The 72089-nt window shown below is 45.4% G+C and overlaps 3 protein-coding genes and 1 pseudogene across 4 annotated transcripts in view; 2 read left to right on the top strand and 2 right to left on the bottom strand.

The window, feature by feature from the left end:
* The first annotated feature begins 25429 nt into the window (after positions 1-25429).
* On the top strand, positions 25430-27690 carry LOC123450164 (annotated as a pseudogene).
* A 4014-nt stretch (positions 27691-31704) lies between these two features.
* Positions 31705-32414, top strand: LOC123451005. The gene has a single exon (XM_045128020.1). The coding sequence runs from the start codon at positions 31931-31933 to the stop codon at positions 32243-32245; it is 315 nt and encodes a 104-aa protein (XP_044983955.1). The 5' UTR covers positions 31705-31930; the 3' UTR covers positions 32246-32414.
* Positions 32415-36220: 3806 nt separating this feature from the next.
* Positions 36221-45062, bottom strand: LOC123450163 (ankyrin-3-like). The gene is made up of 13 exons (XM_045127551.1): positions 44980-45062; positions 44753-44848; positions 42502-42681; positions 41571-41702; positions 40965-41111; positions 40780-40871; positions 40519-40659; positions 40005-40154; positions 37855-37956; positions 37642-37743; positions 37298-37468; positions 37123-37202; positions 36221-36824 (listed from the first exon to the last, which is right to left on the bottom strand). The coding sequence occupies exons 1-13, from the start codon at positions 45017-45019 to the stop codon at positions 36758-36760; spliced, it is 1500 nt and encodes a 499-aa protein (XP_044983486.1). The 5' UTR covers positions 45020-45062; the 3' UTR covers positions 36221-36757.
* A 25993-nt stretch (positions 45063-71055) lies between these two features.
* LOC123447069 (ankyrin-1-like) overlaps positions 71056-72089 on the bottom strand; it is a 5257-nt gene continuing 4223 nt past the window's right edge. For both annotated transcript variants that reach the window (XM_045123634.1, XM_045123635.1), the window contains exons 11-13: positions 71888-72058; positions 71705-71784; positions 71056-71420 (exon numbers count right to left, since the gene is read on the bottom strand). In XM_045123634.1, coding sequence (XP_044979569.1) covers positions 71351-71420; positions 71705-71784; positions 71888-72058 — 321 coding nt within the window. In that variant the 3' untranslated portion in view covers positions 71056-71350. The remainder of the gene's footprint in view (positions 71421-71704; positions 71785-71887; positions 72059-72089) is intronic.

Below are 72089 nucleotides of genomic sequence, written 5' to 3'. Positions count from 1 at the left end.
TTCTCGAAATTTTAGGAGGGATCATCTTATTATGCTACCGTCGTTTTAAGCAATAAGATGTAAAACATGATAAACATCACAATGCAATCATATAGTGACATGATATGGCCATTATCATCTTTGCTCTTTCGATCTCCATCTTCAGGCATTGCATGATCATCATCGTCACCGGCGTGACACCATGATCTCCATCATCATGATCTCCATCATCGTGTCTCCGTGAAGTCGTCACGCCAACTACTACTATCACTACTACTATGGCTAACCGTTAGCAATGAAGTAAAAGTAGCAAGCACAAGGCGTTGCATCTCATACAATAAATTAAGACAACTCCTATGGCTCCTGCCGGTTGTCATACTCATCGACATGCAAGTCGTGAAACCTATTACAATAACATGATCATCTCATACATCATACATGCAACATCACAACTTTGGCCATATCACATCACATGTCAAACCCTGCAAAAACAAGTTAGACGTCCTCTAATTGTTGTTGCAAGTTTTACGTGGCTGATTTGGGTTTCTAGCAAGAACGCCTTCTTACCTACGTGACAGCCACAACGATGATATGCCAAAGCTATTTACCCTTCATAAGGACCCTTTTCATCAAATCCAATCCGACTAGAGTAGGAGAGACACACACCCGCTAGCCACCTTTATGCACGATGTGCATGTCTGTCGGTGGAACCAGTCTCACGTAAGCGTACGTGTAAGGTCGGTCCGGGCCGCTTCATCCCACAATACCGCCGGAAAAGAATAAGACTAGTAACGGCAAGCAAATTGACAAACCATCGCCCACAACTTTTGTGTTCTACTCGTGCATAGAATCTACGCATAGAAAACCTGGCTCGGATGCCACTATTGGGTAACGTAGCATAAATTCAAAAAATTTCCTACGCATGTTCAGATCTTCCTATGGAGAGACCAGCAACGAGAGAGGGGTAAGAGCATCTTCGTACCTTTGAAGATCGCTAAGCGGAAGCGTTGCTAGAACGCGGTTGATGGAGTCGTACTCGCAGCGATTCCGATCTAGTGCCGAACAACGGCACCTCCGCGTTCAACACACGTGCAGCCAGGTGACGTCTCCCGCACCTTGATCCAGCAAGGAGGAGGGAGAGGTTGGGGAAGAAGACCAGCAACACGACGGCGTGGTGTTGGTGGAGAGACGAGGTCTCCCGGCAGGGCTTCGCCAAGCGCCGGTAGAGAGGAGGAGGGAGAGGAACAGGGCTGCGCCGAGAGAGAGAGATTAAACCGTGTCTCAAAGAGCCCCGAACCTCATCTATATATAGGGGGAGGGGAAGGGGGCGCAGCCCTTAGGGTTCCCACCCCTAAGGGGTGCGGCAGCCCTTAGATGGGAGAGGGGTGGCGGCCAGGGCAAGGGGGAGGGGTGGCGCACCCCTCTGGTGGGCCTAAGGCCCACCTAAGTTAGGGTTCCCCCCTCTTTTCCTTTCCCCTGCGCCATGGGCTGAGTGGGGAGGCGCACCAGCCCAACTAGGGGCTGGTTCCCACCCCCACTTAGCCCATCTTACCTCTTGGGGTCGCAGCCCCCCTTCGGTGGTCCCCCGGGACCACCTCCGGTGGTCCCGGTGGTCCCGGTACGTTACCGGTGATGCCCGAAACACTTCCGGTGTCCGAAACCATCCGTCCTATATATCAATCTTTACCTCCGGACCATTCCGGAGCTCCTCACGTCCGGGATCTCATCCGGGACTCCGAACAACTTTCGGTAATCTCGTATAACAATTCCCTATAACCCTAGCGTCATCGAACCTTAAGTGTGTAGACCCTACGGGTTCGGGAGACAGGCAGACATGACCGAGACACCTCTCTGGCCAATAACCATCAGCGGGGTCTGGATACCCATGGTGGCTCCCACTAGCTCCACGATGATCTCATCGGATGAACCACGATGTCAAGGATTCAATCAATCCCGTATACGATTCCCTTTGTCTGTCGGTATAGAACTTGCCCGAGATTCGATCGTCGGTATACCTATACCTTGTTCAATCTCGTTGCCGGTAAGTCTCTTTACTCGTTCCGTAGCACGTCATCGTGTGACTAACTCCTTAGTCACATTGAGCTCATGATGATGTTCTACCGAGTGGGCCCAGAGATACCTCTCCGTCACACGGAGTGACAAATCCCGATCTCGATTCGTGCCAACCCAACAGACACTTTCGGAGGTACCCGTAGTGCACCTTTATAGTCACCCAGTTACGTTGTGACGTTTGATACACCCAAAGCACTCCTACGGTATCCGGGAGTTGCACAATCTCACGGTCGAAGGAAAAGACACTTGACATTAGAAAAGCATTAGCATACGAACAATACGATCTAGTGCTAGGCTTAGGATTGGGTCTTGTCCACCACATCATTCTCCCAATGATGTGATCCCGTTATCAATGACATCCAATGTCCATGATCAGGAAACCATGATCATCTATTGACTAACGAGCTAGCTAACTAGAGGCTTGCTAGGGACACATTGTGATCTATTCATTCACACATGTATTAGTGTTTCCTGTTAATACAATTATAGCATGAACGATAGACGATTATCATGAACAAGGAAATATGATAATAACCATTTTATTATTGCCTCTAGGGCATATTTCCAACAAAAACATGCAACAACAATTGGAGGACGTCTAACTTGTTTTTGCACGGTATGTTTGTGATGTGATATGGCCAATGATGTGATGTGATATATTGGATGTATGAGATGATCATGTTGTAGTAGTTAATACGACTTGCACATCGATGGTACGGCAACCGGCAGGAGCCATAGGGTTGTCTTTAAACTAATGTTTGTGCTTGCAGATGCGTTTACTATATTGCTAGGATGTAGCTTTAGTAGTAATAGCATGAGTAGCACGACAACCCCGATGGCGACACGTTGATGGAGATCATGGTGTGGCGCCGGTGACAAGAAGATCATGCCGGTGCTTTGGTGATGGAGATCAAGAAGCACGTGATGATGGCCATATCATGTCACTTATGAATTGCATGTGATGTTAATCTTTTTATGCACCTTATTTTGCTTAGAACGACGGTAGCATTATGAGGTGATCTCTCACTAAAATTTCAAGACGAAATTGTGTTCTCCCCGACTGTGCACCGTCGCTATAGTTCGTCGTTTTGAGACACCACGTGATGATCGGGTGTGATAGACTCAACGTTCACATACAACGGGTGCAAAACAGTTGCACACGCAGAACACTCAGGTTAAGCTTGACGAGCCTAGCATGTGCAGACATGGCCTCGGAACACATGAGACCGAAAGGTCGATCATGAATCATATAGTTGATATGATTAGCATAGGGATGCTTACCACTGAAACTATCCTCAACTCACGTGATGATCGGACTTGAGCTAGTGGAATTGGATCATGAACCACTCAAATGACTAGAGAGATGTACTTTTTGAGTGGGAGTTTAGCAAGTAATTTGATTAAGTTAAACTCTAATTATCTTGAACATAGTCCAAGTCCACTTTGAATATATTTGTGTTGTAGATCAATGGCTCACGCGACAGTCACCCTGAATTTTAATACATTCCTAGAGAAAGCTAAGTTGAAAGATGATGGAAGCAACTTGTAGACTGGGCTCGTAATCTTAAGTTGCTCCTGCAAGCTGGGAAGAAGGATTATGTCCTTAATGCTGCGCTAGGAGATGAACCACCCGCTACGGCTGACCAAGATGTTATGAACGCTTGGTTAACACGTAAGGAGGACTACTGAGTAGTTCAATGTGCAGTCATGTAAGGCTTAGAGCCGCGACTTCATCGTCGCTTTGAGCATCATGGAGCATATGAGATGTTCCAGGAGTTGAAGTTTATCTTTCAGAAGAACGCCCGGATCGAGAGGTATGAGACCTCCTATAAATTCTATGCTTGCAAGATGGAGGAGAATTTGTGTGTCAGTGAACATGTGCTCAAAATGTCTGGGTACTCAAACCGTCTAGCCGAGCTGGGGATTGAACTCCCGCAAGAGGCTATCACTGACATAATTCTTCAATCACTGCCACCAAGCTATAAGGGCTTTGTGTTGAACTATAATATGCAAGGGATGAAAAAATCACCCGGCGAGTTATTCGCGATGCTGAAAGTCGCAGAGTGAGAACTCCGTAAAGAGCATCAAGTGTTGATGGTGAATAAGACCACTAGTTTCAAGAGAAACAACAAAGGAAAGAAGGGCAATTCGAAGAAGAGCGGCAAGCCTATTGCCAATCCGACGAAGAAACCCAAAGATGGACCTAAGCCTAAAACAGAGTGCTATTATTGGAGGGGTATGGGTCACTGGAAGCGCAACTGCCCCAAGTATCTGGCTGATAAGAAGGCAGCCAAAGAAAAATTAGGTATATTTGATATACATGTTATTGATGTGTACTTAACCAGCTCTCGTAGTAGTGCCTGGGTATTCGATACCGGTTCTGTTGCTCATATTTGCAACTAGAAACAGGAACTGGGGAATAAGCGAAGGTTGGCGAAGGATGAAGTGACGATGCGCATGGGAAATGGTTCCAAGGTTGATGCAATCGCCGTCGGCATAGTTTCACTTCAGTTACCATCAGGATTAGTTATGAACTTAAATAATTGTTATTTAGTGCATGCGTTAAGCATGAACATTATATCTGGATCTTGTTTATTGCGAGACGGTTACTCGTTTAAGTCAGAGAATAATGGTGGTTCTATTTCTATGAGTAATATCTTTTATGGTCATGCACCCAATGTGAGAGGATTGTTCATATTGAATCTTGATAGTGATAATACACATATACATAACATTGAGACCAAAAGAGTTAGAGTTAACAATGATAGCGCCATGTTTTTATGGCACTGCCGCTTAGGTCATATTGGTGTAAAGCGCATGAAGAAACTCCATACCGATGGACTTTTGGAGTCACTTGACATGTGCGAACCATGCCTCATGGGCAATATGACTAAAACTCCGTTCTCCGGAACAATGGAGCGTGCAAGTGACTTGTTGGAAATCATACATACCGATGTGTGTGGTCCGATGAGTCTGGAGGGACGCGGCGGATATCGTTATTTTCTCACCTTCACTCACGATTTGAGTAGATATGGTTATGTCTACTTGATGAAGCACAAGTCTGAAACATTTGAAAAGTTCAAGCAATTTCAGAATGAAGTTGAAAATCATCATAACAAGAAGATCAAGTTCCTACGGTCTGATCGTGGGGGTGAATATCTGAGTTTCGAGTTTGGTGCTCACTTAAGACAATGTGGAATTGTTTCACAATTGACACCGCCTGGAACACCATAGCGTAATGGTGTGTCCGAACGTCGTAATCGTACTTTATTAGAGATGGTGCGATCTATGATGTCTCTTACTGATTTGCCATTATCGTTTTGGGGTTATGCATTAGAAACAACTGCATTCACTTTAAATAGGGCACCATCAAAATCCGTTGATACGACACCATACAAACTGTGGTATGGCAAAATACCAAAGTTGTCGTTTCTTAAATTTTGGGGATGTCATGCTTATGTCAAAAAGCTTCAGCCTAAAAAGCTGGAACCCAAAGCGGAAAAGTGCGTCTTCATAGGTTACCCAAAAGAGACAGTTGGGTATACCTTCTATCTTAAATCCGAGGGCAAAGTGTTTGTTGCTAAGAACGGAGCTTTTCTCGAGAAGGAGTATCTCTCGAGAGAATTGAGTGGGAGGAAGATAGAACTTGATGAGGTTGTCGAACCTCTCATCCCTCTAGATGGTGGCGCAGGGCAAGGGGAAACCCATGTCGTTGCGATGCCGGTTGAAGAGGAAGTTAATGATGATGATCATGAAACTCCGGATCAAGTTCCTGTCGAACCTCGCAGGTCGACGAGACTGCGTACTACTCCAGAGTGGGACGGTAATCCCATCTTATCAATCATGTTGTTGGACAACAATGAACCTGCGAATTATGAAGAAGCAATGGTGGGCCCGTATTCCAACAAATGGCTGGAGGCCACGAAGTCCGAGATAGGATCTATGTATGAAAACAAAGTGTGGACTTTGGAAGTACTACCTGAAAGCCGCAAGGCTATTCAGAACAAATGGATCTTTAAGAAGAAGACGGACGCTGACAGTAATGTGACCGTTTATAAAGCTCGACTTGTGGCAAAGGGTTTTTCACAAGTTCAAGGGATTGACTACGATGAGACATTCTCACCTGTAGCGATGCTTAAGTCCGTCCGAATCATGTTAGCAATAGCTGCATTTTTTGATTATGAAATCTGGCAGATGGATATCAAAACGGTGTTCCTTAACGGTTTCCTTAAGGAAGAGTTTTATATGATGCAACCCGAAGGTTTTGTCGATCCTAAAAATGCTAACAAAGTGTGCAAGCTCCAGTGATCCATTTATGGACTGGTGCTAGCATCTCGGAGTTGGAATAAACGCTTTGATGAGGTGATCAAAGCATTTGGGTTTATACAAGTGGTTGGAGAATCTTGTATTTACAAGAAAGTGAGTGGGAGCTCTCTGGCGTTTCTAATATTATATGTGGATGACATATTGCTGATTGGAAACAGCGTGGAGATTTTGGAGAGCATAAAGGATTACTTGAATAAAAATTTCTCTATGAAGGACCTAGGAGAAGCTACTTACATTCTAGGCATAAAGATCTATAGGGATAGATCAAAACGCCTGATAGGACTTCCACAAAGCACATACCTTGATAAAGTTTTGAAGAGGTTCAAAATGGAACAGTCCAAGAAGGGGTTCTTGCCAGTTTTACAAGGTACGAGATTGAGTAAGACTGAGTGCCCAACAACTGATAAAGATAGAGAGCATATGAGCACCGTCCCATATGCTTCAGCCATGGGTTCTATCATGTATGCAATGTTGTGCACTAGACCAGACGTTAGCCTGGCCATAAGTATGGCAGGCAGGTTCCAGAGTAATCCAGGAGTGGATCACTGGACGGCGGTTAAGAATACCCTGATGTACCTGAAAAGGACTAAGGAGATGTTTCTCGTGTATGGAGGTGACAAAGAGCTTGCCATAAAAGGTTACGTCGATGCAAGCGTTGACACAGATCCAGACGACTCTAAGTCGCAGACCGGATACGTATTTATTCTTAATGGGGGTGCGGTAAGCTGGTGCAGTTCCAAGCAAAGCGTCGTAGCTGATTCTACATGTGAAGCGGAGTACATGGCTGCCTCGGAGGCAGCTAAGGAGGGTGTTTGGATGAAGCAGTTCATGACGGATCTTGGAGTGGTGCCGAGCGCACTGAATCCAATAACCCTGTTTTGTGACAACACGGGTGCCATTGCCTTAGCAAAGGAACCACGGTTTCACAAGAAGACCAGACACATCAAACGATGCTTCAACCTCATCCGCGACTACATCGAAGGGGAGGACGTAAATATATGCGAAGTGCACACGGATCTGAATGTGGCAGACCCGCTGACTAAACCTCTTCCACGGGCAAAGCATGATCAACACCAGAACTGTATGGGTGTTAGATTTATTACAATGTAATTCGCATGGTGATGTGAGGGCTAGATTATTGACTCTAGTGCAAGTGGGAGACTATTGGAATTATGCCCTAGAGGCAATGATAAATAAGTTGTTATTATAATTCCTGTATCAAGATAATCGTTTATTATCCATGCTATAATTGTATTGAATGAAGACTTAGATACATGTGTGGATACATAGACAAATCACTGTCCCTAGCAAGCCTCTAGTTGGCTAGCCAGTTGATCAAGGATAGTCAGGGTCTTCTGACTATGTACAAGGTGTTGTTGCTTGATAACTGGATCACATCATTGGGAGAATCATGTGATGGACTAGACCCAAACTAATAGACATAGCATGTTGATCGTGTCATTTCGTTGCTACTGTTTTCTGCGTGTCAAGTATTTATTCCTATGACCATGAGATCATATAACTCACTGACACCGGAGGAATGCTTTGAGTGTATCAAACGTCACAACGTAACTGGGTGATTATAAAGATACTCTACAGGTATCTCCGAAGGTGTCCGTTGAGTTAGTATGGATCAAGACTGGGATTTGTCACTCCGTGTGACGGAGAGGTATCTCGGGGCCCACTCGGTAATACAACATCACACACAAGCCTTGCAAGCAATGTGACTTAGTGTAAGTCACAGGATCTTGTATTGCGGAACGAGTAAACAGACTTGCCGGTAAACGAGATTGAAATAGGTATGCGGATACTGACGATCGAATCTCGGGCGAGTAACATACCGAAGGACAAAGGGAATGACATACGGGATTATATGAATCCTTGGCACTGAGGTTCAAACGATAAGATCTTCGTAGAATATGTCGGATCCAATATGGGCATCCAGGTCCCGCTATTGGATATTGACCGAGGAGCCCCTCGGGTCATGTCTACATAGTTCTCGAAACCGCAGGGTCTGCACACTTAAGGTTCGACGTTGTTTTATGCGTATTTGAGTTATATGGTTGGTTACCGAATGTTGTTCGGAGTCCCGGATGAGATCACGGACGTCACGAGGGTTTCCGGAATGGTCCGGAAACGAAGATTGATATATAGGATGACCTCATTTGATTACCGGAAGGTTTTCGGAGTTACCGGGAATGTACCGGGAATGACGAATGGGTTCCGGGAGTTCACCGGGGGGGGCACCCACCTCGGGGAAGCCCATAGGCATTGGGGGTGCCGCACCAGCCCTTAGTGGGCTGGTGGGACAGCCCAAAAGAGGCCTATGCGCATTGGGAGAAAAATCAAAGAGAAAAAAAAGGAGGAGGTGGGAAAGGGAAGAAGGACTCCACCTTCCAAACCAAGTAGGACTCAGTTTGGGAGGGGAGACCTTCCCCCCCTTGGCTCGGCCGACCCCTTGGGGGTTCTTGGACCCCAAGGCAAGGCTCCCCCCTCTCCCTCCTATATATAGTGGGGTTTTAGGGCTGATTTGAGACAACTTTTGCCACGGCAGCCCGACCACATATCTCCACGGTTTTACCTCTAGATCGCGTTTTTGCGGAGCTCGGGCGGAGCCCTGCTGAGACGAGATCATCACCAACCTCTGGAGCGCCGTCACGCTGCCGGAGAACTCTTCTACCTCTCTGTCTCTCTTGCTGGATCAAGAAGGCCGAGATCATCGTCGAGTTGTACGTGTGCTGAACGCGGAGGTGCCGTCCGTTCGGCACTAGATCGTGGGACTGATCGCGGGACGGTTCGTGGGGCGGATCGAGGGACGTGAGGACGTTCCACTACATCAACCGCGTTTCTTAACGCTTCTGCTGTACGGTCTACAAGGGTACGTAGATCTAACATCCCCTCTCGTAGATGGACATCACCATGATAGGTCTTCGTGCGCGTAGGAATTTTTTTGTTTCCCATGCGACGTTCCCCAACAGTGGCATCAAGAAAGGTCATGTGTAGATGTCTTCTCGAGTAGAACACAAAAGTTTTCGTGGGCGGTGATGTGCGTTTTGCTACCCTCCTTGGTCTTTTCTTGATTCCACGGTATTGTTGGATCGAAGCGGCTCGGACCGACATTACTCGTACGCTTACGAGAGACTGGTTTCATCGCTACGAGTAACTCCGTTGCTCAAAGATGACTGGCGGGTGTCAGTTTCTCCAACTTTAGTTGAATCGGATTTGACCGAGGAGGTCCTTGGATGAGGTTAAATAGCAACTCATATATCTCCGTTGTGGTTTTTGCGTAACTAAGATGCGATCCTACTAGATACCCATGGTCACCACGTAAAACATGCAACAACAAAATTAGAGGACGTCTAACTTGTTTTTGCAGGGTATGCTTGTGATGTGATATGGCCAATGATGTGATGTGATATATTGGATGTATGAGATGATCATGTTGTAATAGTTAATATCGACTTGCACGTCGATGGTACGGCAACCGGCAGGAGCCATAGGGTTGTCTTTAAACTAACGTTTGTGCTTGCAGATGCGTTTACTATTTTGCTAGGATGTAGCTTTAGTAGTAATAGCATGAGTAGCACGACAACCCCGATGGCAACACATTGATGGAGATCATGATGATGGAGATCATGGTGTGACGCCGGTGACAAGAAGATCATGCCGGTGCTTTGGTGATGGAGATCAAGAAGCACATGATGATGGCCATATCATGTCACTTATGAATTGCATGTGATGTTAATCCTTTTATGCACCTTACTTTGCTTAGAACGACGGTAGAATTATGAGGTGATATCTCACTAAAATTTCAAGATGAAATTGTGTTCTCCCCGACTGTGCACCGTTGTGACAGTTCTTCGTTTCGAGACACCACGTGATGATCGGGTGTGATAGACTCAACGTTCACATACAACGGGTGCAAAACAGTTGCACACGCGGAACACTCGGGTTAAGCTTGACGAGCCTAGCATGTGCAGACATGGCCTCGGAACACATGAGACCGAAAGGTCGAGCATGAATCGTATAGTTGATATGATTAGCATAGAGATGCTTACCACTGAAACTATTCTTGACTCACGTGATGATCGGACTTGAGATAGTGGATTTGGATCATGTACCACTCAAATGACTAGAGAGATCTCTCCGTAGTAACGTGTATACGATGGCGTCTCTCTCCCACCTCCCCGGGCGGCGACCCAATGGCGATCTGGAACTCTAGCCGGCACCTCATCCATCTTTGCCGCCCCTCTGCTCAGGTGAACCTTCTCGACCCTTCTCTCGCGGTCGGACATGGCCTGCATGGGGGGTTCCACGTTGGATCTGGATTTCTCGCATGGATTGGCTTTCTCTCATGAGGTTTATCGCCACTCGGGTTTTACGGTGCACCCTATGAAGCATCGTCGCCCTTTCATTATGGTGATCTCTTTTGGTCGCCATGTGTTCCGGCTATCGCCTGACACAGTGGCTGCAGCTCTGGAATCGGTGATGGGTGGTTCGGCTATCGAGTTTCGTGTTTCTCAAATCACAGATTCGGTTTTCTCATTCAAGGTCTCATGCATGCAAGTTGGTTTTCACATTCTGGAATTGCGCTCTTTCAAGTGCTCAAGTTTTAAGTGCTTCTTCCATCTTTGGGGACATGGAGGTCCTAATTGGCGTCGGGAATTTGCTCTCTGGAAGAAACAATGTGATGCCGAGTGGATTATTGTGAGCCCCTCCAAGAGGAGGGCCTCTCTAGGTCTGATGGCCATGCATTCCAGACCACTTAAGTCTTCTCTCAAATCTGGATCTTCTGTTCGTAAGAAGCTATCTTTTGCATCCCTTCAACAATATGAGGTTTGCAAGGGCTATAGGTATCCTGTTTCCCATGCTGAGCTAGTCACTCTTGAGCAGGCTGGTTATTCGGTGCCTACCCCTGAATGTGTCATCATCTCTGCACCACCACCGGCGGAACTCCGGTGGACGGCAGCCACGCCGCATATTACATTTGGCACAGTTCCTTACCAAGTTTCATCCCCCGGTTCTCCCGGCGAGAATTTTCAAACTGCGAAAATTTTCGGAACTTCCCACGTGCAGCAAGAGGATACAGCTAATCCAGCCGAGATTCATGGTTCTTTGAATAGTGGAAATCAATCTTCGGGGGCAAGTTTGGATTCTCGACGAAACTCCTCTCTCATTATTGAGCCTGCTAAGGTTTTTTCATCCTTTGGGCCCGAACCTATCCCCATCATGGATATTCCTTCTTCTCAGGAGGCCCATATGGCCTTTGACGAACTTATTAATAGTATGGTTGAGGATATCTTTTCTTGCTCTATTTGCAACGCTCGGGGCCATCTAGCTGCAAACTGTACGGCTTCGCCACGCTACTCTGACAACGCGGTGGGCCACGCACGATCTAGAGGAGCCTCTTTTATGCGTAATAATTGTCTTACTTGGAACTGTAAGAGACCCACCACCTCCCCTGTCGCTGATATCTTGGGAACTGCTGATACTTTTGGCGATACAGCAACCCCTGCAAAATAGTTCCGTCCTGTCTCATCGCCGTCGCCTCCTCGAACTCCCTCAGCGACACCACCGGTCACTCCGCCACCGCCACCAGCAATGGCGAACTTCGAGCTTGACCCTGAGTTCTTCCTCCCGCCTGGTCACAACATCATTGATGGAGGGGTCGACCGGCTGCCTCGGACCTACACCACGCCGGCAGTACCCATCACCAGACGCTACGAGCGCTTCGTCATCGCTACAGTTCATCCAGCGCCGCCGGCCGACGAGGTGATTCAGGTACGACAAGAAGTCGCTGCCCCTCTCCTGCATCAAGGGTTCCATGTCCGGTCTGCTCAACCCTGGATTGAGGGAGTGGGTTTGTTTGAGATCCGAGATGCTGCTGAGAGTTATGCTACAGTCCACATGGTTCCACAGCCTCTTGCAAACTCTGTGGTGCGCTTCATACGTCATGATCATGGTCTCGGATTCCGCGGCCAAGAGGGTTTTCGTCAGGGCTGCCTCATGCTTCTGGGGGTACCGTTGGACTTCCGCAACACTGAAGATCTCAGGGCGGCTGTTAACACCTTTGGGGAGTTTCATCATTGGGTCAGTGATGACCCATATTTGGTTCATTCTATTGTATTTGCTGCCTTCCCAGAAGACCGACTGGTACCTCGCAGTATCAGTTTCTCAGAATATTCTGCTTGGGGTGGCGCAAAGGTGTCCTAGTCTGCTCCTGTGTACATTTTGGGTACGGCAGCTGCAGAGATTCTTCCCGATGATGAGGACCCGATGCCTCTCAATGGCAACCCTCATCCGCTCCCTGGGCAGCTTGTTCATGACAATTTGCAATTTGCTTTGCCCCCATATCCTGCACTTGGCTGGAATGCGGTGCCGCTCGCCCCTGGAGACCCTGGGCATGCTGCTGCGGATGCTGACGACGGTGGCTGGGGGGCGCCGCCTGCTGATCTTGAGGCCGGAGGATGGGGTCACCCGCCTGCTGATGGAGGAGACTGGGAACCGGCTGCCGCCCCTGCTGCGCCTGCCGATGCACCTGCTGCTGATCCAGTTCATGACCAGGAATCAATGGTGATTGATCATCCGAGTCCCTCTTCTTCGGACTCGGTGCATGAATTGGTGGACCTTGATCTGCAGCAGGATGTTATGGCGCCGGAACCGGCCGCTCAAGAACCACCAATGCATCTTCCTGATGCTGCTAATGCTGATATGGCTGATGCTGATATTGCTGCTCCTGCTGATGCCCCGGACAATGCTGCTGTGCCGGAGGCTAGTGCTGCTGGTCCCGATGCTGGCCTGGACAATGGGGCTGAGCTGGAGGAAGAAGTGAATACGCTGGAGGAGGTGCATGATACAAACCCTCTGGCAATGGTTCTTTACAAACCCCCCCCCCCACCCGCTCAGTCCAACCTCATTGTTGGGACAGCTAGGGTTTTATATGGGCCTCCATTGCCCCCAGTGATGTCCTGGGCACGCACTTTTGATACTCTGATGGACCCTGCTGCTGCTATGCATGTACCTCGTCAGTTCCAGCTGCCAATCCTTGAGCCCATCCTGATCCCCAAGCGATCCTGGGACGTGGCTTTTGATGCTGATACTCCAGGACCTTCATTGTCGGACCCTGTCTCTGCCTCGCTCTCATTACAGGAGGTAACCCCTATCAGCCCAACTTCTTCCTCAGAGGACTTATCCTTCCGCTCTCCTGCTCCATCCAAGAAGGGGTCCCGCAAGAAGGCCACACCGGTGGTGGACTCCTCGGTGCGGCGGTGTACTCGGGGCTCAATCAAGCGCGATGGCTTCAAGCCAGTTCTGCAAGAGCTACCTGCACACATCCCCAAGAAACGGAAGCCCAAAGCCAAGCCTATGTCCTCAACGACACACGAGACTGAAGATGTACCTCCCGCCACTCCTATCCCAGTGATCCAGGAGGTCGGGCAGTCATTGGGCATAGCCCCTGAGAAGCTCACGGTGGATCGACTTATGGAAGATCCTGCTGACTCTGCGCCCACATCTTCTGATGTTTAATTCGTCCATGTTAAGCTCTTATTGTACTGGTTCTATGTACTGTCGATCTTCTGTTTGCTCTGACTTTTGGTGTTTCAAACCTTGGTTGCAATGGCTATTACATAGCCTTGCTTTTGCTATATCTATAACCTGCAATGGATAGTCGTTCAACGAGGAGTTGGCGTGTGCTGTGCTGGAATGTGCGTGGCCTCAATTCGGATCATAGGCAACGGGCAGTCCGTAACAAAATTGATGAGAGCCTTGCTGCGGTGGTCTGCTTGCAGGAAACAAAGATGCAGTCTATCGAGTTTTGGGCAGTTAAAGGTTTCTGCCCCAAACTTTTTGATCAATTTGCTTACTCCCCTTCCAGGGGTGCATCAGGAGGGCTCATCACCCTTTGGAACTCATCCATTCTCACTGGTCATTTAGTAGAATGCACCCCATATGGCTTGATCACCTCCTTTACCTCAAATCACACGGGTGAATCATGGACTTTAGTTAATGTCTATGGGCCATGTCAAGGGGAGGCCCGTGATCTTTTTGTGAGCTGGCTTTAAAATCTTCATATCCCCACTGGGGCTAATTGGCTGCTCCTTGGGGACTTTAATTTCATTAGATCTCCTGATAACAGAAACCTCCCTGGGGCTGATGTCAATGACATGTTCATCTTCAACGAAATTATTGGACACCTGGGATTGTTGGAGCTTCCCATCAAAGGCAGATCCTACACTTGGTCCAATATGCAAGACACCCCTCTTCTGGAGCAGCTGGACTGGTTCTTTACATCCACCAGCTGGATCTCCTCTTATCCTCTTACCCAAGTGCTCCCTCTGGCAAAGACTGCATCTGATCATGTGCCTTGTGTGGTCACTGTTAACACCTCCATCCCCAAATGCAACTTATTTCATTTTGAAAACTATTGGGTTGAAATGGAGGGCTTCATCGAATGTGTGCAACAATCCTGGCTCGTTCCTTCAAGAAAGACACACATCTCTGCTATTATCATGGATAAGATGAAGCATCTTAGGCAGGCTCTGAAGAAATGGCAGACGTCTCTGTCTCAGTTAAAACTTCTTATTTCCAGATGTAATCAAGTGGTGCTATGCTTGGATGAGCTTGAAGAGCTGAGATCCCTTTTCAGACCAGAAGCTAACTTCAGGAAAATTGTTAAGCTACATTTGGAACATCTCCTACACCTTCAGTGTCTATACTGGAAGAAGGGGGCCACTATCCGCTTTGTTAAAGTTGGTGAGGAAAATACTAAGTTTTTTCATGCTATGGCCACTGAACGATATAGGAAGAATTCCATTGCCTCTCTCAAGTTAAATGATGGTTCTATCATCTCTGATCATGATCAAATTGCTGCATGCTTCTGGGCATCTTTCAAGGATCGAATGGGAACTTCTATTGGCATTAATATGGCTTTTGACTTACACTCCCTACTGGATGAGGTTCAGGGCCTTGACATTCTCACAGAACCTTTTTCCAAGTCTGAAATGGATAAAACTGTGCAAGATATGCCTATTGACAAAGCTCCAGGGCCTGATGGTTTCAATGGGCTTTTTTTCAAGAAATGCTGGCACATTATCTCCCCTGGGTTTTATCAGCTCGCTGCTGAATTTCATGCTGGACAAGCCCAGCTGGTAAACATGAACTCCTTCTATATTACACTCATTCCCAAAAAGAGATCACCTGAACATGTGGGCGACTATAGACCAATATCTCTTACTGGAATGGGTCTCAATTTTTTGTCAAAAATGCTTGCCAATAGGCTATAGTTGCAGATTGTTAAATGTCTTCACAAGAATCAATACGGTTTTATCAAATCTAGGACCATTCAAGATTGTGTGGGCTGGACTCTGGAGTATCTGCATCAATGTCATCAATCCAAGAAGCCTATAGTTATCCTTAAGCTGGATTTTGAAAAGGCATTTGATTCTGTGGAGCATGAATTCATCTTCCAGATTCTTAAGTCCAAGGGCTTCAATGATAGATGGATCCTTTGGGTTAGGCAGCTTCTAGCCTCTGGATCGTCTTCAGTACTAATCAATGGTGTGCCTGGAAAGAAGTTCATGTGTAAAAAAGGTGTCAGGCAGGGAGATCCTTTGTCCCCACTGCTGTTTGCTATTGCTGCTGACTTTTTACAAACTCTGGTTAATCAACTGCTGGTGGATGGACTGCTACAGTTGCCTATACCTTGTCATGATAAGGATTACCCTATAGTGCAATATGTTGATGATACTCTTATCATCCTACCAGCTGACTAATCCCAATTGTTGCAGCTTAAGAAAATGCTTTTGCTTTTCTCCCAGTCCAGTGGATTACAGGTGAATTATCACAAATCTGCACTCCTACCTATCAACACTTCTTCTCAGCATCTGCAGGACCTGGCAGACTCCATTGGTTGTAAGGTGGGATCTCTACCCTTCACATATCTGGGACTGCCTGTTGGGACAACTAAACCTCGAATCATTGATCTCATGCCTCTGGTGGATAACATGGAAAGAAGGCTCAGTGCTAGTTCCTCTTTTCTTGCTCAGGGGGGAAGACTGCAATATGTAAATTCAGCACTGTCTGCTGTTCCCATTTTCTTCTTATGCAGCCTCGATATACCACCAGGTATACTGAAGCAATTGGAGAGGATCCAGAGGCAATGTCTATGGAGAAGAAATGGGAATGATCATGCACCCTCTCTTGCTGCTTGGCCCCTGGTGTGCAGGCCTAAAAATAAAGGGGGATTAGGGATTATGAATTTAGCAGTTCAGAATGAAGCACTCCTGCTCAAACATGCTGATAAATTCCTCAATCATGCTGATATCCCTTGGGTTCATCTGATTTGGAACACTTACTATCATAACAATGTACCTCAGGGTACTGCACTTTGTGGCTCCTATTGGTGGAAAGACATCTGCAAACGTCTTGACAAATTCAGAGCTGTTACCTATGTTCTGCCTAATAAGGGTGACTCCTTCTTGTTTTGGTCTGATTCCTGGTTACTTGGAAATGCCACTATGCCATTGGCAGCCAGATTCCAAAGATTGTTCTCCTTTGTGGCTGACCCTTTCTGCACAACTCAAGAAGTCTTTGCTGCTTTTTCTGATGACAGTATGCTCTCCATGTTTCACCTTCCACTGTCTGCTCAAGCTTATCAGGAACTGATTGCGGTCCAATCTTTACTTCTGGACCTGGACCTTGATCATCAGGCCTCTTACCGATGGGTAGGGCGTAAGGATGCTAAGGTCTACACACCCAAGGCATACTATGCTCATGTTCATAGCAGTATTGTACCTAACCCTTTGCTTAACTGGATCTGGAAAAGCTGATGTACATGAAGGTTAAGATGTTTGCCTGGTTGCTCATCATGGACAGGCTGAACACTCAGGACATGCTGGAGAGGCGTCACTGGAAGGTCTCTGATTCTAATCTCTGTGTTTTATGCCATGCTCGAGTCAAGGAAGACAGAGATCATTTATTCTTCACATGCCTATTCAGCACCAGGGTTTGGAACTACCTGCAGATCACTTGGCAGGGGTCATCTATGTGGACTGCTACTACTGCAGCTAAAAAGGACTTCCCTTATCCTTTCTTTGCTGAGGTTGTTTTCAGTGCCTGTTGGAATATCTGGACTACCAGAAATGCAAAGGTCTTCAACCAGGAGCAGCCAAAGTTCAGGAAATGGAGAGCTGGATTTCTTCATGACATTTCTTTGTTAGCTCATAGAATTAAGGGTAGTTTCAGGGATGATCTCCTTAAGTGGATTTCCTTTTTGCCTCCTTGAGGTTTGTATACCTCTGCTCCTCCCCCCTTTGTACATTCTACAACCCCTATTGTACATACAGTTTCCATAGTTGAAATACAGAAAATGGCTGTGGGGGGTTTTCCCTACAGTAGCCGGTCAAAAAAATGACTAGAGAGATGTACTTTTTGAGTGGGAGTTCTTAAGTAATATGATTAATTGAACTAATTATCATGAACATAGTCTATTGGTCTTTGCGAATTACGATGTAGCTTGCGCTATAGCTCTACTGTTTTTTATATGTTCCTAGAGAAAATTTAGTTGAAAGTTGAGACTAGCAAACTTTGCAGACTAAGTCTGTAAAACCGAGGATTGTCCTCGTTGCTGCGCAGAAGGCTTATGTCCTTAATGCACCACTCGGTGTGCTGCACCTCGAGCGTCGTCTGTGGATGTTGTGAACATCCGACATACACGTTCCTGATGACTACACGATAGTTTAGTGCAAAATACTTAATGGCTTAGAAGCAAGGCGTCGAAAACGTTTTGAAACGTCACGGAACATAAGAGATGTTCTAAAGATATGAAATTGTGATTTCATGCTTGTGCCCTTGTTAAGAGGTATAAGACCTCCGACAAGATTCTTTGTCCACAAAGTAAAGGAGAAAATCTCAATCGTTGAGCGTGTGCTCAGATTGTCTGAGTACGACAATCGCTTGAATCAAGTGGGAGTTAATCTTCCAGATGAGATAGTGATGGTTCTCCAAGGTCACTGCCACCAAGCTGTGAGAGCTTCGTGATGAACTATAACATATCAAGGATAGATACAATGATCCTTGAGCAATTCGCGATGTTTGACACTGCGAAAGTAGAAATCAAGAAGGAGCATCAATAGTTGATGGTTTGTAAAACCACTAAGTTTCAAGAAAGGCAAGGGCTAGAAGGGATACTTCGTGAAACGGCAAAACAGTTGCTGCACTAATGAAGAGACCCAAGATTAAACCCAAACCCGAGACTAAGTGCTTCTGTAATGAGGGGAACAGTCACTGAGGCGGAGCAACTCTAGATACTTGGTAGATAAGAAGGCTGGCAAAAGTCAAAAGAAGTATATTTGATATACATGATGTTGATGTGTACTTTACTAGTACTCCTAGTAGCATGAGGGTATTGGATACCGGTTCGGTTGCTAAGTGATTAGTAACACGAAATGAAAGCTACGTCATAAATGGAGACTAGCTAAAGGCGAGGTGACGATACCTGTTGGAAGTGTTTCCAAGGTTGATATGATCAAACGTCGCACGCTCCCTCTACCATCGGGATTGGTGTTAAACCTAAATAATTGTTATTTGGTGCTTGCGTTAAGCATGAACATGATTGGATCGTGTTTATTGCAATACGATTATTCATTTAAAGATAATAATGGTTACTCTATTTTCTTGAATAATCACCTTCAATGGTTTATTGAATCTCGATCGTAGTGTTACACATGTTCATGATATTGGTGCCAAAAGATACGAGGTAATGATGATAGTACCACTTACTTGTGGCACTGCCGCTTGAGTCGTGTTGGTATAAATTGCATGAAGAGGCTCCATGCTGATGGATCTTTATACTCACTTGATTTTGAATCACTAGTGACATGCAAATCATACCACATGAGCAAGGCCTTGTTTTCATTGAGATGAAATAAGATAGTAACTTGTTGGAAGTGATACATTTTGACGTATGCAATCCAATGGGTGCTGAGGCACGTAGTGGATATCATTATGTTCTTACTTCAATGACGATTTGAGTAGATACTAGAGTATTTACTTAATGAATCACAAGTCTGAAATATTGAAAGGTTCAATTCTGTTTCGAGTGAAGTTGGTCGTAACAAGAGGATAAACTGTCTACGATATGATCATAGAAATGAATATCTGAGTTACGAGTTTTGGTACGCAGTTAAGACAATGTGGAAATTGTTTCGCAGTTCATGCCACCTGGAACATCATAGTGTGATGATGTGTCTGAACGTCATAACCACGCACTATTTGGTATGGTGCATGCTGTGATGTCTCTTATCGAATTACCACTATCGTTTATGGGTTATGCATTGGAGACAACCGCATTCACTTTAAATAAGGGCACCGCCTATTTTCGTTGAGATGACACAGTATAGACTGAGGTTTAGAGAAATCTAAACTGTCATTTCTTGAAAGTTTGGGGTTTCGACACTTATGTGAAAAAGTTTCAGTCTGATAAGCTCGAACCCAAAGCGGATAAATGCATCTTCATAGGATATCCGAAACAGCTGGGTACACCTCCTATCTCAGATCCGAAAGCAAAGTGTTTGTTTCTAGAAACGGATCCTTTCTCGAGGAAAGGTTTCTCTCGAAAGAATTGAGTGGGAGGGTGGTAGAACTTGATAAGGTTATTGAACCATCACTTCAACTATTGTGTAGCAGGGCGCAGGAAGTTGTTCCTGTGGCGCCTACACCAATTGAGGTGGAAGCTGATGATGGTGATCATCAAGCATCGGATCAAGTTACTACAAACCTCGTAGGTTGACAAGGTCGCGTACTACTACAGAGTGGTACGGTAACCCTGTCTTGGAGGTCATGTTGTTGAGCAACAGTGAACCTACGAGTTATGGAGAAAGCGATGGTGGGCCCAGATTCCGACAGATGGTTGGAAGCCATGAAATCCGAGAGAGGATCCATGTATGAAAACAAAGTGTAGACTTTGGAAGAATTACTTGATGGTCATAGGACTATTGAGTAAAATGGATCTTTAAAAGAAGACAGACGATGATGGTGATAAATCACTATTAAGAAAAGCTCGACTTGTCGCAAAGATGTTTCCGACAAGATCAAACAGTTGACTATGATGAGACTTTCTCACTCGTAGCGATGCTAAAGGTCTGTTAGAATTATGTTAGTTGTTGATGCATTATTTATGAAATATTGCACGTAGGATGTCAAAACATTGTTTCCTCGACGGTTTCCTTGAGCAAACATTGTATGTGATACAACCAAAAGGTTTTGTCGATCCTAAAGATACTAGCAAGTATGCAAGCTCCAGTGATCCTTCAATGGACTGGTGCAAGCATCTCAGAGATGGAATATACACTTTGATGAGGTGATCAAAGATTTTGGGTTTGTACAAGGTTTATGAGAAACTTGTATTTCCAAAGAAGTGAGTGGGAGCACTATAGAATTTCTGATAAGTGTATGTGGTAGACATATTGTTGATCAGAAGTAATGTAGAATTTCTGTAAAGCATATAAGGTTGTTTGAAAGGAGTTTTCAAAGGAATACCTGGATTGAGCTACTTGAACGTTGAGCATCAAAGATCTATGGAGATAGATCGAAAGCGCTTGATGGAAGTTTCAACAAGATGCATGCCTTGACAAGTTTTTGAAGGAGTTCAAAATAGATCAGCAAAGAAGGAGTTCTTCGTTGCGTTGTAAGGTGTGAATTTGAATAAGACTTAAAAACCCGACCACGGCAGAATAAAGAGAATAAAAGAAGGTCGTCTTCTATGCATTAGCCGTAGACTCTAAAGTATGCCATGCTGAGTACCGCACCTGATGTGTGCCTTGACTCAAAGTTTGTTGAGAGGTACAGAAAGTGATCCATGATTGAATCACTGATCAGCGGTCAAAGTTATCCTTAGTAACTAAATAGACTAAGGAATTTTTCTCGATTATGGAGGTGGTTAAAGAGTTCGTCGTAAAGGGTTACGTCGATGCAAGCTTTGACACTAATCCGAATAACTATGAGTAGTGAAACGGATTCGTATAGTAGAGTAGATATTTGGAGCATTTCCGAATAGCACGTAGTAGCAGCATCTATAAGATGACATAAAGATTCGTAAAGAACGCACGGATCTGAAAGTTTCACAACCGTTGACTAAAACCTCTCTCACGAGCAAGACGTGATCAGACCCCAGAACTATATGGGTGTTGGATTCGTTGAAATCACATGGTGATGTGAACTAGATTATTGACTCTAGTGCAAGTGGGAGACTGTTGGAAATATGCCCTAGAGGCAATAATAAATTAGTTATTATTATATTTCTTAGTTCATGATAATCGTTTATTATCCATGCTATAATTGTATTGATTGGAAACACAATACTTGTGTGGATACATAGATAAAACACTGTCCCTAGTAAGCCTCTAGTTGACTAGCTCGTTGATCAAAGATGGTCAAAGTTTCCTGGCCATAGGCAAGTGTTGTCACTTGATAACGGGATCACATCATTAGGAGAATCATGTGATGGACTAGACCCAAACTAATAGACGTAGCATGTTGATCGTGTCATTTTGTTGCTACTGTTTTCTGCGTGTCAAGTATTTGTTCCTATGACCATGAGATCATATAACTCACGGACACCAGAGGAATGCTTTGTGTGTATCAAACGTCGCAACGTAACTGGGTGACTATAAAGATTCTCTACAGGTATCTCCGAAGGTGTTCGTTGAGTTAGTATGGATCGAGACTGGGATTTGTCACTCCGTGTGACGGAGAGGTATCTCGGGGCCCACTCGGTAATACAACATCACACACAAGCCTTGCAAGCAATGTGACTTAGTGTAAGTTGCGGGATCTTGTATTACGGAACGAGTAAAGAGACTTGCCAGTAAACGAGATTGAAATAGGTATGCAGATACTGACGATCGAATCTCGGGCAAGTAACATACCGAAGGACAAAGGGAATGACATACGGGATTATATGAATCCTTGGCACTGAGGTTCAAACGATAAGATCTTCGTAGAATATGTAGGATCCAATATGGTCATCCAGGTCCCGCTATTGGATATTGACCGAGGAGTCTCTCGGGTCATGTCTACATAGTTCTCGAACCCGCAGGGTCTGCACACTTAAGGTTCGACGTTGTTTTATGCGTATTTGAGTTATATGGTTGGTTACCGAATGTTGTTCGGAGTCCCGGATGACATCACGGATGTCACGAGGGTTTCCGAAATGGTCCGGAAACGAAGATTGATATATAGGATGACCTCATTTGATTACCGGAAGGTTTTCGGAGTTACCGGGAATGTACCGGGAATGACGAATGGGTTCCGGGAGTTCACCGGGGGGGGGGCACCCACCTCGGGGAAGCCCATAGGCATTGGGGGTGCCGCACCAGCCCTTAGTGGGCTGGTGGGACAGCCCAAAAGAGGCCTATGCGCATTGGGAGAAAAATCAAAGAGAAAAAAAAGGAGGAGGTGGGAAAGGGAAGAAGGACTCCACCTTCCAAACCAAGTAGGACTCGGTTTGGGAGGGGAGACCTTCCCCCCCTTGGCTCGGCCGACCCCTTGGGGGTTCTTGGACCCCAAGGCAAGGCTCCCCCCTCTCCCTCCTATATATAGTGGGGTTTTAGGGCTGATTTGAGACAACTTTTGCCACGGCAGCCCGACCACATATCTCCACGGTTTTACCTCTAGATCGCGTTTTTGCGGAGCTCGGGCGGAGCCCTGCTGAGACGAGATCATCACCAACCTCTGGAGCGCCGTCACGCTGCCGGAGAACTCTTCTACCTCTCCGTCTCTCTTGCTGGATCAAGAAGGCCGAGATCATCGTCGAGTTGTACGTGTGCTGAACGCGGAGGTGCCGTCCGTTCGGCACTAGATCGTGGGACTGATCGCGGGACGGTTCGTGGGGCGGATCGAGGGACGTGAGGACGTTCCACTACATCAACCGCGTTTCTTAACGCTTCTGCTGTACGGTCTACAAGGGTACGTAGATCTAACATCCCCTCTCGTAGATGGACATCACCATGATAGGTCTTCGTGCGCGTAGGAAATTTTTTGTTTCCCATGCGACGTTCCCCAACAAATATGACTATATATGTGTTATTGTTCTACACTCTTCTAATGCTGCAAGACACTGAAGATGCTAGTCTTCAATAGGGCTAGACCTTCTCTCTATTCTCGCATTGATGCATTCAGTCCACATACAACCCTCATTTCTTTGATACTGATGCATACTAGCATAGTTTTGATGTCAGTCTTGCGATACTTTGGATGAGTAATCACCGTTGCTTTGCTCCCTCTTTCCCCCTTGATACGTTTGTCGCGGCGAGATGATGGGGCTCACGAGATGGCGTATCCCGTCGCCGATGACTACTACCCCGACGGTGCCTACTACTACATGGAGGCCGCTCACGACCAAAAGTAGTTTAGGATGGTCCGAGGCAGGAGGTCTCGCCTCTTTCGGTCATTGTATCTTTTGTGCTAGCCTTCTTTAAGGCAAAACGTGTTTCCTATGTCAGTGCTCAGATATTATTGCTTCCTCTGACTCGTGTGTTTCCTAGCTTATGTATTCTAGCCCATGAGCCCCCTGGTTTATAATATGAAGCTTGTATGTCTTTTAGTTGTGTTAAGAGTTGTGTTATGATATCTTGTCGTGAGTCCTAATCTTGGTCGTACGCATTTGCGTCTATGATTAGCGTACGATTAAGTTGGGAGCGTCACAATAAGGATATGGTAGCTTTTGTCCGAAAAAAGTCATCTCAACATATTGGGATCTAGTTTTGAAGATGTCGTCGAGACAAATATTGTTTGTGAAGACGATTTTTTCAATCACAACGGCGATTTGAGCTACAAAATATTTAGAAATTTGAATTAAAGAATCTAAGATGACATCATCTTTTCATCCTCTAATGCATACTAGTTGAACGCCCGTGCTTTGCAACGGGGTGATAACAAGACATATAAACACACATTAAACAGTTTTTCTAAATTAGAAATATGTGCCGAACATGATTGCACATGATTTCCATTCCTAAGTGGCAACAACTTCGCCACTTGTGTTTACCCTGTACTAAACATGGGACAAACCTGTGATGGCTTCATGTAGTTCAACCCATGAACTAATAAATACTGCCTCTGTCAGTCTGTTCAATAATATAAGACATTTTGCAAACTAACATAACTTGTTAAAACATTTTATATTATAGGATGGATGGAGTATTATTATTGAAATCACATGTGATGCTTTACATAGATTTGAAGATCTATAGAGAATGGGCCCATGAAAACATCACACAACTAATAAATAGATTACTATTGAAAACGCATGTGATGCTTTACATAGATTTGAAGTTGTATAAAGAATGGGCCCGTGAAAACATTGCACAAGTAATAAAATATATTTGTTGTTGTGTGAGAAATCGAGAATGTAACCAATTTGAGAGAAGAGGGTATTAGAAATTTGAACCATTTATAGAAGAGCAGCTAGCGTTATTATTTGTTACAAATATGGGGACATGGAAGCATGAATATTAATTGTCTTATATTTTCTGCTTGGAGTCTGACTATCATAATTAAAGTTCTGAATCAAGATAAATGAAAAAATAGCATCTAGAATTCCTTGTCAGTATGGGAATAGCTTTAGAAAAAGTTCAGTAAATTTGGTCTATCCATAATAAATGAAATATGCAAGCATTCCAGTGATTTCTCCGATATCAAATAAAGCACAAATAATGTTGTCCTAGAACATAAGTACATCCCATCTAAACGTGTGTGTGTGCTCGTGATGGTTCAACCACGACAGATGGTTCGACCTCGCTAGCAGTTCCATCGATTTTTTTCATCCTTCCATAAATCAAACGATTAACCAGATCATTAAATACAGAAAACATCCGGTTCACTAAAATTCCCAAGTTCCATCACTGCCTTCCCTCACACGATTAAGAAAACACACGGCCCACTCCTGGCCCACGTCCCGCGTCCCTCTCCCAGTCTCCCCCACCTCTCGCCCCCGATCCGTCCACCCTCTCGTTCTCGCGAGAAAGATCTCTGCTGCAGCCACCACAGGCGGATGAATTGCCCACGCCCAAGGTGTCCGCCGACGAGGCGTGAGAACGCGGCGGCCAGCGGGCAGGTGGCCGCCATGGCCAGAACTTAGACCTCATCACTGCCACTGCCCACGGGAGCCGATCCTCGCACGGAGACAGAGGTAATGTGTGTCGTGCCGCCGCGGCTGCTCTCGCCATGACCCCCGTCGGCCGATCCCTGGCGCCGATGGTGGTCCTGCTGCTGGTGTTGTATTGGGCCGCGCTGGGGGAGGCGGCGGATCCTGCTGGACTTCAAGTCCGCCATCACCGCGGACCCGGACGGCGCGCTCGCGTCCTGGGCGCCCTCGGCGACCCGTGCGCGGACTACGTGGGGGTGTCCTGCGACCCGGCCACGGGCACCGTGCAGCGGTTGCGCCTCCACGACACCGCCCTGGCAGGCACCCTCGCCCCACCGCTGGCGCGGTTCCCGGCCCTCGAGTCCGTCTCGCTCTTCGGGAACGCGCTCTCCGGCGGGATCCCTGCGGGGTACGCGGCCCTGGCGCCCACGCTGCGCAAGCTCAACCTCAGCCGCAACGCACTGTCGGGCGAGATCCCGGGCTTCGTCGGCGTCTTCCCCTGGCTCCGCCTGCTCGACCTCTCCTACAACGCCTTCGACGGCGAGATCCCTCCGGGGCTCTTCGACCCCTGCCCCCGCCTCCGCTACGTCTCACTCGCGCACAACGCGCTCCGAGGCGCCGTCCCGCCCAGCATCGCCAACTGCTCCCGCCTCGCCGGCTTCGACCTCTCCTACAACCGCCTCTCCGGCGACCTCCCAGACAGCCTCTGCGCGCCGCCGGAGATGAACTACATCTCCGTCCGGAGCAACGACCTCTCCGGCGGAATCGCCGGCAAGCTCGATGCGTGCCGCAACATCGACCTGTTCGACGTCGGGAGCAACCGCTTCTCCGGTGCCGCGCTGTTCGGACTTTCGGGCCTCGCCAACATCACCTACTTCAACGTCTCCTCCAACGCCTTCGACGGCGAAATCCCCAACATTGCGACCTGCGGCAGCAAGTTTTTGTACTTCGACGCATGTGGCAACCGGCTCGACGGCCCGGTTCCGGAGAGCGTGGTAAATTGCCGCAACCTGAGGGCGTTGGATTTGGGGGCCAATGTTCTTGCCGGAGACATACCGCTAGTGATCAGGACACTGCGGTCGCTCTCCGTGCTGAGGACCGGTTCAATTCCTGCCGAGCTTGGAGGAATTGAGATGCTCGTCACACTCGACCTTGCCGGCCTTATGCTCACCGGAGACATTTCGGTGTCCCTCAGCAAATGCCAGTTCCTGCTTGAGCTGTGAGTGTTTGTTCAGTAATCAATTTTGTTCAGTGCTCAATTTGATCCAATTCGTCAAATGCTTTGATGTATGGCTTACTGAACTGAAAAATTGCATGAATTTGTCTGGCAACAAATTGCAAGGAGTGATACCAGACACGCTCAACAACCTGACTTACCTCAGGATGCTTGATCTTCACAACAGCCAACTTGGCGGGGGCATTCCGGTGTTGCTTGCTCAGCTCACCAACCTTGATCTGCTAGACCTCTCGGAGAATGGACTAACTGGACCAATCCCCTCAGAACTTGGGAACCTCTCTAAGCTGACACATTTCAATGTGTCCTTCAACGGTCTCTCCGGCACAATACCTTCTGCTCCGGTCTTGCAGAATTTCGGCCGCACAACCTTCATGGGAAACCCATTACTATGTGGATCGCCATTGAATCTGTGCGGTGGACAGCGAGCAAGACGATTGTCTGTCGCTATCATAAACGTCATTGTCGTTGCAGCGCTTAAATTTATGGGGGTCTGCATTGTTTGCGCTATGAACATTAAGGCCTATACAAGGAGGAGTAAGGAGGAGCAGGAAGGGAAGGAGGACGAAGAGGTGCTGGTCTCCGAGAGCATATCGGTCGGGTCTCCAGGTCATAATGCCATCATTGGAAAGTTGGTGCTCTTCACCAAGAGCTTGCCTTCAAGGTATGAAGATTGGGAGGAAGGAACTAAGGCATTGGTTGACAAAGACTGCCTTGTTGGTGGGGGGTCAGTTGGCACGGTGTACAAGGCCACCTTTGAGAATGGGTTGTCCATTGCCGTGAAGAAACTGGAGACACTCGAAAGTGTGACAAACCAGGATGAGTTTGAGCATGAGATGGGGCAGCTTGGTAACCTCAACCACCCCAATCTGGTCACATCCAGGGTTACTACTGGTCGTCCTCGATGCAATCTATCCAAGGTTTTTTCTCATGAAAATATTTGATTCGTTTCTTGCGCCTTCCATTTTTGCGTTTTCCTTAACCATCAGTTCATTGGATTGTGTATGAATGATCTCAATTGCCTGATAAATTTTTGAAGTTCGGGAGTTATCAAGAGAATGCTATTTTTTAATAATGACTTTCTTTAATAGTTGATTTTGTAAACACGGATTTCTTATCGAATGATATTCTTCATATGCCCACTAACTGAAACGGGCTTATTCACTTTCGACATTTTTTATTCCATGAAGAATACATGGTGTATTTCTTTCTTTCTGCTGTTTGAGAGGAAGAAGAAAATCTCTGAATTTTGTATGTGTTTGACCTGTGAGGGACGCCTTTTACGTCATTTATTCTCTTACAGGACATCTTAATGGCTTAGTTTCATTTCATGTATGACATTCAAGAGTGAGTTGTTTTTTGCGTCCGAAAGGAAAATAAACTATTCCAGTGAGATACTTGTATAATTCATTTGACGGCTCTTCTTGTCCTCAGGTTCTTATTGATCTCTTCTTTGCATGAGCTTCTAACACACATGTGAAGCTTCTAAGAAGCAAATTTCATACTCTAGCAGGATCCGCCGCTCTGCCGCCGTCGCCGCCTCCCCCAGCGCGGCCCAATGCAGCACCAGCAGTGCCGCCGTCGCCGCCTCCCCCAGCGCGGCCCAATGCAGCACCAGCAGCAGGACGACCAGCGGCGCCAGGGATCGGCCGGCGGGGGTCATGGCGAGAGCAGCCGCAGCGGCACGGCACGCATTACCTATGTCTCCGTGCGAGGATCGGCTCTGGTGGGCAGTGGCAGTGATGAGCTCTAAGTTCTGGCCCTGGCGGCCACCTGCCCGATGGCCGCCGCGTTTCCACACCTCGTCGGCGGGCACCTTGGGCGTGGGCAGTTCATCCGCGTGTGGTGGCTGCGGCGGAGATCTTTCTCGCGAGATCGAGAGGGTGGACGGATCGGGGGCGAGAGGTGGGGGAGACTGGGAGAGGGACGCGGGACGTGGGCCAGGAGTGGGTCGTGTGTTTTCTTAATCGTGTGAGAGAAGGCTGCGATGGAACTTGCGGAGGGAATTTTAGTGAACCAGATGTTTTTTGTATTTAATCGTCTGGTTAATCGTTTGGTTTATGGAGGGATAAAAAAAATCGATGAAACTGCTAGCGAGGTCGAACCATCTATCGTGGTTGAACCATCACGACGTTCGATTCTGCTTTAATAGTAGAGATATGCATATAATAAAAGGGGGGAGTGTACGTGAAAGGAAAATTAGTCATCCTAATGCATGCATGTATATAACTAGAGTGAAGTAAGGATCGTTCTTGCCTATTGCTAAAATCCAAACATTTGGTAGTTATAAAAGTCCAAACTTAAAAAATATTCACGGATTTCAAATAATATTCACAAATTTGAAAAGAAATGTTCCAAATTCTAACATTATGTACACTAATTCGAAAAATAATAATTCTGAATTCAAAACAGATGCTGATGAAATCGCTATGCTCACCAATTGAAAAAACAATTGTGAATTTTAAAAAACTGACATTTATATAATTGTTATGAAAATAAAAATTTTGATGAAGAAATTTCAAATTTGATGAACTTTTTTGAATTTGATGAATGTCTTTGAATTGGACGAAGAACTCTTGAATTTGATGAACATTAAAAATCATGATTTTTTATATATGATAATTTTATTTTAATTTTTTATGAACATTTTTTGTATTTGATTAACAGATTTTGAATTTCATGAAAATTTTGAATACTATGATTATTTTGGATTTGATGAACGTTTTTAAAAACTAGTTAACACTTTCTAAATTTGATGATAAAAAAATCATGATATTTAAAAAGTTTGCAGAATGAATTTTGGAAAAAAACAAATAAAAAAATTGCATGAAAAAAAGGAAAAAAAGAAAAACATTGAATTTTTTTAGAAGGTTCTAGAACCTTCCCAAAACTGGAATTGTGACCGTGCGCTGCTTGGGCCAGGCCGATGAAGAAAAGAATGGCCGCTGACTGAGCTGGGCTTCAGCCCATGTAAAAAATATAATGAATGGGCGTCTTCCTGGGCCGCTAGGCTATGGTTTGTGCTACGCTTCGACCTAGATGCTGGTCTTTGTCTAAAAAACATTACATTCTGGCCTAAAAAAACATATACGCCCATGCAAAAGTTCAAAAAAACGTACATATTCTTCTCTTTTACTAAGATTATTATTGGAACACAGGCATATAGGTCCCACTACTTACTTATCCATGTTCTCATGGTTAGATATTACTCCCTCCGTCCCATAATATAGGACATTTTTATAGCTTAATTTGAACTGCAAAAATGTCTTATATTATGGTACAAAGGTAGTACATAACAAAATAAGTGTACCACACAACTGTAATTTCATGTGACCCTACTATATTCATCATCATGCAAAATACCAAACCATCATAGAATTTAGTAGCCAAGAGGCGACATACGGTGGATGTGATTCAATGATGTTCTTTCTGATTAATGCATGACGACCATGATTATGTGTCCGTCACACATCCACCGTAAGCAGTGACACTAGGTCCAACTATTACGCATTAGTTAGTTCTCAACCATTCCATGAGGATTTTTGTCGGAGTATCTCAGTTTTCTTGTAGCCATGAGTGCATATCCTGATATTTTGGCCACACAAATAGGTAGGGGTGGTGCGGAGGGGAACTTTGGTCTATGTGTGTATATACAGGCTATACGGAGAGAAAATTAGTAATTAAATAAAAGTAAACAAATTGTAAAAATATTTTTGAAATAAACTGACCTTCCATTGTAATGGTACAAAAAATCCATAAAAAATAACGCTGACTTCTTTTTGAAAAAGACAAAAGAACTGTCAAAAAGTGTGAACGGTGACCTATAATAGCAAATATATATTTTCTTAAGTCAATGCCGGTTTCCTATTCGTGAAAATTTATATAGTAACAAAAAAAAGGCAAGTTTATCATAAACTTTTTTTAACCTTTTCTAGTTACAAAAAAAACCTATATGCGGTGTATATACATCCAAGAACCAAGGGGTACTTCCCGGACAAGAGCTCTTGTGCTTTGGGGGGGGGGGGGGGGCTAATAGATGAGGTAAAATAGTTGGATGGGCCAAACATATAAATTGAGAGCATTTCGAGCTAACAATATATTCCCCGCAAAGAAAGAGCTAACGGTACAGGGGTGTTTTTAGAAAGAAAAATGAGCATGTGGCAGAGATAGGCCCTCCCGTTCGGGGAAATACACTTTGGTTCCTGGTTGTATATGCACCCTATATGAGGATTTGTTTCATAATTAATTAAAAATTTAAAATAGTTCCAAAGTATTCTTTAGATTAAACTTGACCTGATTTGCACTAGTATATGAATTTTTAGGAAAAAAAAGTTAATATCGACTTCTGGACAAAAAAGACAAAAATTATTTGCTACTATAGATCACTATTCACGCTATTTTGACCAAAAAATTGTCTTTTTGGAAAAGAAGTTAAACTATAATTTTCTTTTTTTGGAATTTTTCTTGCAAGTACAATGAAAGGTCAAGTTTATTTCACAAATATTTTCAAATCTTTTTGACTTTTTGTTGAATTGTTATTTTTTTTGCTTATAGGGTGTATATACACACATGTTCCAAAAGTTCCCTCCCTCACGTTCCATCCATTTATGACTCCTTGGAACGAACAAAACCTGACGCACGCTCGACTTTGAGCTCACCGAGCACGGTTGGCGACGAAGTTGCTTCCGCGAGGGGTTCGGTGGAGGCTATATATCTTGGCATCCAAAATGTGACCCTGCAGGTAATGGCAGCCCTGCCCTGCCCTGCGCGCATGTCCCATCGGTGAACGCTCCGCCACCACCACGCACGTATGCGCCACGACTCGCCGCCCCGTCGACGTGACGGACAGGTAAAGCGTCCGAAACCAGCGCCTGATAGATAAAGTCGGGAGACGCCTGCATGCAGGGTGAGGCACGCAATGCCCCTAGAGATATATAGGAGTAGATAGATAGATAGATAGATACAGGGCTGCTAGCTAGAGATAGATAGACGATAGGGGCGTCACTTGTGCCTGGCTGCATGCATGACGCCAACTACAGCGCTAGCATATGTACCTGGAGCTTTGTCTGTGTCCATCGTGCACAGCACACCCAAAACCAAAAGGTCCAAACGGAACGCAGGACGAAGCTGCGAGCCGTGGCATGTCATAGCAACGGCCGGGGACGAGGAGAAGAATGGGGGAGGGCGCGCCATGCAGCCTCATGCCACGGCGCCGGGGGCTAGTGCGGTGGCGCGGCCTCGGCCTCGGCCGGCGCCGTAAGCTCCACGTCGCCCGGCTCGGCGGCGGCGGCGGCAGCGGCACGGCAGGCGGTGGCCGTGGCCGCGGGCTCCTGCGGCGGCTCCGACTGCGCTGGCTCCGGCGTGCCGTCCGCAAGCTGGCCGCGATTTACAAGGCGGCGCTGGCAGGGCCGGGGGCACCGTGGGTCGGCGTGGAGCCCTGCTTCGCCACGCCGTTCGTCTTCGTCCCCAACGCCCGGCCCTTCCTGTGATGCCACCGGCCGGCGCAGAGCTTCTAGGCAAGGGGAAACCGATCGATTGCCGGCGGCCGTGATCTCGGCATCATTTCCATGCATGCGCGAAGCTCTGCTTGATTTCTGTCCTTGCTGTTTGTTAATTTCGCTTTGATGCAAAATAAGAAAAGAAAAGGTAAATTCAGTATATATAAATCTTTCTAGGAAAAATCTAACTAACTGCGTCGCACCACCGCGTTCTCGTGTGGCGGCCTGACGCGACCGTCCGATCTCATGTGGACCTATGTGATTAAGTCTGGTAAAAAAAAATTGTTCAGCCGGAGAGGTGCAGAGTACGTGAGCGAAAGCATGCTGTTAGTACTAAAAAAAAGGAAAAAAGACAGGCTGCTGCACTGTTTGCTACAATAGCGAAACAGTGATGCTTTGGAAGATATTACTAGTAACTAGCGCCAAGGAAAAAACAGGCTGCTGCACTGTTTGCTACAATAGCGAAACATTGATGCTTTGGAAGATATTACTAGTAACTAGCGCCGAAGTAGCGCGGTGTGATCGAGTCCGTCTGTATCATATTGAAATAATCAAGAAAACAACATGTATTACATTAATAATAAAATAAAAAGAAGAACACGAATTCTATTTTTATCATGTCACGACACAAACATTAAATGATTTAGCGAATTAAGTAAACTGGCTGGTTTATTAATTTTTTTCGTAAGCACATATTTTCCCCCTTTCAAAAGTAAAAAAAATGTAATGTGCATGGTAATAATATGTATTTGGATTCATTCTCATATGATCTGTTTGATCAACAGTGAGAACGAATGAGAGTGTTGCCAATGTGTAGATCCTATAGTAGGGAAATATTTCTTGTCTAGTTCCTAGTCGGCACTCTTTCACTTTCTCTCAAACATGATTTTATCCAGTAAAATTCAAATTTAAAATTTTGTAAGTAATTTAAACATTAAGTCTGACTGGTGTAAAAATGGATATTAATCAGCGAAGAGCGTATTTTAACACATGTGAATGGCTAATCTGCTAATTAATAGGACTTTCAGCCCGCGTTTCAAACCGTGGTATAGGATAAGATGTATATTCATACTTCAGGAAGTTTTGGCGGCTCATTAACTTGTTCTACAATAGTTTTTTGAGCATGACTACCTTTTACGGATGATCAACTGTGTTGTATTTTTTTCTTTCTTTTTGAATCGGTCAAAGGATATAATAAGGAGTGGAGTGAAGAGGTTGGTCGAGTCACCGTTTTTATTTTCATGTTGCCATTTCTCATTGGCTGCTTATAGACTGCCGTGATGGGGCGCGTCATAGAGGTGGCTTCATTAATCGCATTGTGGTCAAAGCGGGCTTCAGTAACCGCATTGTGGTTGAAGCCTCGATTTGGCTGGCCATGGGGAAGGAGAAGGTGAGGTAGACGACGACAACAACACCGGTTATTCTCCTTGCATAGGTGAACGCACCGTGGAAGAAGGAGTCTTATTTTTTTAGGAGTTTTTTCCTGACATTTCTTCTGGATTATTGTTCACTTGAATGCATAGTGTTGATTGATTGTTTTTATTGTCCTAGCTAATTCAGGTCTGTAGCTCCGGGTTACAGTTCGGTTACTGTTTCGGTATATGGTTCGGGTGGGTTAATATTTTTGTTCTTTTCAGGAGTTGGTTCGTTGCACTGGTTTTATTGTTCGGGTTATTCAAGTTTGTTGTTTTAGTTTTTTTGGGGATTGTTGCGGTTAGCAATTCTGTGTTTATTCGGATACTGATCTGATTTTTGTTCGGGCAACTATTAGTGCACTGTTCATTGATGTCGTGGTGTAAAGATGGACATCTATTGATCAAGATTTTTTCATACGTGTTACTGTTCTTGCAAATATATTGTACCGGTTTACTGTTGTGTCTCGACAGCATCATCATCGGAAAGGGTCGGGAGACGATCGTGACGGCTCTGCATCGGTATGCCGGCAGAGAGGAATAATGAGTAAAAGTAAAAAATAAATAAATCATAATCCACTATATAAGGACGTAGGGGCGCAGGAGGGGGAGAGAAATGTTGTGTAAAAAAATTCCCAGCTTTTTATAACGGCATTTTTTTCATGTGAGAGCACTGTTCAAACGAAGGGTACTGTTTATGTGTAAAAAAATTGTTCGCCCGTTAATTGATGTTCACGTGGCATTGTTCACGAGCAGGTGCTACTCGCCAGCACTGTTCGTATTGTCCATAAATTGAATAGTAAACTTTCAAAAAAAGTCAAAAAAAAGGAGAACAAGCAAATGCTTGCCACTTTAGTATAATAACTTGGGGTTGGTTCGTTGCGCTGGTTTTATTGTTCGGGTTATTCAAGATTGTTGTTTCAGTTTATTTGGCGATTGTTGCGGTTAGCAATTCTGGGTTTATTCGGATACTGATCTAATTTTTGTTCGGGTAACTATTAGTGCACTATTCATTGATGCCGTGGTGTAAAGATGGACATCAATCGATTAAGAATTTTTTTTCCACGGGTTACTGTTCTTGCAAATATATTGTGTTGGTTTACTGTTGTGTCTCGACAGCATCATCATCGGAAATGGTCGGGAGACGATCGTGACGGCTCTGCATCAGTATGCCGGTAGGAAGGAATAATGCGCAAAAGTAAAATATAAATAAATCGTAATCCTCTATATAAGGACGCGAGGGCGAAGGAGGGGGGCAGAAATGATGTGTAAAAAAGATCCCAGCTTTTTATAACGGTACTTTTTCTGTGAGAGCACTGTTCAAACAAAGGGTACTGTTCATGTGTCAAAAAATTGCTCGCTCATTAATTGCCGTTCACGTGGCGTTGTCACGCGCAGGTACTATTCGCCAGCACTGTTCGTATTGTCCACGTAATTGAATAGTAAACTTCCATGAAAAGTCAAAAAAGAGAAAAAGCAAATGCTTGCCACTTTAGTATAGTATAATAACTTGAGGTTGGTTCGTTGCGCTGGTTTCATTGTTCGGGTTATTCAAGTTTGTTGTTTCAGTTTATTTGGCGATTGTTGCAGTTAGCAATTCTGGATTTATTCGTATTGGTCTGGTTTTTGTTCGGGTATCTATTAGTGCTCTATTCATTGATGTCGTGGTGTAAAGATGGACATTTAACGATCAAGATTTTTTTTTCCGTGGGTTACTGATCTTGCAAATATATTGTACCGACATCAATCGATCAAGATTTTTTTTCCCATGGGTTACTGTTCTTGCAAATATATTGTACCAGTTTACTGTTGTGTCTCGACAGCATCATCATCGGAAAGGGCCGGGAGACGATCGTAACGGCTCTGCATCGGTATGCCGGCAGGGAGGAATAATGCGTAAAAGTAAAAAAGATAAATCATAATCCTCTATATAAGGACGCAAGGACGAAGGAGGGGGCAGAAATGATGTGTAAAAAAATCCCAGCTTTTGATAACGGCATTTTTTTTCCTATGAGAGCACGGTTCAAACGAAGGGTACTGTTCATGTGTAAAAGAAATGTTCGCCAGTTAATTGTTGTTCACGTGGCTTCTGTTCGCCCGTTAATTGTTGTTCATGTGGCTTTGTTTACGCATAGGCACTATTCGCCAGCCCTGTTCATATTGTTCACGTAATTGTATAGTAAACTTTCAAAAAAGAAAAAAAAAAAAAAAAAAGCAAATTCTTGCCGCTCTAGTATAGTAACTTATTACCGGCAGCTGCTTAACTTTTATACTGGACCATTATAGAGCATCTCCAACAGCCGCCGAACGCGCGGCGCTTAATAATCAGTTTGCAGCGCGTCAAGAGTCTGCTTTGGTGCAGTGGGGAGCGCTGGCTCCAGCGGTCGCGGTAAATTTAACGCGCGCGTAGCTCCAGCAGGTGCCCTAAAATACAGCGCACACGTTCTTGCACAATACATAGATATGCATAGATATTTCTCACAATACATAGATAGATAGATTAAACGATACACAGATATTTCACAATACATAGATAAAACGATACATGCCAAGGCCGAAGCGGACGTCGTCAGACCGATCTCGACGTAGTAGGCACCGGAGGGGCGTTCGCGGACGCCGCGGTAGCCCGAAGATTCGCGCTACTAACCTCGGAGCAAAAGGCGATGCCCAACATAATTCAGATCTTCTACAATAGTGCCCAGAAACTAAGAAGTTAAATTGTACTATCTACCAGCCTCTAGGAAGAGGATGGATGCTTTCGAGCCGCGAATTTCAGGTAATTTGCGTTTTTAAGTTTGTGACGAGATACACACTTGAGCTTAGCTCAAGCTTTCATCATGCAACCTAATTAACGTCTCTCAGTAATAAGGAGAACAACGTCTCATCCATCACACGTATGTGCCAAGGGACGACACACACATTCTAAAGGAACACCCTGAACCGAACTGAACCCTGCATGGCCAACACCACTTCTCGGCGCGCTTTTAGAACCAAAAGGGAGAAGGCGAATTCGTCACACGTACACAAAACAGGAGGAACACCCTGAAAAAAACTGAACCCTGCATGGCTGCATCAACCGCCCACGAAAGCTCTAATCAGACCGAGAGCCCGCACTTTGTCTGTCCGAATGTTGTTTCTTCATTGCCCCGACCGCCTCCCTGAAAATGTCAGGCATAGCCAACTGTTAAGAGACCTCCAAGGTATAGTAGCTAACATGCAAAAGACTTGACACAGTGTTGCAACAACAACAAAAGCTTGATAAAAATTATATATGCAATTGGATTAAACAAACATGATTTAATTGCTTAACCCTTGCCAGAATAATATGCATATATAGTAACATAAATGAAGAGGGTATGTTTGGAATCAAATCCCAGTACCATTTAGCCAAACCCTTAGTCCTGAGAATAGATAGATATTCGAGAAAACAAAGGCGATGGATGATGGAAAGCCTACCAAAATGCGTCACGAATCTCTACGCTTGCAGGGTCCAGTTTCCCTCCAGCCAGGAATACATCACATGCTTCTTCATACTCCTGATGGAAGGATAAAACCAAGAAGCAGATTGTCTACCTGGGCCGGAGTGACGTGTAAAGCAGCAAAAGAAAGTCAGATTGCAAATTTATCTCACCTTGAGCGACATGAAGGCAGCTCCCTTCCGATAGTAACCCTTCGCCCAATCGGGCTGCAGATTTACACATGCAATGGCATCAGCCAAAGCATCATGCGCTTCGCCGCTCTTTAGATGGCAAAGGCTCCTGTTGGAATAAAGCGTTGCATCTTCAGGATCCACTTTGATTGCCTGTGTCAAAACAAACCATATGGTTGATTCTCAAAAACAAGCACAACTTGGGTCAAAAATTGAAGAATCAGTATCCATATGGTTGCATCTTCAGGATCCACTTTAATGCACTGTAGATATGAAAACAGAGCGCTCTGGTAGTAATATGATATGATGGTGCAACAATATATTACCTCACTGTAGAATTTTAATGCACCAGCATAGTCCTTCCGCTCGACTGCTTTTGCACCGAGTAATTTCAGTTCAGCCTTCTTATCTTTATCACCTCCCTTGTCCTATAACAACAACCAAACATGCATATCAGCAGCATGTATCTTGTGGCAAAAATAAATAAATATATGCAACCAAGCAGCTTTAAAATATGGAAGATATGCAATGATATTTACCTTGACACAGGGCTTCTTTGGTGCACATGAGTCCTCTTTCTTGGTTGTTACTTCTGCATTCAATTTCAGCTGAACTTTGCTATCTTTATCACTTTGCTTACCCTTAATTCACAATATTTAGCAGGCCATGACACACACCAAAAAAAAAAACTGAAGTTAACAAATATGAAGAAGCTTAAGTGACAGCTTTACAAAACTCAAACTAGCAAATTTACAGCACTTTCTTCAGAGCAACAATCTTTCTACTTGAACTCATGGGCAGTTTACACACACACACACACAATTGGAATGCCCTGTGGCACTTCCTCTACAAGCCACAGCTTTCTGGATCTCCATGAGCAATCTATTTATGTTCTGGTTTCTTTCAAGCAGATACTAGCATTCTGATTGTAACATTGGGTTCCCTATTGAGTATTGGCCACAGTTTCTCCCAATTGTGTGTTCATGTCCCAAAGTTTTGTTCTAAATTAGGTAAAAATGTGCAAGTACATGATACTTCCAAACTTATATTTCTACCTATATTTTTGTTTAGCTACTAGGCAAATTTAGTGGAAAAATGCACGGTCAAGATTCAGACTAAACATATATAATACTCCCTCCGTCCCAAAATTCTTGTCTTAGGTTTGTTTAGAAATGTATGTATCTAAATACTAAAATGTGACTAGATACATTCATACTTAGACAAATCTAAGACAAGAATTTTGGGACGGAGGGAGTAGATAACAAGCATCTTACTTCACGCTTAAATCTCAGGAACAGGAAAATATAAGGTGCCAGAAATTGTAGTGTCGAAATAACTGGGCTTGGTCCCCTCGTGTCGCTCCCGCGATCGACCGAGGGGATAACCCTAGCCGCCGGCGCGTGTCTCTCTCCCTTTCCGCCCTCCCCTCGCCGCCGCCTCTCCGCATCGCCGGGCAAAGCCCGGTGGGTGCTGGCGGCGGCGGGGCCCTTTCTCTCCTTGCTCATGGGAGCTTCGCGTGGGCGGGCGCTCCCCGGCGACGGTGCGGCGCTCGGTTGTGCTCGATGGCGGCGCTGCGGAGCGGCAGGCCGAGAGTGGAGGGCCGGATGTGGTGGTTCTGGGCGGATGCGTGACCGGGGTGGCGGCGGCGGCTTCGGCTGGATCTGCCCCGCGGGCGGCGCGGGCTGCGTCGGCTTTGTTCGAGGCGGGCCTGGCGGCCGATGGGCGGCTCAGGAGATGGTGCCTGGTGGCGGGGCGCCCGCGCATCACGACAGTGGTACGGGTGAGGGTGTTGGCTCCTCTGGAGGCCCTCTTTGGCGGCAGGGTGCGGTTGATCCGGCGGTCCTCGCCGGCGGACGACGGGTGGCTGCCCCTTCTCGCGTGGATCTGGCCGGAGGCCGTGGTACGGCGTCAGGGGCGACGCAGGGGGGCTGTTGGAGGGAGGGCAAACCGACTGCTCGTCACTGGCGCAGAGGGCGTCGATCCGGACGAGCTCCGCTCCCCCCTCCCCTCTTCCAGGCTTGGCCTCCTGGCTGTAGGTTGATGTTGCGGGGTGGGACGGCCACCGACGGTTCTGTTGATGCTTGGGTCCTGTCGGTCGGCTCAAGCCGGCACCATTGATAGTCTCCGGAGTCTCTGGAAGCGGGGCGGTGGCCCTGGTGGTGGGAGCTGCTGGCTCGTGGGCAGAGCTCGCGGCTCGGGTGCTGACAAGCTCGTTGCCATGGCCGCATGGGCGGTATGGGGGCGGGCATTCGACGATCTACGGTGGTGGTGCGGCCGGGGACTTCTTGTCGTGTCGTACCACGGGCGGAGGCGGAGGGTGGTGGCCGAGGTGAAAACCTCGTCTGGTTCGGACCAGACCGATGGCGGCGGCGTCCATGCGTCGTTCCCTTCCTGAAGGCTCCATCGCGGTAGCCCTTTGTCCTTCGCCGTACTCTGGGGGAAAACCTCGACTCAGTGGATTGGGCGGTGGCGGCTCTTCGGTGTCGTTTCTTTCTTGGAAGCACCGCTTTGGAGTTTCCACGGTCATCGAGTTTTGATGTTGTTGTTCGTCACTTGTCAGCCCCTTGTATCTGCCTTGGGTGTGTGCGGTGTTGGGTTGTATGATTTCTGTATGTGGTTCGTTGCTTTATTTATAAAGCGGGGTGAAAGCCTTTTTCGGTAATAACTGAGCTTAGAATTTAGTTCATACCTTGTTTGAATGTCTTAACTTTGCATGGGCAATGATTCCTTCAACACTCCAGTTTGACACAGATTGAATGGGTGAAGTGAAAGGAAATAGAATCTCGACAAGCATTCTTCTTCCAGAGTTTGCAGCCATTTCTATTGGTAGCATACGGTCCTGTTATGTAATAAAACAGAACAAGGCTGAGATACTTATATACCATGATTACAATATGTGTCAACATTAAACTAGTGGTCCATCTGTTAGCATGTTGAAAACCAAAGCATAGAGCAAAGCAGTAATATCAAGATATATCATTTCCTCATGCTCCAAGAGCTTGGCAACACAACATCATTGGAAACATTTTTTGAATAACAATTCAATAATATATATTTTATGGCATATAATTAATATTTTATTAGTAAATTTGATGGTCAAAATAAATCTAAAATGTGTGCGGCCCGCCTTGTAAACCTAGGAGGAGGTACCAACGAGCATAAAAATCAATTAACAACAGTAATAGCAAGAATCAAGAACTTACATGATTGCTTGGAATATTGGCATCTGCGCCGACCTCCAACAAATACTCAACACATTCGCATAAGCCTTTGCTAGTTGCTACCACCAATGGAGTATCAGGATTTGCACAATTCAAATCGGCACTAGCCTGTGGAGTAATATAATAAATGAACGTATGGACATTTAATTACAGTGCACATAAATTGCAGGAATCTGGTAAATAAATGCCTATCGGCTTCCTGAATCATTTAAGATCAAAAAGAGGGTGAACTGTCCACCAGACCTTGACAAGGAGCTTCATGCACTTTAAAGCATCAGACTCGGTAATTCTTCCAGAAGCAACACAAAGAGCTGCAGCCATGGGTGTGCCTATATCTGCAGAAACCGTGTTTGGCTACATGTTTTTAGAGAAAGAGGTCAATTGACATGTAGCGATGCTCCTCAACTATTAAATATTAAAAAAAATTATTATTACATCAGCATTGTGCTGCAATAAAATCTGCATCATGCCAGATTTCCCATACGAGGCAGCGATATGAAGTGGTGTCCCTTCAGAAGAGAATACATCAACGCTGGCTCCTTTAGAGAGCAAGAGTCGTACCATTCGGTTATTCCCTGGGGAAAAAGCAGTGACATGAAGAATAATAATTTATTAATTTATGAATAAATTATTATTTAGGAACAAATGGGCAGACAATAGATCAGAACTATTTCATTCAAGTAAAGTATGTTTCGTTCAAGATATTCACATACCCCAAAGCACATGCCAAACTTCATGTAAAAACAGGCAAATACATGACTGAATTCAATGTCGTGTTGGAGAGTACAAAGAGCCAAAAGCGTACAAAAAATTGAATCCATTAGGAGTGTTACACGTGTTAGGCATAATGTACTATCACTCTTTTAAGTACAAACATGTAAATATGCAGTCTAAAAACAAAGTGGGGATGGTCATTCAACCAGGTAATCAAGACATTAAATATAAACAAATACAAATATTAACAAGCTCCCTTTGTGAGCAAAAAATAGCAGGTGTATGAGTATTTATGCTGTTAATAGGTGCAGAAAGAGAACCTTCTTTTATAGCGTGGTGCAGAGGAGTAAATCTTTTGTTGTCTTGCTTATTGGGATCAGCACCTTTGTCAAGCAAATACTCCACAGTAACTGATTCACCACGCAGCACCGCACAAGCCAAAGGTGTCATGCCTGCCAAATGTTAAAATTAAGCAATTTAACGAGATCTTAGATAGATGTCTTACCAGACTACCACAGTATAACGTGAGGCATAAAGTTCAGCAAAGACACCAGTGTACCAGAACACAATTACAACTTGAACGTACACCATGCCAAAGTTCAAGTGTTCAACACAAAAATTAAAATCTCAAAGGGGCCCTTTCCCATCAGCAGTTTTCGAGAAACACATATCAGAGAAATGATAGAAGCCTAAATCATTTTGCAGATGTATTGCGCATTCATTTACATGGGGTTCTTAAAAGCACGTATAGATAGCTCCTGGTCACATCGTGCATGTCAAGAAATACAGAAGAGAACTAAAGTAATAGAATACATTTAGCTTCACAAAAGTGACCTGAGAAAATGCTCACACAAAGGAACGCAAGCATGGACTCCTTTACGTGACAAAACCTGATTACAACGGTCTAACAATGTGAAAAGGAGGCAGTAAAGGGAGGAATTGTGTAAACAAATAAACCAAAGGAGAATGGGATAAACCCACACAACAACCAACGGAGGCCACATTATCAGTGTTTGCATGTCATTTATAACTGTAGCATGCCAACACTGCAATAGCAAACAACCTATACGGTACAAGAAATCAGAGCGTGTCAAGTTTAGGAATTGTATTTTTCTTCGAAAAGGGGGTTTAGGAATTGTATGAGGGACACATTTACATCATACTGTACTATATAACAGCTTACATTATATGACCAACAAAAGCAAATTAATGGGAAACCATTTAATCTAGGAAGAATACACACGCAGATACCTGAATCGTCATTAGCTTCAGTGTTGATGTCAAACCCAAGCTGCTCCACCAAGTATTGGCATGTATCCAATTTCCCCGTGCATGCTGCCTCATGCAGTGGCCCCATATCCTCCATCTTCGCAGAGTCATTCGACTCACTGGGGGTGCCATCAGCGCTACCAAATATAGTGGGTGGAGCAACTGGAGGACGACCATTATTTTGGCAAAATGAAAGGGGTTAGTATGTAATATCAATAATGAACATACAAATATACCCAAAAGTAATTGGACAAAGAAAGAGGAGAGCCTGTCCTAGCTTCCTCCATTCTGAGCTCCCACCTATCCACCCTTAAACAGCCCAAGATTGCAAAATAGCAAACAACAAGCAGGATATTGCTATACGGCAGCTACTACATGGTGCGAAGCAGCCCATCGACGATACGACACACAGCAAATGATTTTGTAAGTTAGACATGCTTCAACTTAAAAACTCATATAGCATGAGCTAAATCTCGTGTGATTGGTGAATGGGTGAACGCACTTCTCCTACTGTTAGTAATGCAGATGAGATAGGTATATACCCTCGATCAAATTTATTTGGACCTATTAACTGGTAGAGCCGTAGAATAACAAAATACTGTATCAATTAAATCAGCACACAAATATACAGTCCAGGCACGCAAATACACTGCACACATTAGACACATATATGTGCACATATACATACTTGATACCTCCCCTGCAGACAAACAATTGCGGAGACGTGGGACATGATTCCAAACCAAAACCTCTATCGAGGTCAAGAACAGATGTCTGCTTAGCAGGTGGTTATTCAGATTGTCTGTCGAATCACAAGGGATGTGGGGTCAAATCCTAAAGAACAAATATCTACAGGACAAAACCATAGCCCAAGTAACTGCGCGACCGGGTGATTCCCCTTTTTGGAAGGGTCTAATGAGGACAAAGGCTGCTTTCTTCAACAGGACTAGATTCGTCGTTGGGAACGGTGAAAGTACTAGATTTTGGGAAGATACTTGGTTAGGACCGCAGCCTTTGGCTTTACAGTATCCGCAACTTTATCATATTGCACAACGAAAACAAACTTCCGTTGCGGCAGTACTGCGGCATACTCCTCTTAATATCCAATTTCGCAGAGCCTTGACCGGAAATAGATGGGTAAGTTGGTTACATCTTGTCAGAAGACTGATGGATATTTCCCTGTCTGATTGTCCGGACAGCATTCGTTGGAGGCTGACCACCAATGGTATTTTTACCGTCAAATCAATGTACGACCATATTATTAATACGTCGTCCATTCCAAAGTCCATACATATTTGGAGGGTCAAGGTTCCCCTTAAGATAAAAATCTTCATTTGGTTTGTTCACAAGGGAGTTGTTTTAACTAAGGATAACTTGGCTAAAAGAAACTGGAAAGGAAATAAAAGATGTAGCTTCTGTCAAACGAATGAGTCGATTAAACACCTCTTTCTGGATTGTCCTATGGCGAAATTAGTATGGCGCTCACTACAAATTGCTTTTAACATTACCCCACCTACTAGCATTTGCATGTTATTTGGGACGTGGATAAACGGGATTAATGTACTTTATGCCAAACTAATTCGGGTTAGAACTTGTGCCTTGTTGTGGGCGATATGGAACTGCAGAAATGATCTAGTTTTTCACAGATTACATCACATTAACTTTTTGCAGGTCATCTTCAGGGCTACCGGATTGATCCGCACGTGGTCCTTACTCACTCCTGTGGAAACCAGGGAGCCTTTGGTTACTGGGTGTGTCCGATGAGAGATGGTAGCTCAGGTTATCTTCAACCGATATGGATGGCGGCATGCTAATAGGATTGGTCCTTAGCCAGCTTATCTGTGGGTTGTAGTCGGCTTTTCGGTGGTCTGATCACCGTGTAATTTCTTTTGTCTTCTTTTTCTCTTTTCTAAGACTACCTTATAGTTTTATCTCGGACCATTTTGCGTTATTAATAAAATGGTTGCATGCATCACTCGATGCAGAGGCCGGGGCAACGCCTCCTTTTCTAAAAAATACATATTTGATACCTCCCCTGCAGACAAACAATTGCGGAGACGTGGGACATGATTCCAAACCAAAACCTCTATCATACGAGAGGCATCTAGCATTCGCCAATTTCCTCCACCCTAACTAAGAGGCCATGACCCAAACCCTTGCTAGTTGCTAGTGAGGAAAGAAACAAGCCGATTTCGGCAGGGTAGGAGAGAGGGAGGGGGGGTGGATTTCTCACAGAAGATTTTGCTGGGGTCGACGCCGGACTCGGCGATGTGGCGGGTGACGGCCTCCGACGCGAGCATGCGATCCAGCCCTTCCCTCTGCTCCGGGCCTGCAGGCGCACAGAGGAACGAACCGGTGGCCGTCGTCAGAGACCTCGACCGACTCCGGCGGATCGAGGAGGAGGAGGAGGATGGACGGAGAATCGAGGAGGGAGGCAGGATCGGAGCTGGCTGGACGTACTCATGTAGCCCACCCTGTCCTGGGACGCGAAGTAGGCCATGCCCGACGAGACGTTCTGGCAGCTCCCCGCCGCGAACCCGTCGAAGCGCTCCACCCCCCGCCCCCGCCCCCGTCCGCCGCCGCCACCGCCGCCATGGGAGCCGCCGTCGCCGCGACCCTTGAGGCGCCTGGCTTTCCCCATCGAGCACCCTAGAAGTGGGTTTGGGTTGCGGAGGTTTTCGAGGCGGATGCTTCGGGGGCGGCGCGCCGGCCCGCGGCCTACTAGGAGTATAGTTTTATCCCGAGACCACACCCACCCCTGGCGCCAGTCGTGGAAACTTTTCGTTACGACTTCCGGGGTCGGGAGAATGGCACTCCCTTCGCCTGCCCATAGTGGGACTGTGGGAGTAACTTCCCCACAGCCTGTTTGGTAGTTTACGGGAAAGGGACTTGGAATTTGTAAGAGCAATTATAGCAGACCCGGTATCCCGCCGGTTGCGGGCTGGCGTGGGCTAGCATAGTTGCAGACCTCGCATAATGAACCCGTAAAAATGTATATTCGTAAAAAAAATACGAGTTGGCTTCTGCGGGTTCTGATCTGGCGCAGCTCCTCCCGGCCCGTAAAATTTAGATTTGCAACTTACATTGATCTAGCACAATGCTTTTCTTTGCTTTTGCAACAACATTATAGATACAAAAGATATCACCAAATCTTGGCTAGAATAGCAAAATCAAAGAAAACAAGAACCACAAGTATGCATTTCAGAAGATTTCCAATTTCCATAACTGCTTCCACTAGTTGAAGCAATATCTTCCCCATACATTCATTGTTGATCTGCGAATTCTTGATCTTGCTTCCTTCATTCTTCATCTTTGGTTCCAAAGAAGTAGACGTTGCTTCCCCTCTATTTGCACATGCAGTCGCATCATTGCCTTTGATTGTACTAAGGAGTGCACTAACATCTATTAAGTTTCTTTCTATCAACAAATCAATGTATTGGCCTTCCCAAAACCAAAATAAGCATCCATCGTCCTGCACAAAAGAATGAGCAAGCTCGAAGTGAGCTACCGCAATTGAACTAAAGAATGAGCTATGAAACGAGCTACCGCAAGTGCAAGTATCCCGTCATTTTCGCATTTGTAGAACACCCATCCGGGGTGCGTCGGCGTGCCTGAAGTGAGCCGCGGCACTTGGCGCCGGCAGTCGTCACACTCTATGAGCGGCATCGGCGGGCCACAAAGACGTTGCGCGAGCTCCGAGCCCGGTGGACGGTCGGACGAGTCCATGCCCGCAAACCTTCGGCGGTGGCGGGCGGACGAACCCGTGCCTGCATGCGGCGATGCGCCCTTGCCTGGGCTGCAGTAGAGGCTCCCCGACCACTCCATCGCCTGGGGGCAGCAACCGGCGGCCGGAAAAAGCCAAATCCGGCGGCCCGCGATGAAGTGCCGCAGATCTGCAAATCCGGAGGCCCGCCGATGCAGGGGGAAGGGAGGGGAGACCTCGTGCGCGTGGCGGACTTCCGGCGTGCTCCTGCCGGCTGCTGTCGCCGGAATCTTGGGCGGCGGCCGCCGACGGCGCGAGGGGGAGAGGAGAGGTGGTTGGTGGGAGAAAACGCGGGATGAAATGTCCCCCCACCAACCGCTTCCGCTTATATGCAGGGCACTGCAGCCGCGAGGGGGAAACCCGCGTTTTCCCGGGTTGGGGTCGGGATTTTGCCGTACCCCCTAAAATTTTTTGCAGGCCGGAGCGGGATGCGGGTTCTGATCGGGCTGATTTTTTCGCCCCGACCCGCATTTTGGCGGTTATTTTACGGGTCGGGGCAGGATACGGGGTCTGCTAGAGTTGCTCTAAAAGGGAGTTGCTCGAGGGATTTACTTGGGTAGTGGACTATTTAGGGGCTATTCGGATGTTCTCCGCTCCGCAACTGCAGCTCCCGAAACGGAGGGAGACGCGACACAATTCCAGAGAGAGTCGTTCAAACCGAGCTTTCCGTGCGGAACGGAGGTGTTAAACTGGAGAGCATCCGAACAGTCCCTTAGTCCCAATCCAGCGGTTGGTATTGGATGGGAATTATTTATGGGAATAATTCTCATGAACAAAGAAAGAAAGGATAGGTTACGAGATGTGCCCTATTTGACGTAGATTAGGAAGTAGTCAGCGTTTGGCCGGTTTGTTTAGAGAAGAAATTATGCTGCCGCATGCATTTAGCTAGTTTGTTTGTAGTTTTTCTTTTCTTTTGCTCTTGGAAGTGGGTCATAAAATCAGTAACAATATGTTTTTAGGCGTCAGCTCCCATTCTTTGGCTGAATTACCAGGGATCCCCAAGGTAGAGATCGATGGGAGTTGGCCCTAGTAACTTCCCCTTCCCTGGTTAAATCCCAAGTCCCTGAACCAATTAACAGATTTTTAGACTCGCTAATCTTAAACTCCCATTCCCTACTTCCAACTCCCTCAACCAAACACGCTGTTAGACTAGTATCATCTATTTAAAAGTAGCAAATATGTTGATGTGGTAGACAATTAAAGAAGAGAAAAAGTTAAAATAACATAGATAGATACTATATCATGTTAAATGTTATGCTATTATGTATCATGCATGTCAATAAATAAGATCATCTATGATAATGTGCATTATGAAGGTAGTATTATACAATAGTATCATATATATGACACTATTATATGATACTCCCCACTATGAATAACCTTCTATAGCCGGCATGGCATGGCATGCAACAACATGCATAAACGATGATATATTATCTCAGTAACAATGTTATGGTGTTGGATGGTTACAGAAATATACAGGGGTATTCCATGTCAGTGGGAAAGCCAGCAAGAAGAATTTATCGGGTCAACGCTATTTTTTAGAATTATTATTTTCATAGTTTACAGTAATTATACAATATATTTAGGCTGACTTCACATCGTGTACGTGGGAACGCCACTCTTCGTTGTCCATCCGAGTTTAAGTCTCAGGTTTATAGACGCATTCGTCAATTTTGTCGGCTCAAGTGAGGATGTTCGTATATGCGTTTATGTAGGTGATTGTATGCTCATGATGTGAGCGACCTTGATTATAAGAAAAAATTGATAATTACGGGCCTCCCCATGGCTCCAGCTTTTTGCGAAAATAGAAGCCCCGCGAGTACCACAATACCAGTCTAAACTGGAAAAGAGAAAGCAAAATTAAAGCAAGACATGACGGTTTTGTACAACTAAGCTGGAGGAGCCACACCACATCCGCCTTATTACACTTAAAACAGAAACTGTAAGCAAAGCCAATGCACATCTTCTCTTGTCTTTCTATTTTTTCTCCATCATCACTTTGTGAAGACCCCGTGAATAGAGTCAGCTTCAACAGGGTTCTTCAGTTCATATTCGAGTGTGCTAGCTCCTACCCCCATGGGCTGCTTGATGAATTGATTTCACCCCCACAGATGCCTTATACCATGTTTGCATTCCTTCAGCCCGCTTTCAGTTCCCAAGGGTTCTTCAGTTTCCTCCACAATGCTTCATAGAAGTCTAGCATTTTTCCTATTCTCATATCCTCGAAAGGTTTTGTCTGGTACCTTAGATACCTCGAGATCCGTCCAAACACCTGTTTCATCAAAATCCAAGGGCATTTATAAAAAACTAAAGCATTTCTACAATTCCATAATCCCCAGATGAATGAAGATGTGATCACATTCAAGTGTAGTTGCTTTTTCTCACAAAGCCACCACTTGGCAATCGACTCGGAATTTGTAACGTTTCGGTTAAAACAGGACTCAACTTCTTTCCAAACTAATCTAGTCACAAAGAAACGACGAAAGACAGAACCAATTTTTGGGAAGTGTGCACACTCCATAAGGTTAGCTATCCCTCTTTTCCTCAAGTTATCACAACTCATGATTTTATTCTGAGAAGACAGCTACATAAAACCTTGTATCCTGGGTGGCACTTTGATCTTCCAAACAGAAGGAAGAAAATAGGTTTCATGGCCCTAAAATTAACCACAACATATAGAGACTTCGAAGAGCAAATGCCTTTAGATTCATATTGCCACAATAGAGAATCCTCTTTCAGAGACAAATTAGTAGACCTGACAACACTAACCAGGTAAAACCACTGGGACATAAGCTCATCGGCGAAGATCCTTCTGGAAGTACATTTGAGCTCATACCCATCCCAAAGTTCAGCAATAATTTTATTCTTCTCATTAACTAAAAATACAAATCCAGAATTGGGTAGCTAATGGGGCATTAGCATGCTAGTTGTCTTCCCAAAATCTAATCAACTTACCATCACCTACTGACCATCTATATCCTATCTTCGCAATGAGTTAATTGCATAGAAGTACCACATTTGGGGCATTACATGCAGATTCATATCAAGTCTGGTATTTTTTTAGTTCAATACCAACTCTGGGACAATACATTACAAATAGGGCTAAAAGTGGTGTTTATACGTATTGATGCTAAATCTGATCGGTTGGCCCCACAAGTCAGGTGCCATGCTGGCCAATGGGCGTGTGTCCGCGCGCTGACTTGACAAGTCCGTTCGAGACGGTTCACCCCCGCTGCTGGACAACCGAGCCAGACCCGCATCCACTCTTGTCTTCATCGTCTCTTCTTGCTCCCTTGCCGTCGCCGCGTCGCCTGCGCCCGCCACCCGTCCGTCGCAGCCATGGTTTTGGAGCACAAAGCAGCGATGACACCTCTAGCATCCCGTACATGCACTCCTCCTCCTCCACCAATGACCTTAACCAGGTGAGCATCCATTTTTTCTGTGAGCTAGGGTTAGGGTTAGGTTATGATAATTTGTGGAATTTTTTTTTTCTATCTGGTTTTTGTCTTGGGAAAATGCTTTGATTTGGTTTCCTTGTCATATGCACATCTTGTTAACTTTGATTTCATTCCACAGGTCCCGTTGAGGGCCCTGATTACAAGGGTCTTGAGAGGGATGTGATGGTGCTCTGTGAGAAGCATGGCAAGTCATCTGAGAGGCTGGTTGTATTTGAAGAAACAAACACTGGGAGAAGGTTCTTAGCTTGTGCAGAGGCGGTATGTTTCATGCACTTGACAGTGGACACGGGAGGATTGTGTCCTTGACAGTGGCATAGGGTTGTTTGCTTACTGTGAATCATTGATATAACCATGTAGTTACGTGCAATTCAATTATGTTTTTGTAGTTAACATGGTGTATCCATGTAGCCAAATTAGTTTAAGCTTGTGTCCTACTTGATAGTTCACTACCACGCTAGTTTAAGCTCTCTGCTCGGCCACACTGCGACCCAGTTGCTACTTGTGCTCATGCACACTACGACGCTCACACTTCTACTTGTGCTGGCTCAACATACACATGTACTATGCTTGAGGCTGCTGGATGAATTTTGAAGTGAATTGCCTGATTACAAACCGATGGAGTACTCCTCCTTATATAGTGGTTTAAGAACCGACTATGGAGTAGATATTTTCTACCTATGACGTGAGCACATATGTCGGCCTACTACCTACACTAGTAAGCTAAACTGCTAAGAGCATGGTTAGGGCATCTTTAATGGTTGTAAGATAGTTGTTAGTAATTTTGACACAAATGATTTTTTGATGATGTGTCATGCAATAAATGAAGAAAAAGAGCAAGGTTGTATGTAAATTAACCAACACCCTTGCACAAGCTCCAATGTAGAATGAGAGAGCACCTTATTTATTACCTTACATCTTATTGGGCAAACTAGATACAACCCATTGAAGTAGTTGTATGTTAAGGTATTGGCTGATGACATGGCATATTTTACCAACAAGCTAACCAACAAACTGTTGGAGATGCCCTTAGAGCATGGTTAATAGTACAGCCAACTGCTCTCTATAAGCAGTCTTATAGCTCATCTTATAGCTAGCTTGTACAATAGTTAGCTATAAAAGAGTACTAATTTTATCATATATGGTCCACCTTTCATTCTCACAAAGCACCTAGGAGCATGTGCTAGAGCTGGCTCTTCACGAAGAGCCCGCTTTCCTTCTCTCTCCTCTTCTCTCTCATCCAACTCAGCAAAAATATAGTATTTTAACCCTTACAGCCTGCTGACTGTACCTTATTGTACTTGCTCAGCATAACCAACTGCTGGCTATAAGTCATCTTATACAAGCTATGAAAGAGTACTAATTTTATCATATATGATCCATTTTTCATTCTCACAAAGCACCTAGGAGCACGTGCTAGATCTAGCTCTTCACGAAGAGCCCGCTTCCCTTCTCTCTCATCTTCTCTCTCATCCAATTCAGCAAAAATATAATATTTTAATCCTTACAGCCTGTTGACTGTATCTTATTGTACTTGCTCTAACTACTGTTGTTGCCGACCTGCCCATTACAACATTACTAAGTAACAACTGCTATTGTTGCCGCTGCATGAATGCATCTGAGGCAGGATTTAAATGCTCACAAGCAGTGCCCTCTCCATCGGGCCGGGGCAGGCTGGGGGAAGTAGGAACCGGGTCAGCTCGCCGCCGTCGGAGACTGGGTAACGCGCGGGGCGGGGCTAGGGTTTCGGGCGGTGGCGGAGATGCGCGTACCGTCGAGCGTGGAGGCCAGGTCCAGGTCGTCAGACTCGTCCACGGACGACTGCGTCGCCCCCATTGTGGAAGGGCTTCCGCGACCGACGACTGTTCCCGTGGCCTCGGCTAGGTGGCGGGGGTTTGGGGCCGCCTGGGGCCCGTCGGCGGTGGCTTCGAGCTGAAGAAGGCGGGGAAAAGCGGAGGAGGAGAAGCGGAAGCGGGAATGTGGGGAGAGAGCGAGGGATGGAAAATGAAAAGTTGAGGGAAAATGTAGCAATAGTAAGAAAATATTTGCATGGTACTGTATATTTTTCTCAAACACAACACAAACTCCTTCCGTACCAAAATAGTGTCTTAGGTTTGTCTAGGTATAAATGTGATACATTTATGACAAGAATTTTCTTACTATGACAGGAATTTTGAGACGAAGGGAGTATGTACTCCTTCCGTTCTTAAATTCAATTCTTTTTAGAGGTTTCACTAAAGACTACATATGGAAGTATATAGACATATTTTTTAACGTAAATTCATTCATTTTATTCCGTAAGTAGTCTACTAGTAAAATCTCTAAAAACACTTATAATTATGAACAAAGGAAGTACATATATGCATTCACTCTTATGAAGGCATGCACATACATTGTATCCCCTATGAGTACCTCCGAGAGACTACGTTCATACATATGTACATACATACATTCACTTTTATGAAGGCATGCATGTACGACATTGTATCTCTATGAGCACTTTCGAAAGACTAAGCCGATACATAATCTTAAGATTGATGAAGTTGACACGGACGACTTCGTAATCCACACAAACGTCTTCTCTCACTGAATGCACATAGCTGGAAGGACTGAAATAAATTAAAAAAATGAGAGTACCAATGTCTAAGTCCAGGATTTGAATCCTAGTGGGCTAGAGTACCAATGTCCTCCTAACCATCAAATCACGAGCTGATTCGCAATCTTGGTATGGTGTTGTGGGTACTGGTTTCACGAAAGTCAGATTTTCATAAACTTTGATCATATTTATTGAGCACACTATCAATCTAGACAATGCCAACCATACATCACATTAAAAAAAATGATGAATTCAATGGTATTGGTTTGGTATTTTAAGTCAGGATGGTTTTTTCTATAAAGTCGGTCAAGATTTCCAATGTTTGGCTTCGGCCATATCTAACACACACTACATTTTTAGACAAAGTGAATGTTCTATTCATGTCTTTGGTTCAAAAATTGGGGCAAAATAAAAATGGAGGAAAATCATTTGATCATAGTTTTAAAGAAAAAATGCAGGAACTCTAACATCCACTTTGACCATCGCCAACATCATTGCTACTCCCTTCATTTCAAAATAAGTGACTCAATCTTATACTAACATTGAAACAAAGGGTGTATAAATTTAGCAATACTCTCAATGACACGTGGGGACTTGTGGCAGGTGCATACCATCACGGATCTACACGGACAATGTAGTCTATAAGAGGAGAGAGAAGGTTTATAATATTAGCAATCCTCTCAATGACACGTGGGGACTTCTGGCAGGCGCATACCATCAGGGATCTACAGGGACAATGTGGTCTATAAGAGGAGAGAGAAGGTTTATAATATTAGCAATCCTCTCAATGACACGTGGGGGCCGGCGCCAAGCGTAAGCGAGCAGGAATCTATCGTGGGGTCCACTTGTCAATGGAATAAAGGGAGTAGGAGATCAGAGAAGCTAGACTGCTAAAACTTATAGCAAGTGACTCTCCACTTTGCAAATATACCAGGTGTTGGTGCAAATATAGCCAAAAATGTGGGGAACACTTATATAAAGGCTGTTGGAGCAATATTTTTAGGTCAAATTGTTATATTTTCAGTTTTTAGCAATCCTAGCCAAATATACAAAGGCTGTTGGAGCAATATTCTTAGGTCAAATTGTTATATTTTCAATTTTTAGCAATCCTAGCCAGATATACAAAGGCTGTTGGAGCAACATTTTTAGGTCAAATTGTTATATTTTCAGTTTTTAGCAATCCTAGACAAATATACAAAGGATGTCTGAGATGCTTTTACACCATTTTTTTTCTTCAAAATCCTATGCACGAAGAAGAACGAGTAAGAACGTTACTGGTATAATAACAATATGACTACACATTTTTCACATGTTTTGACTTTGATTTTACCATGTTTATTAAGATTCTTATGATTTTCCTATGCCTGCGAACTAAACCCAAAGTTTACATAATTCCTAAGTTTAACAATCCTCTGGTTTGCGCCTGCAATCCTATTCTACTATTGTGTTTTCCATATTTCTGTGTTTTAAGAATCCTTGATTCAAAGGACTTCCTAAGATTTTCTAAGGATTTGGGTCCTTAGCAAAAAAAAATGGTAGTTTGGTTCAGAGGATTGAATCTTTAAAAAAAATCTTTGGAGGGAAATTTCGATCCGCTCAAACCTTTTTATCAAAATCTTCTAATTTTGGGAGAGCATCATCATGGCTGATTTTGTTAGTTCAGCAAAATCGTTACATCCACAAGGAAACCAATGCGGGGTGAGCCGCGTTCCCTGGGACAATGGACAAAAGCACAGAAATTGCAGCTGAGAAAATTGCAATCATCATATATAGGCACGACGCCTTCCCTGGGACAATGGACGAAAGCACGGAAATTGCGACTGAGAAAATTACCATCATCATATATAGCGGCCGCCGGCCCTATCAACTGACCACCTTCATTCACCATCTTGATCACACCTCCTTTGCAAGGTATGGCCACCAACAATTTTTAGAAAAGGAGGCCTTGCCCCGGCCTCTGCATCGAGTGATGCATGCAGCCATATATTAAATCAAACAAAGTCTTCACAAAGTACAAATTTGGCGAAAGCAAAAAGGTGCTGAAATAAAAAGATACATGGCGAACAGCGCGCCGAAGCCGGAGGTGGCTAAAAGATGTAGATGCCTAAACACCTATCCTATTAATATGACGTCATCCAAACCGGTTGAAGATACCATGTGCTACCATCTCCCAACGGACACACCTAGTAACCATAGGCTCCCTGACTGCCACAGGAGTTAGTAACGACCATGTGCGGATCAGTGCGGTAGTTCTGAAGATAACCTGCAGAAAGTGAATATCACGTAGTGTGTTAAAAACCAAATCATTTCTGCTATTCCATAAAGCCCATAAAAGAGCACATGCTTCGACACGAATAGATTTGGCCAATTGAACATCAACTCCCTGTAACCACGTTCCAAATAACAAGTTCAAGTTAACAGGAGGAGGAATGTTAAAAGTAATGTGAATCGAGCGCCAAACAAGTTTAGCCATAGGACAATCGAGAAAGAGGTGCTGAATACTCTCTACCCTTTGACAAAAGCTACATCTGGGGCTACCTTTCCAATTCCGTTTGGCCAGATTATCCTTTGTTAAAATAACTCCCTTGTGTACAAATCAGAAGAAAACTTTAATTCTAAGAGGCACTCTGACCTTCCAAATATGCTGGGTTTTTGGAATAGGTATGGAATCAATGAGATCAAAATACATGGATTTAATCGTAAACATCCCATTCGATGTTAAACTCCAAGAAATTCGATCAATCCTGTCAGAAAGATTAACCTCCATTAACCTTCTAACCAGATGCAACCAGGAGACCCATCTATCACCAATTAAATATCTACGGAATTGAATATTAATGGGTATCTCACAAAATACTGCCGCAACGGACACTTGTCGGCGTTGGGCAATATGGTACAGTCGCGGGAATTGAAGAGCTAAAGGCGAATCTCCTAGCCAGGAATCTTCCCAGAATCTAGTCAATTCACCATTACCAATGATAAACCTCGTTCTGTTGAAGAAAGAGTTTTTCACCCGCATCAGACCCTTCCAGAACGGCGAGTCTAGTGGTCTAGCCGTAACTTGAGATAAAGATTTGGAGTGAAGGTACTTGTTCGTCAGAATTTGTATCCACATCCCTTCGGATTCCATAAATAATCGAAACAACCACTTGCTGAGAATACATCTAATTTTGGTCTCCAAATTTTCGATTCCTAAACCTCCTTGTTCTTTAGGTCGGCAGATAATATCCCGTTTAGCCAACCTATACTTAGTTGTAACCTCGTCACTTTGCCAGAAAAAATGGGACCGGTAGAAATCCAATCTTTTTGGCACCCCCACAGGTACCTCAAAAAAAGATAGGAGAAACATAGGCATGCTTGTTAATACTGAATTGACAAGCACTAACCTACCTCCGTAAAAAAGAAGCTTACCTTTCCAACTACTAAATTTCTTTTCAAAACGTTCCTCAATGCATTTCCACTCAGCATTGGAAAGTTTATGGTGATGAATGGGAATTCCTAAGTACGTAAAAGGTAAATCCCCAGCTACACACCCAAACAGCTGATTATAAATATGTTGTTGGTTTCTGGCTTCACCAAAACAAAACAACTCACTTTTATTGAAATTTATCTTCAGCCCAGATAGCTGTTCAAAAAGGCAAAGGATGAGCTTAAGATTTTTAGCTTTCACTAGATCATGCTCCATAAAGAGCATAGTATCATCAGCATATTGTAGGATAGAGACACCCCCATCCACGAAATGAGGTACTAATCCACCTACAAGGTCCTTTTCGTTAGCTCTCTTAATCATAAGAGCCAACATATCCGCAACAATATTGAAAAGAATAGGAGACATCGGATCCCCTTGTCTGAGCCCCTTAAGTGTCTGGAAGAAGTGACCAATGTCATCATTGACCTTAATCCCGACACTCCCTCTTGTAATAAAGGAGTCTATATGCTTTCGCCATAGCTCATCGAACCCCTTCATCCGCAAGGTTTGTTGCAAAAAGGACCATTTCACTTTATCATAAGCCTTTTCGAAATCCACTTTGAAGATCACCCCGTTAAGTTTCTTTGAGTGAATTTCATACAAAGTCTCATGAAGAACCACTACCCCTTCAAGGATATTACGCCCAGGCATAAATGCAGTTTGCGAAGATTGCACCTCTGAATGTGGCATCTTAGTTAGTCTATCCGTTCCAACCTTTGTGAAAATTTTGAAACTAACATTAAGCAAACAGATAGGGCGAAACTGCTCAATACGGGTCACCCCTTCCTTCTTTGGTATCAACGTTATAGTACCAAAATTCAGATGGAAGAGCTGTAGGTTACCAGCAAACAGATCATCGAACATTGCCATAAGATCCGCTTTGATGATATGCCAGCATTTTTTGTAAAACTCCGCCGGAAACCCATCAGGACCAGGGGCTTTGCCACTCTTCAATCCTCCAATCGCTTCAAGCACCTCTTTCTACATAAAAGGAGCAGATAAAGACTCATTATCGGCCTCTCCGACTTGAGGAATATCTGCTACCTGGTGTTCATCCATAGTCACAAAACTATCATGAGGAGCACCAAAAAACTGTTTATAATAGTTTGAGATATACAATTTTAAGTTCTCATGACCTACTATTGTACCCTCATCCTGCTCAAGCTGCACTATCCTTTTCTTCCTATGTTTGCCATTTGCTACTAAGTGAAAAAACTTAGTGTTATTATCCCCAAGGACGATCGTCCTGACTTTGGCTCTGTCCGCCCACTTCATTTCCTCCTCTCTAAGGAGTACACTAAGTCTTTGTTCGACCTCAAATCTGAGATGACGGTCGTTCTCATCAAGCAAACACCACTCAGCCTTTCGATCGAGCTCATCTATAAATTTAATGAGCCTATCCCGCTCATCTTTATAGGTCCCCGAGACATGCTTAGCCCAACCACGAAGGTATTGTCTCAAATGTCTAATTTTATTTTGCCAGCGTTCCACATTGGATGTTCCACCCAAAGTCCTATTCCATTCCCTGGCAATCATCTTCATGAAGCCCTCCCTTAAAAACCAGCTGGACTCGAAAGAGAAACTGTCTCGATTACCCATATGCGATGCATCCCCTGTATCCAACAGAAGGGGAGTATGATCGGAGATCGCCCGTTGAAGTGCACGCACGGTAATCAAAGGGAATTTCTGTTCCCAATCAACACTAGTAAGAACTCTATCCAACTTTTCAAAAGTTTGATTAGGTAAGGAATTCGCCCATGTGAAATTCCGGCCCGAGAGTTCTGTCTCCCGCAAGTCAAGGCTCTCAATAATATTATTGAACAAAAATGGCCATCTACCATCAAAATTGGCATTGTTCTTTTCATGAGCCCATCTAATAATATTGAAATCGCCCCTATCAATAATGGCAATTTCTCATCGCATATTCGAACTAAATCCGCCAGGAATTCAGATTTAAGTTCAGGTTGAGCAGCCCCGTAAACCGCTACAAGAGCCCACCGGAAACCATCCATTTTGGATGAAATTCTAAATTTAACCGCAAAATCACCAAACACAACTTCCCTAACCTGAAGTGTGTCACATCTGACGCCAAGTAAGATCCCCCGGATCTTCCTCTTGGAGGTAGACAATGCCAATCAAAATCAATCCCTGCGGAAAGAGAACTCAAAAACTGAGATGTGAACTTATCTCGCCCTGTCTCCATAATGGCAATAAAGTCTAGCTGATGCTCCAACGTGGCGTCAGCAAGGAATCTGGTTTTAGCCAAGTCACGTAGACCTCCGCTATTCCGAAAAATTCCTCTCATCTTTCGTCATAGAATTTCTTAGCAGTCTTAAAACAAGCACTCCTACGGACAGCAGAAACCGGATAGACTTTTCTTTTCCATGTCCGTTTCATTTTTTCCCCATGTCCCTGGTCCATATAACCAGGAATAAATGACTCGGTATGACGTGCACGCTCAGCAACTAAACTATCATCAAGATAAGATTCCTCACCCACCTTAGGCTCATCTATGGGAAGCAGATTCTCACATAAAGAATTCAGCCCCCCTAGGTCATTAATCTCAGCATCAGTCATCGGTTTAACAGCAGCCAAATTCCGAACAATATCCACAGCCCTATCTACCTCTAGATCAAGTAGATCATTAATAGATTTCGAAACTTCATCATTTGAATTATCGAGAGATACCCCAATAGCAGTGGCCTTACCAATAATCTCATGAGGGGAAAATGCAGAATAGAATGATCTAAATTTACACACATACCTGTTGATGATTCCGCTTCCCTCAATTTTGCAGCTCACATCGCACGACCCACCTGCAGGTCATCCGCATCTGGCTGCGCCTGAATCCGCTGACTGACCCTCCTGTCCAGAGTCACAGGATCTGGAATACCGCCAAACTGTATGACAACATCCTCGGAGAATGAACGCACCTCCGAGTTACCTCCCCCATTATCTAGCATCTCCGTGACCGGAGCCACTGGAGAAACATCAACAAGCACCTCAGCCACCAGTCCCTGTTTAGGGACCACTGTGTCCCCCTCCACAATCCCAAAGCACAGCATAGTCATCGGTATCCTAGCATCCTCCTCCCTCACCTTCTGCAAATAGCAATCCAACGATATCGGCTGAAGTCCCACAGCCGGCGATGAAGGTTGAAATGAGGCACTGGCAGACTGTTTCCCAAGGAACGTCAGTTTCACCTGCCTTTGATGACCATCCTGATCCGACAGCTGAGCACAGGCAGCAAGCCTGGCCAGCACCGCGTGTGGTTCGAATGAACCAAAGCGCAGCTGCGCCCCTGGAGCCGATACAGCGCCACCAGAGGCCGAACCACCGTCTCCCGACTTCGGCTCCAAAGCAGCAAACCCAGGAGCAGAATCCGGTAAGGATGAAGGCTTACCCTGTAGGAATTATGCCCTAGAGGCAATAATAAATGTATAGTTATTATTATAATTCATGTATCAAGATAATAGTTTATTATCCATGCTATAATTGTATTGAATGAAGACTCATTTACATGTGTGGATACATAGACGAAACACCGTCCCTAGCATGCCTCTAGTTGGCTAGCCAGTTGATCAATGATAGTCAGTGTCTTCTGATTATGAACAAGGTGTTGTTGCTTGATAACTGGATCACGTCATTGGGAGAATCACGTGATGGACTAGACCCAAACTAATAGACGTAGCATGTTGATCGTGTCATTTTGTTGCTACTGTTTTCTGCGTGTCAAGTATTTATTTCTATGACCATGAGATCATATAACTCACTGACACCGGAGGAATGCTTTATGTGTATCAAACGTCGCAACGTAACTGGGTGACTATAAAGATGCTCTACAGGTATCTCCGAAGGTGTTAGTTGAGTTAGTATGAATCAAGACTGGGATTTGTCACTCCGTGTGACGGAGAGGTATCTCGGGGCCCACTCGGTAATACAACATCACACACAAGCCTTGCAAGCAATGTAACTTAGTGTAAGTTGCGGGATCTTGTATTACGGAACGAGTAAAGAGACTTGCCGGTAAACGAGATTGAAATAGGTATGCGGATACTGACGATCGAATCTCGGGCAAGTAACATACCGAAGGACAAAGGGAATGACATACGGGATTATACGAATCCTTGGCACTGAGGTTCAAATGATAAGATCTTCGTAGAATATGTAGGATCCAATATGGGCATCCAGGTCCCGCTATTGGATATTGACCGAGGAGTCTCTCGGGTCATGTCTACATAGTTCTCGAACCCGCAGGGTCTGCACACTTAAGGTTCGACGTTGTTTTATGCGTATTTGAGTTATATGGTTGGTTACCGAATGTTGTTCGGAGTCCCGGATGAGATCACGGACGTCACGAGGGTTTCCGGAATGGTCCGGAAACAAAGATTGATATATGGGATAACCTCATTTGATTACCGGAAGGTTTTCGGAGTTACCAGGAATGTACCGGGAATGACGAATGGGTTCCGGGAGTTCACCGGGGGGGCAACCCACCCCGGGGAAGCCCATAGGCTTTGGGGAGACACACCAGCCCTTAGTGGGCTGGTGGGACAGCCCCAAGTGGGCCTATGTGCCAAGTAAAAAGAAATCAAAGGAAAAGAAAAAAAAGAGGGAGGAAGTGGGAAGGGAAGGGGACTCCTCCCACCAAACCAAGTCCAACTCGGTTTGGGGGGGGAGTCCTCCCCCCCTTGGCTCGGCCGACCCCTTGAGGGTCCCTTGGACCCCAAGGCAAGGTCCCCCTCCCTCCTCCTATATATATGGAGCTTTTAGGGCAGATTTGAGACGACTTTCTCACGGCTGCCCGACCACATACCTCCATAGTTTTTCCTCTAGATCGCGTTTCTGCGGAGCTCGGGCGGAGCCCTGCTGAGACAAGATCATCACCAACCTCCGGAGCGCCGTCACGCTGCCGGAGAACTCTTCTACCTCTCCGTCTCTCTTGCTGGATCAAGAAGGCCGAGATCATCGTCGAGTTGTACGTGTGCTGAACGCGGAGGTGCCGTCCGTTCGGTACTAGATCGTGGGACTGATCGCGGGATTGTTCGCGGGGCGGATCGAGGGACGTGAGGATGTTCCACTACATCAACCGCGTTCTCTAACGCTTCTGCTGTATGATCTACAAGGGTACGTAGATCACTCATCCCCTCTCGTAGATGGACATCACCATGATAGATCTTCGTGCGCGTAGGAAATTTTTTGTTTCCCATGCGACGTTCCCCAACAGTGGTATCAGAGCCAGGTTCATGCATAGATGTCTTCTCGAGTAGAACACAAAAGGTTTTGTGGGCGGTGATGTGCGTTTTGCTGCCCTCCTTAGTCTTTTCTTGATTCCGCGGTATTGTTGATTGAAGCGGCTTGGACCGACATTACTCGTACGCTTACGAGAGACTGGTTTCATCGTTACGAGTAACCCCCTTTGCTCAAAGATGACTGGCAAGTGACGGTTTCTCCAACTTTAGTTGAATCGGATTTGACCGAGGAGGTCCTTGGATGAGGTTAAATAGCAACTCATATATCTCCGTTGTGGTGTTTGCGTAAGTAAGATGCGATCCTACTAGATACCCTTGGTCACCACGTAAAACATGCAACAACAAAATTAGAGGACGTCTAACTTGTTTTTGCAGGGTATGATTGTGATGTGATATGGCCAACGATGTGATGTGATATATTGGATGTATGAGATGATCATGTTGTAATAGAAATATCGACTTGCACGTCGATGGTACGGCAACCGGCAGGAGCCATAGGGTTGTTTTTATACTAACATATGTGCTTGTAGATGCGTTTACTATTTTGCTAGGATGTAGCTTTAGTAGTAATAGCATAAGTAGCACGACAACCACGATGGCAACACGTTGATGGATGATCATGGTGTGGCGCCGGTGACAAGAAGATCGTGCCGGTGCTTTGGTGATGGAGATCAAGAAGCACGTGATGATGGCCATATCATGTCACTTATGAATTGCATGTGATGTTAATCCTTTTATGCACCTTATTTTGCTAAGAACGACGGTAGCATTATGAGGTGATCTCTCACTAAAATTTCAAGACGAAATTGTGTTCTCCCCAACTTACCACTGAAACTATACTCAACTCACGTGATGATCGGACTTGGGATAGTGTAAGTGGATCATGAACCACTCAAATGACTAGAGAGATGTACTTTTTGAGTGGGAGTTTAGCATATAATTTGATTAAGTTGAACTCTAATTATCTTGAACATAGTCTAAGTCCACTTTGAATATATTTGTGTTGTAGATCATGGCTCACGCAAGTGTCATCCTGAATTTTAATACGTTCCTAGAGAAAGCTAAGTTGAAAGATGATGGAAGCAACTTTGTAGACTGGGCTCGTAATCTTAAGCTAATCTTACAAGCTGGGAAGAAGGATTATGTCCTTAATGCTGCGCTAGGAGATGAACCACCCGCTACGGCTGATCGGGATGTTAAGAACGCTTGGTTAGCGCGTAAGGAGGACTACTCAATAGTTCAATGTGCAGTCTTGTATGGCTTAGAACCGGGACTTCAACGTCGCTTTGAGCGTCATGGAGCATTTCAGATGTTCCAGGAGTTGAAGTTTATCTTTCAGAAGAACTGCCGGATCGAGAGGTATGAGACCTCCGATAAATTCTATGCTTGCAAGATGGAGGAAAACTCGTCTGTCAGTGAACATGTGCTCAAAATGTCTGGGTACTCAAACCGTCTAGCTGAACTGGGGATTCAACTCCCGCAAGAAGCTATCACTGACAGAATCCTTCAATCACTGCCGCCAAGCTATAAAGGCTTTGTGTTGAACTACAACATGCAAGGGATGAACAAGTCTCCCGGCGAGTTGTTTGCGATGCTGAAAGTCGCAGAGTCTGAACTCCGTAAAGAGCATCAAGTGTTGATGGTGAGCAAGACCACTAGTTTCAAGAGAAACGGCAAAGGCAAGAAGGGCAATTCGAAGAAGAGCGGCAAGCCTGTTGCCAATCCGCCGAAGAAACCCAAGGCTGGACCTAAGCCTGAAACAGAGTGTTTCTATTGCAAGGGTATGGGTCACTGGAAGCGCAATTGCCCCAAGTATCTGGCAGATAAGAAGGCGGGCAAAGAAAAATCAGGTATATTTGATATACATGTTATTGATGTGTACTTAACTAGCTCTCGTAGTAGTGCCTGGGTATTTGATACCGGTTCTGTTGCTCATATTTGCAACTCGAAACAGGAACTGCGGAATAGGCGAAGGCTGGCGAAAGACGAAGTGACGATGCGCGTAGGAAATGGTTCCAAGGTTGATGCAATCGCCGTCGGCACAGTGTCACTTCAGCTACCATCGGGATTAGTGATGAACTTAAATCATTGTTACTTAGTGCCTGCGTTGAGCATGAACATTATATCTGGATCTTGTTTATTGCGAGACGGTTACTCTTTTAAGTCTGAGAATAATGGTTGTTCTATTTCTATGAGTAACATCTTTTATGGTCATGCACCGAATGTGAGAGGATTGTTCATATTGAATCTTAATAGCGATACGCATATACATAACATTGAGACCAAAAGAGTTAGAGTAAACAATGATAGCGTCATATTTTTGTGGCACTGCCGCTTGGGTCATATTGGTGTAAAGCGCATGAAGAAACTCCATGCTGATGGACTTTTGGAGTCACTTGACTTTGATTCACTTGACACGTGCGAACCATGCCTCATGGGCAAGATGACTAAGACTCCGTTCTCCGGAACAATGGAGCGTGCAAGTGACTTGTTGGAAATCATACATACCGATGTGTGTGGTCCAATGAGCGTGGAGGCACGCGGCGGATATCGTTATTTCCTCACCTTCACTGACGATTTAAGTAGATATGGTTATGTCTACTTGATGAAGCACAAGTCTGAAACATTTGAAAAGTTCAAGCAATTTCAGAGTGAAGTGGAAAATCATCGTAACAAGAAGATCAAGTTCCTACGGTCTGATCGTGGGGGTGAATATCTGAGTTTTGAGTTTGGTGCTCACTTAAGACAATGTGGAATTGTTTCGCAGTTAACACCGCCTGGAACACCACAGCGTAATGGTGTGTCCGAACGTCGTAATCGTACTTTGTTAGAGATGGTGCGATCTATGATGTCTCTTACTGATTTGCCGTTATCATTTTGGGGTTATGCATTAGAAACAGCTGCATTCACTTTAAATAGGGCACCATCAAAATCCGTTGAGACGACACCATACGAACTGTGGTATGGCAAAAGACCAAAGTTGTCGTTTCTTAAAGTTTGGGGATGTGATGCTTATGTCAAAAAGCTTCAGCCTGAAAAGCTGGAACCCAAAGCGGAAAAATGCGTCTTCATAGGTTACCCAAAAGAGACAGTTGGGTACACCTTCTATCTCAAATCCGAGGGCAAAGTGTTTGTTGCTAAGAACGGAACTTTTCTCGAGAAGGAGTTTCTCTCGAGAGAATTGAGTGGGAGGAAGATAGAACTTGACGAGGTTGTCGAACCTCTCATCCCTCTGGATGGTGGCGCAGGGCAAGGGGAAACCTCTGTCATTGCGACGCCGGTTGAGGAGGAAGTTAATGATGATGATCATGAAACTCCAGTTCAAGTTTCTGTTGAACGACGCAGGTCGACGAGATCACGCGCTGCTCCAGAGTGGTACGGTAATCCCGTCTTATCAATCATGTTGTTAGACAACAATGAACCTGCAAATTATGAAGAAGCAATGGTGGGCCCAGATTCCAACAAATGGCTAGAAGCCATGAAATCCGAGATAGGATCCATGTATGAGAACAAAGTGTGGACTTTGGAGATACTGCCTGAGGGCCGCAAGGCTATTCAGAACAAATGGATCTTTAAGAAGAAGACGGACGCTGACGGTAATGTGACCGTTTATAAAGCTCGACTTGTGGCGAAGGGTTTTTCACAAGTTCCAGGAGTTGACTACGATGAGACCTTCTCACCCGTAGCGATGCTTAAGTCCGTCAGAATCATGTTAGCAATAGCTGCATTTTTCGATTATGAAATCTAGCAGATGGATGTCAAAACGGCGTTCCTTAACGGTTTCCTTAAGGAAGAGTTGTATATGATGCAACCCGAAGGTTTTGTCGATCCTAAAAATGCTGACAAAGTGTGCAAGCTCCAGCGATCCATTTATGGACTGGTGCAAGCATCTCGGAGTTGGAACAAAAGCTTTGATGAGGTGATCAAAGCATTTGGGTTTATACAAGTGGTTGGAGAATCTTGTATTTACAAGAAAGTGAGTGGGAGCTCTGTGGCGTTTCTAATATTATATGTGGATGACATATTACTGATTGGAAACAACGTAGAGCTTTTGGAGAGCATAAAAGGTTAGTTGAATAAAAGTTTCTCTATGAAGGACCTAGGAGAAGCTGCTTACATTCTAGGCATTAAGATCTACAGGGATAGATCAAAACGCCTGATAGAACTTTCACAAAGCACATACCTTGATAAAGTTTTGAAGAGGTTCAAAATGGAACAGTCCAAGAAAGGGTTCTTGCCAGTTTTACAAGGTACGAGATTGAGTAAGACTCAGTGCCCAGCAACTGATGAAGATAGAGAGCATATGCGCTCCGTCCCCTATGCTTCAGCCATAGGTTCTATCATGTATGCGATGTTGTGCACTAGACCGGATGTTAGCCTGGCCATAAGTATGGCAGGTAGGTTCCAGAGTAATCCAGGAGTGGATCACTGGACAGCGGTCAAGAATATCCTGAAGTACCTGAAAAGGACTAAGGAGATGTTTCTCGTGTATGGAGGTGACGAAGAGCTCGCCGTAAAAGGTTACGTCGATGCAAGCTTTGACACAGATCCGGACGACTCTAAGTCGCAAACCGGATACGTATTTATTCTTAATGGGGGTGCAGTAAGCTGGTGCAGTTCCAAGCAAAGCGTCGTAGCAGATTCTACATGTGAAGCAGAGTACATGGCTGCCTCGGAGGCGGCTAAGGAGGGTGTCTGGATGAAGCAGTTCATGACGGATCTTGGAGTGGTGCCAAGCGCACTGGATCCAATAACCTTGTTCTGTGACAACACTGGTGCCATTGCCTTAGCAAAGGAACCAAGGTTTCACAAGAAGACCAGACACATCAAACGACGCTTCAACCTCATCCGCGACTACGTCGAGGAGGAGGACGTAAATATATGCAAAGTGCACACGGATCTGAATGTAGCAGACCCGCTGACTAAACCTCTTCCACGGCCAAAACATGATCGACACCAGAACTGTACGGGTGTTAGATTTATTACAATGTAATTCACATGGTGATGTGAGGGCTAGATTATTGACTCTAGTGCAAGTGGGAGACTGTTGGAATTATGCCCTAGAGGCAATAATAAATGTATAGTTATTATTATAATTCATGTATCAAGATAATAGTTTATTATCCATGCTATAATTGTATTGAATGAAGACTCATTTACATGTGTGGATACATAGACGAAACACCGTCCCTAGCATGCCTCTAGTTGGCTAGCCAGTTGATCAATGATAGTCAGTGTCTCCTGATTATGAACAAGGTGTTGTTGCTTGATAACTGGATCACGTCATTGGGAGAATCACGTGATGGACTAGACCCAAACTAATAGACGTAGCATGTTGATCGTGTCATTTTGTTGCTACTGTTTTCTGCGTGTCAAGTATTTATTTCTATGACCATGAGATCATATAACTCACTGACACCGGAGGAATGCTTTATGTGTATCAAACGTCGCAACGTAACTGGGTGACTATAAAGATGCTCTACAGGTATCTCCGAAGGTGTTAGTTGAGTTAGTATGAATCAAGACTGGGATTTGTCACTCCGTGTGACGGAGAGGTATCTCGGGGCCCACTCGGTAATACAACATCACACACAAGCCTTGCAAGCAATGTAACTTAGTGTAAGTTGCGGGATCTTGTATTACGGAACGAGTAAAGAGACTTGCCGGTAAACGAGATTGAAATAGGTATGCGGATACTGACGATCGAATCTCGGGCAAGTAACATACCGAAGGACAAAGGGAATGACATACGGGATTATACGAATCCTTGGCACTAAGGTTCAAACGATAAGATCTTCGTAGAATATGTAGGATCCAATATGGGCATCCAGGTCCCGCTATTGGATATTGACCGAGGAGTCTCTCGGGTCATGTCTACATAGTTCTCGAACCCGCAGGGTCTGCACACTTAAGGTTCGACGTTGTTTTATGCGTATTTGAGTTATATGGTTGGTTACCGAATGTTGTTCGGAGTCCCGGATGAGATCACGGACGTCACGAGGGTTTCCGTAATGGTCCGGAAACGAAGATTGATATATGGGATAACCTCATTTGATTACCGGAAGGTTTTCGGAGTTACCGGGAATGACGAATGGGTTCCGGGAGTTCACCGGGGGGGGCAACCCACCCCGGGGAAGCCCATAGGCTTTGGGGAGACACACCAGCCCTTAGTGGGCTGGTGGGACAGCCCCAAGTGGGCCTATGCGCCAAGTAAAAAGAAATCAAAGGAAAAGAAAAAAAAAAGAGGGAGGAAGTGGGAAGGGAAGGGGACTCCTCCCACCAAACCAAGTCCAACTCGGTTTGGGGGGGAGTCCTCCCCCCCCCCCCTTGGCTCGGCCGACCCCTTGAGGGTCCCTTGGACCCCAAGGCAAGGTCCCCCTCCCTCCTCCTATATATATGGAGCTTTTAGGGCAGATTTGAGACGACTTTCTCACGGCTGCCCGACCACATACCTCCATAGTTTTTCCTCTAGATCGCGTTTCTGCGGAGCTCGGGCGGAGCCCTGCTGAGACAAGATCATCACCAACCTCCGGAGCGCCGTCACGCTGCCGGAGAACTCTTCTACCTCTCCGTCTCTCTTGCTGGATCAAGAAGGCCGAGATCATCGTCGAGCTGTACGTGTGCTGAACGCGGAGGTGTCGTCCGTTCGGTACTAGATCGTGGGACTGATCGCGGGATTGTTCGCGGGGCGGATCGAGGGACGTGAGGACGTTCCACTACATCAACCGCGTTCTCTAACGCTTCTGCTGTACGATCTACAAGGGTACGTAGATCACTCATCCCCTCTCGTAGATGGACATCACCATGATAGATCTTCGTGCGCGTAGGAAAATTTTTGTTTCCCATGCGACGTTCCCCAACATACCCTTGTCCGCATCTTTAGCACCCGACTCGCCATCCCTATCTGGCATATCAACATCAGGATCCACCGTGGCATCTCCGACCGTCGGTGGACTCTCGATCTCAAGACGAAGGGTAAATCTCTTACCCTCAAAAATCCAGAGCACTTCATCCGGGATCAACCCACTATCAATAACACTAACAAACACCCGTGCAGCTCCGTTAGCACGCGTGTACGCCATGTCAACCTGCTCCGTTTTACCAATTAGGGATCCAAAACTCCAAGCAACCAAGAAATCGTTAACCGCCTTAGACGGAGCTCCATAAAATCGGACCCAAACCTGATCAAGAGGAACCCCCTGAGGCTCATCTCCCTTCCACACATCGAACTCCAGGATACAACACGTGCTAGGCACTCTACACATGCCAAACTTGAGCAACCGTGCTAGATCATCTTTGGAAGGAAACGCGACCTTGAAAACACTCTCAGAAATCGCGATAGGCTCCCAACGAAAAGTAGATGACACAAGATCTCGAAGTTGTTGCACCACCTGGTCAACCATCATCTTCCCACTGGCAACAGTGACCTTACCAATAAGAGCCACATCTGGCACATGCACCGTTGTAGTCAAAGCTGGAGACTCAAAAAACATAAGCTCCTAGGAACACACCCCATAGATAGCCATAACGGGCATCGGACCCGTCATAAGAGGGCACGAAGAAGATCCATGAATGGGCTTGAGACATAACTCACATAGAACAGACGAGCATTCGGACACAAAATGACCGTTCTCTCCACAACGATAACAAGTCATTTTTTCCTTCTTTCGCGCCCACTTAGTTGGTCGGTCACCCCCCTCCATCTTGGTAGCGATATTACCTCTGTCCACAGCAACAACAGCATCAGCAATCCCTTTCGGCGGAGGGAGAGAGATGGATGGCGCATCGGGTTGCACCTGCCCATGCTCGCCAATGGCTTCGCTAACTGACTCCAACTGAGCCGGAGGTCACGGGATCCTGCCGCCTCCACGGCCTCCCCACCTCTGCCGGTAACCACCTCTCTTAGGACCAGCCGACCCCGGCACAAACTTCCCAGGGAGCCCTGAGAAACCCTGACCATTGCCGGCATTAGCCTGCCAAGCATATCCACGGCCTCCACCAAACGACGATGAGCCGCGGTGCTGACCATCACCATACGCATTCACTCCATCATCTCCCCAACGTCCATGTGGCTGCAAGCGCTTAAAATCATCCCCAGCCTTCACTCCCGCCACCACAGGAGGTGTTGTAGTCTTCACTCCCGTCGCCGCAGGAGGTGCTGCCGACTTGGCAGTAGCCTGAGCAGGGTGACGATAACCCTGACCGTTTGCTTTGCCCAACCCCTGGCTCTTCCCCAGACTCCCAGACGCCGCAACCTGGGCCGACGAGGATTGCGGAAGGGGCGCACCTCTCCCAGCCATGTTAGACGATCGAAAGGCAGGAACCCACGACGCTCGCCCAAGTCTGTGTCTTGGGAATCCAACCCTAGCAACCCTACGAAAGGAAGATGCGTCCTGGCCAGAGTCCTCCTAACAGATAGGCACCCCACCTTCGGGCCGACTTACCCCAGACTGGGCCGAATACCCAGCCTGTGTGTCGACCAACGAAGAGGTAACCAAACCTGGCCCATCCGCAGACATAACGGCAGACAAAAAACTATCCCTGTGATCGCGCCTGGACTCCGCCATCGTCGTCGTGCCTGACGAACGACGAACCGAAGACAACGGTTTGATCTTATGCTTGTTCATATCACCCTCAGGCCAACAACCAGGTTTGAAAAAACCAGACAAAGAGATGGGATGTCTGCTAACCTTAGGTAAAGGCCCGATCCAAGGTTTCGGCCGGGAAGCCCCCTTCTTCTTGGCAGTCGGACATCTTGCTGCAGCTTGCACTCCAACGACACCCCCAACGACGATGCTGGTGATATCGGAGACGGAACAACCGGAGAACGCGTATCCGATGGTTCATCAACAAGATCGTCGTCCGATTCGTCATCCTGATCTGCAAGAACCCAAAACCTGCCACCAAAACGAGAAGGAACCAAACTATCACGAACCTTATCACCGCATGAAATCCCCGGATATGAAGGTTTTAGCAAAAACACTTGAAATCCGTCGATCTCAATCTCAAGCCCGATCCTAGGCACTTCATCGGCAAGGAGATAACAGCCTGCCAAAATATCGCCCTCCGCATCTCTAATTGTCGCCCACCCTGACGATTGATGAATGACCAGCGATCCGAATTGGTCGGCTCTGGCTCCAGCGGAAGACAGCCAGAATCGTACATCCCATCATCGATGCACACCTGTAGAACATCCATCGATGAAAGCAGAATCCCCATAAAGACTCACCTAGATCTCAGACGTCGAACCACCGATCTCCTCGCAAGGAGCCCCGTCGTCATGATGAAACGCTCCGATCACATCTCGGAGAGCCCCGCCGCGCGCGTGGCCGACGGTGGTCACCACGGCCTTCACGCCAGTCGCTTCACTCGCCGCCTCGGCAGTCGCCTCCTGCATTCTATCTACTGTTTGTTTCATTTAAATCTGGCCACCAACAATGGATCTTAATTTTTGAAGGGACTTTGAGAGACCACAGCTCCTTCCAAATTTGGCCAAGCTTGAAGTCCCCTTCAACTGTGCCCTTCTCAATTTGTTGTCGTGTTGGCGATTCCACTCAAACTGGTCTGCCCACAAAATTCTTATTACTCTTTCACCAAGGCCAAGGTACTACATTTTTTCATGATCGTCGTGTTCCACATCACAAATAAAAGAAAACAAGCAATTGAAGACGTTCCAACTTTTTCTAGATAGATATACATGTTTTAGCATGCTTGTTCCCTCATTTCAGTCAATATGGAGCCTACATTGTCATATCCAAAAGCATCTTATGATAATGAACAGAGAGAGTATCTTTTTTCTCATCCATTTTAGATTGAAGGATTTCTTGGATACAAGCAAGACCAGGTTGAACGTTGAAATGAATCTGCTTTTGATCCTCAAATTATCAAAACAAAAACCAACCGCTCATTCAAATCATCCTTCTTCTAAATTCTTATCGGCGAGGGCCGAGCCAATGCGTATGCGGCCAACTGAAAGAAATTCAAAACGGGCCAGGATATTTGCAGATGGATTTGGCCGAACCAAACACAGATGATAAAACAAGTGCAATCCAACGTATCTACAAATTCCACAAACTAGCGAAATTCACATCCATGCTTCAAATAGATCGTCGAAGCACCCGTCATAATTTAAAGCGCTCGCACGAGCAGCCATGGCCATGTAGCAACAGTACAGCAGCGTTTCTAAGGAACTGAGCACCACTTTGCCATACGGTCCAAGACAAAAAAGCGAGATCACCAGTTTCGCCAGACGTAAACAGGCACACAATGAGAAGCTTTGAAGGCATGCCGGTCCTAATCAGAGTCCGATGAGCTGCCGCTCTGCCCAGAGCCAAGTTCCTCCTTCATTGCCGCGACCGCCCCCCTGAAAATGCCGCAACAACCGTTATTATGGAGCCTCCATTGTGGCCAGTGTTCAATTCAAACTGTGTAAACTTCAATCTTCTATTCCAAGGTATGTTGCAACCAAATATACACCATATATATAAGAATGCAAAAGATGCATGACGCTAACGATACACAACGACAGTGTGCAAGCAATACCAAACAGTGATAGAGCTACATGTGGAGTCAAAACCAGTTCTATTGAAGCAGACATTGGAATCAGAAGACGTGTTCAGGAAAACAAAGGCGGGATGGAAACAGTACCAAAATGCTTCATGCACCTCCTGATTTGCAGGATCCAGTTTCACCGCAGCCATGTACGCATCGCATGATTCCTTGTGATCCTAAGGATACAAAAACATGAAGCACGTCATTGTCTACATGGGGAAATGGGGTTGACATGTAAAACAGCAAGCAAAAGGCTAGCAATGCATGCATTTGTCTGACCTTGAGCGCTGTTAAGGCAGCCCCTTTCCGGCAGTAACCCTTTGGCCAATCAGGCCGCAGCTTGATGCAAGCATCAGCATCCACCAGAGCATCATGTGCTTCACCACTCCTCATATGGCAAAGGCTCCTGTTTGAATAGAGCGTTGCATCTTTAGGATCCACTTTGATTGCCTGTGTCAAGCCAAATCACGAGCATGGTCCA

The sequence above is a fragment of the Hordeum vulgare genome, chromosome 4H (genome assembly GCF_904849725.1).
Source record: "Hordeum vulgare subsp. vulgare chromosome 4H, MorexV3_pseudomolecules_assembly, whole genome shotgun sequence".
Classification (NCBI taxonomy): Eukaryota; Viridiplantae; Streptophyta; class Magnoliopsida; order Poales; family Poaceae; genus Hordeum; species Hordeum vulgare.
The sequence above is the reverse complement of the archived record's forward strand: the minus strand, read 5'-3'. Positions and strand labels throughout refer to the sequence as shown.

Bases quoted from the DNA above. Each gene is read 5' to 3' on its own strand.
- LOC123451005 (XM_045128020.1), top strand. From the start codon at position 31,931: ATGGGGGAGGGCGCGCCATGCAGCCTCATGCCACGGCGCCGGGGGCTA.
- LOC123450163 (XM_045127551.1), bottom strand. From the start codon at position 45,019: ATGGCCTACTTCGCGTCCCAGGACAGGGTGGGCTACATGA. The intron at 40,155-40,518 runs GTAAGTTCTTGA...ATTACATAACAG, and splicing joins CCAATATTCCAAGCAATCAT to GACCGTATGCTACCAATAGA. The intron at 36,825-37,122 runs GTAGGCTTTCCA...TGACATTTTCAG, and splicing joins GAGATTCGTGACGCATTTTG to GGAGGCGGTCGGGGCAATGA.